The following is a 72,089-nucleotide window of genomic DNA, read 5'->3' on the forward strand; positions in this document are numbered from 1 at the left end:
AAGCATAGCAAAGCAAGAACCATAATCACGAATGTGTATAGCCCACCTAAAGAAAAAAGGGCCGATTTTGAGGCACTCATTCGGTATGTCAAGGGTCACTCCAGCAACCAGCATCGACTACTGCTTCTTGGGGACTTCAATGCCTCTCACACCAGCTTGGGTTACCGAACAGACACCCCCAAAGGTCGGGAGCTCGAGCGAGCGGTCGAAGCATATGACCTCGAACTCATCATTCTCTCCCAAAACCCGACGAGATTAGGTAACAGCGTCAGCGCAGACACCTTTCAAACAATGTCGACGAGGAATTCTTGACCAACCTAGAAGAGAGTCTAGGCAGTGACCATTTCATTCTCAGCGTGTCGGTAGACTCGCACAAAATTCGACGAGCCTGTGGGCATGTAGTAATCACGGATTGGGTAAATTATCGCAAAGTCCCCATGCCGCAGATACTACCCGAGAACGCTGAAGACTGGGCAACGCACATACGAGACGCTCATAAAGCAACATCTAAGCGGATAGCGTTCACAGCGGAAACGCCGGTAGTTGACAGCCATCTGCTGCATATGTGGGAAGGCAGAACGGGGCTAACCAAGCGATGGAAAAAACAACAACTTAATCGCAAACTGCGCCATAGAATCGCCGAAATATCCGAGCGGGCAAACGCTTACGCACAGCAGTTAAAGGCAGCGAGTTGGGCGAGTTTTTGCGACTCACTTCGCAAAACGTTACACACCTCCAAGACATGGGCAATACTTCACAGCATAATGGAACCAGGAAGGACCAAAAAGGCCACGAACTGCACCCTTCAAAAACTTGCCGGAGAATTTCCGGGAACAGAACAGGCCTTCCTCACTAAGCTCAAAGATAAGTACGTAGGAGAGGTAACCACTCCCCCATGCATCCCACCATACAAAGGGCAAGAAAACGCAGTGCTCGACGCCCGATAACTAAAGCAGAACTCTTTGCGGCTGCGCAAGCTGCGAAGAGAAATACTGCTCCACGTCCGGATCAGCTCACAAATGCTATGATCCGGAACCTGAGTGACGAACACCTAGAACAGCTTACTCGATAATTTAATGAACAGGTATGGGAGAGGGGCGTGGCTCCACAACAGTGGAAGGAGGCCAGAATCATGCTTATTCCAAAAGCAGAAAAACCTCATGATCTACAAAATCTCAGACCGATTTCACTAACCTCCAGTCTTGGCAACTTATTTGAGAAGGTGATTCACACGCGGCTCACGTCTTACGTTGAAGACCACAGCCTCTTTCCCACAAACATATTCGGCTTTCGCCAACATTTGTCAACTCGGGATGTTTTCCTGCTACTTCGGGAAGAAGTCCTTTGCAACACCATGGTTGGTACAGAACATCTCGTCCTCGCTCTTTATTTGAAAAGTGCATTCGACACTGTGTCACATGAACTCATCTTATCTGAGCTGAATGACATCGGTTGGGGAGAAAGAATCTATGACTACGTCCGCTCTTTCCTGACATCTCGCATCGCGACAATAGGCATCGGCACTACACGCTCAGACTCTTTTCCCATGCCCAGTAGAGGTACACCACAAGGGGCGATACTCTCGCCCCTTCTTTTCAACATCGACATGAGACGCTTAGCCAAAAAAAACGACGTCATACCCGGGCTCGGGTAGGCGTTATATGCGGACGATATTACACTATGGGCCACCAGCGGCTCTTTAGGACAAAGAGAACAAATCCTGCAAGAAAACAGCGACCACTCTTGAAACCTTCGCTCGCAGCAGCGGAATGAGCTGCGCTCCCGATAAATCAGAATATATCAGGATCCGAAGTCGAGGCCCTCAAACTCAAGAGCCGGTCAACCTCTTTATAGGAGACAGCCAGCTAAGAGAGGTCCAGAAAATGCGAGACCTCGGACCGTGGCTGCAAAGCAACAAACGAGTGGACCACACCATTAAAACTCTTAGAACTACGGTGAAACAGATCTCCCGCATGATTCGTAGAGTAACTTATCACCGAGAAGGTTTCAGGGAAACTGAGACGATCCGGCTCGTTCAGGCTTTTGTGCTAAGTCGTCTCACATATAGTCTCCCTTTACAGTACCCCACGAAAACTGAACTAAATGCCCTAGATGCGTTGATCAGAACGTCGTACAAAGCGGCTCTCGGCCTACCACAGAGAACCTCCACTGAACGCCTGGTGGCCCTAGGAATACATAACAACTACGAAGAGCTATGTGCAGCGGTGCTTATGTCTCAACGGGAGAGGCTTAGCTTAACCTCCACTGGCAGAGCATTACTCTGCCGCGTTGGTTACCCCGCTCGTCCACAGTATGCGGGCGAAGAACTGGAATCTCTACCTAAAGTCCTTCGTGAAAAGATCATAGTAGCCCCAATCCCCAAAAACATGAGTCCCAAATTCCACCGAGGTCGTAGAAGTGCACGAGCACGCAAGTTCATGCAGCAATTCGGTAAATCAGGATACGGTCTACACAGATGTCGCTCGATGCAGTACTTATAAGTACGCCCTCGCAGTAGTAGGAGCGGCCGCAGATCAAGGGCTTCTGACTTGTGCCACGGCTCGAGTCGCACCTGCGAATACCGCAGAAGCTTCAGCCATTGCGCTAGCTATAAAAACTAAGGACGTTGTGGGAAAACCGTCAATAATTCTTACAGATTCCCAAGTCGCATGTAGATTACTCCTCACCGGGAGGATACCACATAGCACCACTCACCTATTAGGATCCAACCTAACGCAGAACCACATGATCATCTTGTGCCCGGGTCACATAGGACTCGATGGCAATGAGAGAGCGGACGGCGCAGCTCGTGCTTTTGTCAACCGAGCGGCCGACCACTCTTCAGAAAACCCCTTCTTACCGCGAGACATCCTTGAGTACCAACGGCGCGAGCGACGAAAGTACAGTCCACCACGCCCTGATCTATCCGGGGCGGGACTCTTACGACTGGCGCCGAATACAGACGCACACATATCGAAATCTTTATTTGAAACATGCCATTCATTCCACATTCTACACCCGCAGGGACATCTGCGCAAGCAGGCGTTTGGTGAGTTGCGCCACCACGTATCTGAGCACGCGGGGGTTGGACCCTCCCACGCATAGACGTGCGTGGCTTAGCCGTGTCTGGGGAAAGGGGGATCCTGGAGGTTGAGCTAATGCCGGGTGTTTGGACCTTTAAGGCCCCCCGGCGGAGGCAACACACCTCTTTGGCCTCTGCTTCACATAGACGGCACCCCCGGATTGACCCACCCGGCGGAAATCGGCGGTCACCTTTTCCTGTCCCCCTCACCGATCTTTTAGGAGCGAAGCTCCTTATAGCGGCACCCGTTCCGTCCCCGTCGTCGTAGTAGTAGTGTGTAACCAGTCTGAGAAAAATGAGAAAAAAAATTCCGAGGTTGTGTCCGTAGCGCGGAATCGAACCAGGGACCCCTCGCTTCCGAGCGCGCGGCGTTAGCCCACTACGCCACGAAGCGCACATAGACACACGCACCACGATGGCAATAAATACCCAACATTAACGAAAGGCCGCGTTTCTAGCGCGTTTCTAACGCGTTTGTGCTAGCGCGTTACGGCCCGTGTAAGAAGCTGGTGTAAGACGCTGTGGCCGCTCCCCCTTACTAGAGAGTACTGCACGTTTCTAACGCGTTTGTGCTAGCGTCCCCTTAAGCGGGAGATCCGATGATTCCCTCCGGAGCTTCGCCCACTCATCATCATTCACCCCGTGGATATGCTGTGATCTTTTTTCTTCTGTATTTTTCTGTCCTCACTGTCCTGTCACCTCTTCTCTTACTTCTTCACTTTTCATAGGCGGCTTGGGTTAACCTTGTGTAGGTGCCCTCTCTTGGGTTTATATATAAGGTTATAGGCTCCGTACAGTGAACAGAGGGCGCTACAACCGAATACGGCAAAACGCCGTGCAGCGCCAATGGTGGTAGGAATGTGAAACATTGAGACGGCCGCTCCGAGCCCCGCGGCAGCGACTGAACGTGTTTCAACGCGCGCGTGACGTTCAAAATGTCGCGTGTGTTGTTTTGCGGCTTTAAGCCGATAAGCTGTATTGAAAATTACTTTCGTGCGCCTATACTCGACAACGGAGACAAGCTGTATGTGGCGGGCCACGTTTACGACGTGAAGGAGACCGACGGCGCCGACTTGAGGGCGCCGTCGGTCACTCTCGGCAAGGGAAACAAGTGTACGACGTTTCCTTGCAGGTAGGGAGAACAGGCATGCATTTTTGTATCAGCAAGTGGTTTTGACGCATAAGCGGAAGCGCACACGCTACCACGACTTATTGGAGGAAAATCTGCGGTGCAAGTTAAACGAAGACGACGAACACACAAACAGGACGGGAGCTTGTGACGTATTGCAACTAGCTCAAACCAAGATTATGCTACCGCGACGTTTTTTGAATGAGAACAGTCCCAAATCGACATTCGGTGATTACACGTCGTTTTTGCTACGTTGCCGGTGCGTGGTCACAGAAATGTCCAACTGCAGCTCTGCTATTTACAGTATTTCGTTCATTTCGTGGCAGAAACGCATTTTTGCAAATCTATAAATGAAGCGTTTCTAGGTGCTGATTTTTCCTTTATTGGCTACTCCGCCGTTCACGAAGTGTTTGGAGCAGATCCTGCTCGTCTGCTTCGGCATCCACGGCGAGCCGTCATTCTCGCCGAAGAAAAGAAAAGGAGCATGATTGCGAATACTACGCAGTTCATACTGACGACACAGCACCCTATGCATGCGGCCGCAAGCAAGAGCGCACATGCAGTAACCAAATGACTTCTTCACAGGACGGTAAACGAGGCAAACACGCCACAAAGCGCTGACGAGAGAGAGCAGTCTCACGGCGGGTGCCACTTGGTGAAGGCATTTGAAATTTAGATGTTACACGCATCATCACTACCCCCAAAATCAACGCAAACCGAGTTTACTTTCTTCGCTGAAAGTATCACAGAAAAACGCAATTTAACAGTTAATTACCGGACTGCAAGCATCCAAGCAAATCAACAAAGATTCGCATGTAGCCTACAAGAGCATTTGAGGCGCAAATTCGCGCGTAAGATTTCGCGCTACGCAAGCTTGCTGTGCAAAACGTGCTCCATACACTTCCAACCGCGCTAAACACACAAATACAGTTGCAGAACCTCAAGCAGCTAGACCTGGCTAGACCTTAAAGCATATAGTTACATCGACATTAGGAAAACGCTGTTTTCACAATTACTTAACTCTTCGAACAGCAACAATCCATCTTTTTCGTCGTTCTTGCTCCTACGGGCGACCAGGAAATCGGTACAATTTCACGCCAGGCTGGCCTTCGTGGCTGTGGCAGTTTTTTACGCAGCAGTACCGGCACTTGTTCCTCTTCCTTTTCCGTACGCTTTCAGTCGATGGATTTGAATTAGTCTAGCTGAAGGATGGCATTGTCTCAGCGCCAGAAAAGACCGAACAGCACCATCGACGCCGCGCCTACGAATACCCCCGCGCGCTTTGGCCGTCTCGTTATTGTTGGCGGCGCTGCGACAGATGGCGCAGCAATCGCAGCAAACTCCACTGTACGGAGCCTATAGCGGCAATGTACGGCTGGCGCCTGCAGCCTTACACGTTAAGTGCTGCAAGGTCCCCTTGTTGGACTCCGTGGTGGGTGGCTGCCATTGCTGTCGAAGTACATCAAATTGCTATGGAAACACCCGCTTTTCCCCGGCTTCTTGATCGTCTCCCCCAGAAGAGGGGACGCACCGGTGAGATTTTGAATTTGTTCACCCGACCTAAAGACATTTTTCCCCGATTCCAAATAGTACATAGTGAAAGAACAGAAAAACTAGCGAGAACCATATCCCCATTTGTAGTTGCGAAAAGCTTGACCAACACGCTAGGCCCTGGCTACAAAGTCACCAAAATGCCAGGCGGGGACCTTCTGCTTGAGCTACGTGATAAGGAGCAATACAACAGACTCGGCAAGCTTGTTACTTTTGGTGATATCCCAGTTACCGTTTCACCGCATCATAACACCGTACGGGGTGTAGTATCTGAAGCAGACCTCATCGACCTATCTGAAACCGAGTTGTTGGAATGATGTAAAGAGAAAAACGTCACGAATGTACAGCGCATCGTTATGAGACGGGACAACTAAGAAATTTCCACGAAACACTTGATACTTACCTTTGAATTAAGCGTTTTGCCACAAACCATTGCAACAGGCTACACAAAGATAGCAGTAAGACCATACATCCCAAACCCTAGGCGATGCTACCAATACCAAAGATTCGGCCATGACTCGCAGAACTCCCGTGGTCGACTCACCTGTGCTTAGTGTGGAGTACAAGGACACGCCTCAGACAATTGCGAGGCCACACCTCACTGCGTTAATTGCGATAGTGTCCATCCAGCGTACTCCCGGTCTTGTCCAAGCTGGAAAAAAGAAAAAGAAATTATAACACTGAAAGTCCGTGAAAACATATCGTTCAGGGAATCACACAAAAGGTGCTCACCATTCCACACGACCACTTAGGCTGATGCGGCGCGTCAAGGAGCAGCGTCGCAGCGGCTACTGCCACCTGCCCAGCCCGCGCGCAGCGAGCTGTCGCTTGTGCCTCCAGCCCTCAGGGTGGAAGTAGCTAAGTCTACACCCAACCAGCAAACAGGCCCGGTTACCCTAGGGTGGCCGGCACCACAACAGTCCTCGGTAGCAGCCTGCGCTACGCGTAGCGAACCCGCAGGCCCACCAGCAGCTCCCACGGTGGGTGCAGTCAAGGCTGCCTCACCCTCACCGGCCCCTGCTGGCGCTGGCAACAGCCGGCGCAGCTCAGGCCCAAAGGCAGCCCCATTGACCTCCGGGCTGGTGGGCGCAAATGTCTCGTCCTTCGCGGCGAGACTTTCTCGCGAAACTTGTCGCTCGCAAGAGCGCGTGTCCGGCGCCTCACAAGACGCAATGGACACTACACCCATCCACACGGCGCACCAAGCGCCTAAGGAGCGGCGAGGCTCCCTCGACCGCTTCAGAAAGGGCAAATCCCGAGTTACGGCGCCTGGAAAGGGCTGCGTAATCTAAAGCAATACTTACTTTTTTAGTACACACAGCACCAATTTCCTTTCATTATGGATACACAAATCATACAATGGAACGTCAGAGGCCTTCTCAGGAACCTCGACGATGTCCAATAACTTCTTTACCAACACAATCCAAAAGTGCTGTGTGTACAGGAAACGCACTTAAAATCTAAACATACAAACTTTCTCCAACAGTATGTTACGTTTCGTAAAGATCGCGATGATGCCCTCGCATCATCAGGCGGTGTTGCCATTGCAATCCACAATATCTATCGTATCGTAAGTATCGTATCTTGCGCAGCGTGCGCCTCGTGTCAAACCCGCCCCCTCAAGATATGGTTGTGCGGCGAGGGTAAGCACCCTTTCTCGTTCTGCTCGGCATATAAAGGCCGCCCAATAAAGATATGGCTTGGTTCACATCACACTCCCGTGTCATGTCTCGCTCGTTCGCCAAACCGATACATGGTGTCAGAAGTGGCTAGCCAAACCCACGACTTCACCGGAGGAAGGCGACGACAGAACAGCCATGGACTTCCTTAAGCCACCAGACCCGCTGCGTCTGTCAGGAGACACCAGCAAGAACTGGAAGCTGTTCATTCAGAGGCTTGAGCTTTTCTTGACCGCATCCGACCCCCCTGCAAAACCCCGATCGAGCAAGACGAAGGCAGCTTTACTCCTTAGTGTTGCCGGCGAAGAAGCACTCGAAGTCTTCAAGACCTTCACGTTTACAGAGGACGAGAGCAAGGAAGACTATGCCACGATTGTGAAGAAGTTCGAGGGATACTGCGCTACACAGTACAGCGAAGTACATGAGCGCTACGTCTTTCGGAACATGAGTCAAGCCCCCGGTGAGCCATTTGAACACTTCCTACGGGATTTGAAAAAGCAGGCCCGTGAGTGAAACTTTGGCGCACTAACAGATTCCATGATCCGGGATCAACTTGTTTTTGGGCTAAGCGATGATAAAACCCGCGAAAAGCTGCTCAGTGACAACAAATTAACCTTAGATAAGGCAGAGAAAGTTTGCAAGGCAGCGGAGGCAACTGCGGCTCACCGTGGAATTTGGGAAAACCAGCAAAATCAAGTAAACACTGTGCGCAAGACAAGGCAGGGCCAAGGCAACTGTACATGCCTCAAGTGCGGACGCACGCACGCTAAAAGAAATTGCCCTGCATACGGCCGGACATACCGACGGTGCCAAAGAAAAAATCATTTTGTCGTATGTTGCAGAAGCGCAGCGCAAGTTGACGAAGTAGAAGACCATGAAGACGACTTTGAAGTGCTGAATGTGTCCGTAAGAAGGTGGACTAGTCAACGTGACTGGGTGGTTCAGGTGCGAGTCGAAAACGTCGCAGTTACACTGAAGATTGACACGGGATCGCAAGCAAATTTGCTGCCTTTTGGAGTGTTCAGCAGGATGCATCCGAAGCCAGCACTGAAGCCCAGCTGCGCAGTACTTCGCTCGTATGGAGGTGGAGTAATCAAACACGCAGGGCTGACTCGTCTAGAAGTGACAGTGGACGACCACACCACTGCACTCGACTTCTTCGTGGTGCACAAAGGACAGGCCATCCTGGCTTAAACGCAAGCGAGCAACTCGGACTGATTCCTCGCATACACGCAGTGTCTCGTTCAAGCTCCGAAGAAATTGTCAACGCATTCCGTCACCTCTTCACCGGTACGGGTTGCGTCAAACGCGCCTACAAGATGGTCCTCAACAAGGGAACCGTACCAGTGGTCCAGCCAACTCGACGTGTACCCCTGACTCTCGAGAAACCACTTAAGGAAGAATTGGAGCGCATGGAACGAGCCCACATCACAAAAATCAATGAACCGACGGACAGGGTGAGTCCACTTGTAATTGCTCGTAAAAAAGACGGCAAGCTACGCATTTGCATAGACCCAAGAAAACTAAATCAATGCCATGAAACGAGAGCACTACGAGATGCCTAGGCGTGAGGACATAGAAGCTGAGCTGTCTGGTGCGAGGCTGTTCTCCCGCTTAGATGCAAACTCGGGATTCTATCAAATACCGCTCGATGAGGAGACTTCTAAAATTTGCACGTTCTCAACGCCGTTCGGCCGGTACCGCTTCTTGAGATTACCATTCAGTATAGCATCCGCATCACAGGTGTTTCAGAAAACCTTAACAGATTTTTGATGGTCTTCCGGGCGTTCGAGTCTACGTCGACGACGTTCTTATCTGGGGCCCAACTCGGCAAGAACATGACGCGCGGCTAAGATCTGCGCTACAAGCAGCCGAACAAGCGGGCTTAACTTTTAACCTGGCCAAATGCACCATCGGCGTAGAAGAGATAGAGTATCTTGGCGATGTGATCAGCAAGGACGGCATCAGACCAAGCCCCTCGCTGATAAAATGCATGCTGCAGACGCCCGCGCCGGAGGACAAATCGGCAGTCCAGAGAATGCTAGGAGTCGCCAATTATTTCGGCAAGTACCTCCCGTCACTAGCAGAACGGACAACGCTCTTGCGAAGCCTCCTGAAGCGAGACACAATGTTTGAATGGACTGTAAACCACGCGACTGAGTGGCAGCAACTATGCACCGACCTCAGCAGACAGCCCGTACTTTCCGTTTTGGACGCCACTAAGGTGACTAAAGTATCGTGCGATGCATCACAGAATGGAATCGGAGCGGCGCTGCTCCAGTGCAACAATGAGATATGGAAGCCGGTTGCCTATGCTTCACGAGTGCTAACTGAAGCCGAGCAGCGCTATTCGCAAATTGAGAAAGAAGCGTTGGCTATCGTTTATGGCTGCGAATGCTTTCACCACTTTGTGTATGGCCGAAAAGTTATCGTAGAGATTGATCATCACCCTTTGCTCGCTATCGCTCAGAAACCAATTGGTGAAATGCCGCCACGGCTGCAAAGATTCTTTTTGAGAATGATGCGCTATGACACGGAAATGCGGTTTGTTCCAGGAAAACAGCTGCTACTGGCCGACATGCTGTCACGGGCTCCCACCTCAAGTCGTGCCGTTGACGTCAGCAGCGATGACGTGGAAGTGCACGCGGTGAGTGTCGTTTCATCCCTCGTCAGCAATGAAACATGGGAACAGCTGGCCACAAAAACGAGTCGAGACGCATACCTGAAACGGGTGCTGAACAATTTAGAACACGGGCTACCCATTGAGGGTCCGCTGAGGCCGTTCTCTTCGGAGCTGACGCAGGTACGAGGTGTGCTGTTGAAAGGCTGCAAAGTAATCATTCCCAGTAGATTGAGAAGGGACACCTTAGACAAAATTCACCAAGGGCACATGGGCATCAACAAATGCAAAGAAAGGGCAAGACGGCTTGTCCTTCTGGCCTGGCATTAACGCTGACATTGCAGCATTCGTGCAGAAATGTGTTATTTGCAGGAAGTATGCATACATGCAGCCACAAGATCCTTTGCTGATGCGCCCTTGCCTAAACAGCCGTGGCATAAAGTTGGCATCGATATCTTTGAGTACGGCGGACGGTCATACCTCAGCGTATACGACGCCCTGTCAAATTTTTCAGAGGTGCAAGAGCTACGAGACACATCGACGAGCACGGTTATTCAAGTAACCAGCGCCATATTTTCTAGGTATGGCATACCATTGGAAGTCCAGAGAGATAATGGCCCTCAATTCTCATGTCATGACTTCAGGTTCTTTGCAAAGGCATACGACTTTCGACACGTCACATCTAGTCCAGGATTTCCGCGATCGAATGGTTTGGCCGAGAAAGGCGTCCAGGTTATCAAGAGAATTCTAAAAAAACGCATGAAGCAAAGCAAGACTTCTGGCTTGGTCTCCTTTCTTACAGGACAACGCCACTAGAGTGCGGACAGGCCCCAGCGGAGATATTACAAGGCAGAAGATTGCGCAACACCTCGCCGGACGTGGGGACTGGACCGGATCACGCCATCATGAAGCGCTCCCAGACCAATCGTCCCGGAGGACTGCTGCCGCCGCTCGAAGCAGGGTCCACAGTTCGTCTGCGTTCAAAAGGGGCCTGGACAAGCAAAGCTAAAGTTCTCAGACCGTCCGGACACCCCAGGTCCTACGACGTCACGACAGAGCAGAGGCGGCTCCTGCGACGGAATCGTAGACACCTGCTGCTAACCCGCGAGACCTTCAGCCCTGACCTTCCTGAAGGCAGCGAGGATGAAGCGCAGTCTAACGGCACAAGAGGGGCCAATGACCTTGCCCTTGCCGGGGTCCAGTGATTCGGCGCCAAGCACGGGCATAGACGCATCACCAATTCTAAGAAGATCACAGCGACAGCGCAAGCCGCCTAAACGCCTAGCTTATAACTAAAACTTTGCTCAAGTGCCGTGAATGAAACCTTAACACCTTTTGAATGTATGCTCTTGGATTTCCATTGTTTCATGCAACAAGGAGGATGTATCGTATCTTGCGCAGCGTGCGCCTCGTGTCAAAGCCGCCCCCTCAAGATATGGTTCTGCGGCGAGGGTAAGCACCCTTTCTCGTTCTGCTCGGCACATAAAGGCCGCCCAATAAAGATATGGGTTGGTTCACATCACACTCCCGTGTCATGTCTCGCTCGTTCGCCAAACCGATACACATAGCATGTCAACGTTTGCAGCTACAAACGCCCCTTGAAGAAGTGGCAGTTCGACTTGTTCTTCTAAACAAACTCATCACCATTTGCTCGCTTTACATACCTCCACATTACCACTTACACAAACATGAATTTCAGTCCTTTATAGACGAACTGCGAGAACCTTATCTTGTTCTTGGCGATGTCAATGAGCACAGCAGTCTGTGGGGCGACTCTCGTATCAATGTGCGAGGTCGTCTTGTTCAACAATTTCTTTTCTCCTCTGGTGCGTCTCTCCTGAATAAGAAGGAACCTACATTTTACTGTCTCGCAAACAGAACATCTTCTTCGATTGATCTTAGCATAGCTTCCCCGTCTCTATTATCTGAACTTGAATGGGAAGTTATAAAGAAACCCTTACGGGGACGACCATTTACCCATACTGCTGAGAGCAACGAGAGAATACGAATCTCCACCACACGCTCCCCGGTGGAAGGTCGATGCAGGGGACTGGGAGAAATTCCAAACACTTACCAGTACGATCTCGTGGACTGTCATGTCCTCGCTCGGAATTGATGGTGCCGTCGAGTATTTTTCTTACTTTATAATTGATGCAGCTTTTAAGTGTATTCCCCAAACAAGTGGACTTTCTAGCAAACGCCGTGTTCCGTGGTGGAATGAACAATGCCGGAACGCGCGTAGACAGCAGAACAAAGCATGGAGGCAGCTTTGCGGTTCTCCTACCGCTGAAAACCTTCTCAATTTCAAGAAAATAAAGTCCCAAGGTAGGAGAACGCGCAGAAAAGCCAGGAGAGACAGCTAGCAAAAATTCTTATCAAGCATCAATTCGTACATGGATGAGGCCAAGGTTTGGAACAGGGTCAATAGAGTAAGAGGACGACAAACACATCCGCCTCCCTGGTACACAGGCAGGGAGACAGCCTGGAGGACCAAGCGAACCATCTGGGGGCACATTTTGAACATGTGTCCAGTTCATCACACTATTCTCCAGCATTTAAAAGATACAAATCAGCAATAGAAAAACAAAAACTAGACCGAAAGAGCACCGGGAACGAGCCATATAACCTACCTTTCTCCCTAGCAAAGCTGAATGCATGAATCACGTGTTGCAACCAATCTGCCCCAGGCTCTGGCCGCATACTATACGAAATGTTGAAGAACCTGCCCTCTGAAACGAAGAAAACCCTTCTCTGTCTCTATAACTCTATCTGGACCTCCGGCGAAATCCCCTCTGCCTGGAAAGAGGCCATAGTGATCCCTATCCTGAAGCAGGGCAAGGATCCATCGTCCGTATCGAGTCACCGGCCCATAGCTCTAACAAGCTGCCCCTGCAAAGCTTTCGAGAAAATGATAAACCACCGTCTGATACATTTCCTAGAATCAAACAAGCTGCTTGACCCATACCAGTGCGGTTTTCGCGAGGGTCGATCCACCGCTGACCATTTGATACGTATTTAGGCACAGATACGTGAAACTTTCGTTCACAAACAGTTATTTCTGTCTGTATTCCTAGACATGGAAAAGGCCTACGACACCACATGGCGGTTTGGAATACTGAGAGACCTCTCCCACTTTGGTATACGTGGTAATATGTTAGATGTGATTGAAAGTTATCTGCTGAATCGCACATTCCGTGTTCGAGTTGGCAATGCTTTATCACGACCTTTTGTGCAGGAAACTGGAGTGCCACAGGGTGAGGTGCTCAGTTGCACTCTCTTCATTATAAAAATGAATTCCTTGGGTCTATGCATCCCACGCAACATATTTTATTCAACGTACGTTGATGATGTACAGATTGGAATTAAATCGTGCAACCTTGCAATCTGTGAACAGCAGGTTCAGCTTGGTCTGAACAAGGTGGCTAAATGGGCAGACGAGAATGGGTTCTGCCTAAATCCACAAAAGAGCACCTGCGTCCTTTTTTCTAGAAAGAGCGGACTGTGAGTCCAATGAGTGAATCCAATGAGTGGTCACTCCACTTGCAGAGGACCTACACAGCTTTCATGTATTTCCTTAGAGTGAACGCAAACAGTGAACATCCCTCATATTCCACCGTAAATGATTTGTCCAGCTCGCACCTCTTCCATAACCGACCTGCAGAAAGAGAGCCCTTTTCGTTGCGTGTGAGAAGTCTGGCTGAGGAAATGGATGTCCCACTCTTTGAACATCGTATAATGACACCAATTATACAGGTCTCACCGTGGCAGTGGCAGATTGTAGACTGTGATTTGTCTTTTTTTACAGGTTACAAAGCACGCCCCGGTTACACACATTCGAATGCACTTTCTTGAACTGCAACATAAATACCCCTGTCCGGAATTTTACACCGATGCATGAAAGTCGCATGCTGGCGTCTTTTATGCAGCGGTTGGCCCATCATTTTCGGATGCCGACGTCCTGCACCCCCAAACGAGCATTTTCACAGCAGAGGCTTATGCAATATTGTCGGCTCATAAACACATCAAAGAATCGAAAATACCAAAAGCAATCATCTACACAGACTCGCTGAGCGTAGTAAAAGCTCTAAAATCTCTTAAAAGGCAGAAAGATCCTATAATACTATCGCTTTATTCACTCGTATGTAATATTTATGCGTCTGGGCTGAATGTTGTGGTGTGCTGGGTGCCAGGACACCGAGACATCGAGAGAAATGTAGTGGCAGACCAGCTTGCCGCATCCATCGACGCAAAAGCGGGAAACACATCTATGCCCGTCCCTGTTCCCGATATGAAGCCATATCTACGCAAGAGACTTAGAGTCCACTGGCAACATTTGTGGGACACCCAGACTCACAACAAACTTCATTTAATTAAGCCTCGCTTAGGGAACTGGCCATCGACCACGAAATATAGAAGAAATGATGTCCTATTATGTAAGCTCAGAATAGGACACACTTACGGCACGCACAATTACCTGTTGTCTGGAGGTGAACCCCCGACCTGTACTAGATGTGGGGAGGCACTTACTGTACTTCACATCCTAGTACAGTGTCCACTTACAGAACCTGAAAGAAAAAAGCACTTTGTTCAAGCCTATAGAGAGAATATACCCCTTCATCCAGCGATGTTTTTACATAATGACTCGGTATTTCAGCACGATTCAGTTTTAGCCTTTTTAAACGACATCGACATTTTGCAAGTTCTTCGCCCGAGAGATTTGTAGCGGCATGCTCTTCCAGAGGACGCTGCTGCGACAGCATATTTGGAATGCACTCTCTTCCAGGCCCTTGCTTCTAAGGGTCTCTGTGAGGCAGTAGTGCCTTGTATCGCTTATAACTTTTTATACTATGTTATGTTACATAATTATAATCATTGCGCCCCTATCACGTCATTGTCATGATCTTATCAATTTTGTCTTTTACGCACCTTTAGTGCGCAGGATTTTAGGCCCCTTTACAGCCACCCTACACCTACCCACTATCATTCACACCATTGCTAACTCAGTACACCACGCCTTGGCGCTCTTTGGCCCTTGCGCCATAAAACAACATATATGATCATCATCATCATCATCATCATCATCATCATCATCATCATCACATTCTACAGCGCTCACTGTCCGTGGTGCGGAGGCCGGCCAACTCTAGCCCACATTACTTGGGATTGCCAGAACAGGCCACCCAAAATTAATACACCGCAAATAGCCGGCAAACTTTCCGGAAAGTAGCAGTGGGAGACTTGGCTTGCCAGCGAGGATCGGGAGATGCAACTAGCTCTCCTCGACCAGGTACGGCGGACCGCTCAAGCCAGTGGGGCCCTGGACTAGGGGCTCCACCCACCCGCTCTCTACACCTGTTACTTTTAATAAACGTTTTGATATATATTGCGAGGCTAGAAGGTGGGTAAGATTTCCGAGCTGCTCGACGAGTGTCCCATTCTGATCTCGTCGAAAACCTCCGAGCAGCCCCCAGAGGCACCGGCAGCAGTCACCAACGCCGCGCGCGTTCGGTGCGAACGCGGGCAAAACGCCGACGGCGTCGACAACAGTTCTGCGCGTTGCTGGTGCTGCTGCATGTCCAAGTTTATACAGCTGATAAAACTACTATCCTTACTCAGTATAGCTCTCTACTAATTTGCTATCGCAATTGATGCTTCGCCTTTCGGGTGAAACTTTGACAATTTTTTTTATTTTAGCGTTACATTTATGCACTGCCTTTGATGTCATATCGATCGGTGTTGCTCTGTTCATTTGAAACTAGGTTTTTAACCTCACCGTGTAGAATGCGTTACTATTTCGGTTTGTATTGTCCGGTCCTGCTCACAGCCTTTTTACGTAAAGGCTATCAGTATTGTACAAATATATATATACGAATGAATAGGTATGCGCTTCTCTACGCAGACGTACGTGCCGCTGGTGGTGAGCGCGAGCACGGGCTCCATGGCAGCCAGCCTGCCCCTCAGCGTGTCCGTGCTGGAGATGAAGTGTGGCCTGGACGCCCGCGTGGTGCGCACCGTGCTGCCCATGGGCATCGTGCTGGGCCGCTCGGGCAGCGTCGCTCAGCTCGCCGTGTCCGTGCTCTTCCTCACGCACATGCACAGGGTACGCGGCGGCGAGAACCAGCCTGTGCTGTCTGCAGTGTTCTTTCTTGTCGCGAAAGTATGTAGCCGCGGCTAGCTCGTGCGTTAAGCTAGAACCGCATGGCGCGTTTTTCACGAGCGAAAAACGCGACGCGCGGCGAACGCCCGCGTTGCCGCCGACGCGCGAGCACCCGCACGAGAAAATGGCGCGGGGCCTTCGCGCCGCGTTTTCCGAGCTGCCAGACAACCCAACGACATGAATTGTCTCTGTTACCGCATATATAATATGCCCTTAAAATTACCGTACATTACAATAAAATATTCTTCGTGTAATTTGAGAGCAACATTTTTTACAAAGTTTATTTATCAAGCTTCATTTCAAACAGCAAGCAACATTGTGTGCGAAACTGCGGCTATGTACCTTCCGCATTCTGAGCGGCCGCTGCTTGTTTACAGCTTCACTACAGTGCCTAGAATATACTAGGCACTGTAGTTTCACGTAGAAAATGGAGTGTTGGCCACTTATTACCGAGCAGAGGAGGCGTTTGCTACTATTTAGGGCCTCGTTGAAGGTTGCTTTGTCCATTTTGGGTGAAGACGATGCGCGAACGAACACGTGGACCACGTGTTTCCTTCGACGCGCGCGCCAGTTCTGCCGAGTAAAAAAAAAAAAAAAGTTCCGCCAAAGAGACTCCGCCGAGATGCGTAGGGTGCCTCGGAGGCACCCTAGAGATGCGCAGTGAGCAAGGCCATCTGGTGGAAAAACCAAAAAACCAACATGCCACGTGACTGCACTCTGAACTCTGATTGGCGGACGCGCATGCGACGCGCCGCGCGAGGCATTTTTTTTAAAAATCCGATTAGCAGCGCGCGACGGTGCGATTTCGTGATGGATCATGCTGGGCACGCGGCAGAATGACGCTCGCGTGCCACCATACGCGCGTCAATCGCGCTTGAATTCGCGCCATGCGGTTCCAGCTTTAGATTCCCATCTCACGCCGACGATGTGCGAGTGTGAGTTTGAGTGTGAGTGTGAGTCACGCCGACGATGTGCGAATTTGCTGCATAATTGAACATTGTTAAAGGACCCGACGTCGTCAAAACTGCGCCAGAGCAGAGATGTCGACGATACTCGCGGGCGCACTCTTATCTGGCTGCATGTTGAACACGTTGAGGGACCCGACTTAGAACTAGACTGTAGCACAGGTGGTCACGATGTGCGAGAAAACCTTACGGAAAGAAAAGTAACCGGTTGCAATTACAGTGACATAATTCAAAATTGCGATTCATTACAGTTACTAATTACTGACCCGTAATTGAGACGTAACAAGTAATTGAGCAATTACTTAACATTAATCGGCTACTTTTAGGTTACTTCCCTTCCTAACCTTTTAACATTGCACAAATCTAGCAAATAGAACGACCTGGCCTAGGTCTTTCAATGCATTCCGCTGCAGCCCTTCGCACGTTGTTTATCTTGGCTAAGAATTGATTTTCGAAAATCTTCGTCGGTCATCCTTTCTGGTTTCCTTGTGAAGGCAAAAGTCAGCGACACTAAAACCTCGTGTGCGCGCGGGGGAAGGACGGTGCTAGAACGTAAGAACACACTGCGCACAAGATGGTGGTGATCGAGGCGTGCATTGCTGCAGGACGCTGATTACGGGAAGGAGGTAACACAGGTGCTCGTCGTCATCCATTTGCAGGATGTGAATTCGAGACCGCGGGGAATTCCCTGTTTTCCGGCCAAATTTGAGTGCCTAAACCTGCATCGCGCGTTCAGCATTTTTCAGTTTGCTTAGACCTAATTGGTTACTGAAAAATGTAAAACAATTACAGTGATCGTTGTCGAGTAATCAAAGTAAACGTTAAATTACGAAAGTAACAAACAATCTAATATAATTAGAAATTGAAATGTTCGGCAGGTATTACACGTTTGTAACACAAGAAGGCGAAAGCCTGCTGCACATTTGATAATACATGAAGTTATGCAATCGGCGCAAGAATTCTTGCAAGAAATAACGAGCTGCAATGGGAAATACACGTGTGGAACTAAGGTGACCTCCTCAAGAAAGGCCAACTACACGCACGCATGCAGGCGCGCGAAAGCTCGCGCCCACGCGCCTTACGCATGCGCAGATAGTGCAGAACAAGGCGCAGCGGCACGCGCTTCTTGGCGTACTTGCGCGGCCATCCTCGCGAGCCGCAAGAGCGTGCACGCTCCTCCATCGCTCGCCGCCGACAAAGACCGCCGGCGCTCCGATTGTGCCGTCTATGCAGAGAGCACGCGCACCCGCTTTTCTGCGCAACAATTAACACCTGCTACGACAGCAATTACTAAACTGAACATTCGGCAGACACTTAAGACTGCTTACGTGTGGGAATGCGAAAGTATTATACCGGTTGTAGACCTCGGAACGTGATCAACGCGCTCACTTTTATACACTGATGACGTGGCGGCACCCCCTCCACACCGTCGCGTGCGCCACCCAGTGATACACGCACTAGTCAGCGAGATTTCTGCGACGTGACGTGTGCAATCCGGCACGCACTAGGGACACTTTCAGTAAGCCACAATCGCGGAGCAGGCGTTTCTTGAAGGAAGCGCGCTCGTCTCGTACCCTGGAAGCCCGCGTTCGATTCCCACACTCTACAAAAAGTTTACACCTTTTGGGTCGCATCTTGTACCCAAACAATAATCGTCATCTGCCTTGCTTGCGTTTACTTTCTTGAAAACTCAGCGTTCGCTACTTTACGGCCGAGAATGCTGTCACGATCATAGCGCGCAAGCCTTTCGTGAGTAGGAAGTACCGGGCTCGCAGCGTTAAAGAAAGGAAATGCGGAGAATTGTTTGGGGACAAGATACGACCCAAAGGGCGAAAACGTTTTTTAGAGTGCACCCAGACCGAAATGTCTGAAATTTTCTTTTCAAAGCAACTGATTTACTTTGTTTATAGGAATCTCCCTGAGAAACGTGACGTCAATCTGAGCATTTTAGAGGGAAAGCTCTACTACGTGACGTCTCGCAAGGTCATTCATCGCGTCGCAATGAGCTTGAGCCGCCGTAGCGCGAGCCACTGAAGCGCAAGTGCGGCAGGTGTGACGTCACGCTACGTGATCCGCTGCGGAGTGGCGTGACTGCAGCGCTCGCTCGGAGCCTCGCCGCTGCGGTAACACGTCACTAGGCAAGGGTTTAAAGGGACATTAAAGGCAAATATTATTTCAATGTGCACTGTTAAAATATGATACCAGAAACCTCGAAACGCTTGTTTCGTGCCAAGAAAAGACTTATTTTAAGAGAAAATTGCGTCTGAAGCGTCCGCGTACCTCTAACGCAATTCAAATCGCGCGCCCGAGCGAGTAGTGGTGACGTCATGGCCGCCGGTGAGTAAAACGGCGCCCGCAGACGGCGCTACGGTTTTTTTTTCTTTTCTTTTTTTTTTTTTTTGCGGAAAGCGCAAACGCGCGGCCAGAAACAGAGCCCACGGCAGTGCGTAAACGGAAGTATGGTGGCTAGCCACCATAAAGAAAGGTAAAGCGCGCGCCGAATTGTGAACACGGTGATCGTCAACGCTCGTCGCAATGGACCAGCTTGATGACGACCATGACAACGACACATTGGCTCGCGATGTTGCTCACGATTTTAGCGATTTAAGCTCCGATGAGCGTGACATGCTGCTGAGGGCTCGCGCTGCCGGCGTCGTTGCGTACTACGACGGCGGCCTCGACACCGGCTCTTCCGAGCGCGAAAGCAGCGAGGGCTCCAGCAATGCGACGTCGGGCGACGAAGCTGGTCACCGTCTGGACGTGCCGTCGCGACTCCCATGCTGCTAGCAAATTCAAGTGCGAGTTTAGCGAGCCAGTAACACCAGCGCAGCACTACGCGATAACGAAACTTCTGAAACTCGGAAGCGCGCGCGGCGCAGGGTCGAGCGAAAACGAAACCTTTTGACCGCCCGCGTCGTTATCAAGTGTAACGCTAAAAATGTATTTTTTCAAAGAATCTAATAGAAGTAGACAAGTAGCATTTTCTTCCGTCTTATAATCCAACGAAACAATGTTTTTAATATGAGTGGTTGAGTACTAGTAACATATTTTTTTAGGAGTGCCTTCGTCATCGGGTAAGCACCGGAATGTCCCTGGGGAGTCTCTTATCACGTCCTGCATTTACCTCAATTTCTCGATAACTAAAGCTCTGTTCGCGATTACATTGACGCTTAGACGTTCTAGAGCATTGCTCTATCCTTTAAGCTTGACTTTTTATTTGACTTTAGTGTCCCTTTAAAAACTATTTCACATGGTGCGATTTCGCAGTGCGATTTTCGCAGCTGCGATTTCCGCAGATGCGAAATTCGCAACGGCTGTTTCACATGGTGCGATGTCAACAATGCGACTAATGCGACGCCCAGGGTTGCTTGCTGGCAAATTTTGTCGCACACGCCGCATAAATACATTTAATGTAATGAAAAAGACATAAACGTTATAATATAATTGACCTGTCTTGATTAGGACCAAGTAATACGTGCGTTTTGTAATTTAAAAACGCTTCAAAGTTTAATTTGTTTTGGAGTGCGCAACAGCGGTTTGTGAAGTTCAATACGAGGAGAAATGACGGACATAAACAGCTGTTCGCAGGTGGTCGTTCAGCGCTGTGTGCTGTCTCGTGTGCGTTTTATGACTGTGTCGTTCTTCCTGCGGGTAAACAAATTACAAGAGGACCTATCAACAAGCCCCTATAGCTGTTGTCATCGCATATGCAGTATTCGGAATTCGGCTGCCGCGAAGTCGTCATGTCAACGCAGAGACCCTCGCGCTACCCGTGCTTAACGTCAGCTTCCGAAAAACGGATGTGTGTGTATTGCTCGTGATTGCGCATAAGCGGTTCCTGCTCCTAGCAATATTCTTGCACCACACTTAGCAGCAAGCACCAACCCAAAAGCTCACGTCTGCCCCTGAAGGAAGCAGCAAATGATCTGTGTGTAATTACTGAACGTGCAATGGAATTTGGGTTGTGAACGTTTATCTTAGCGCCAGCCTGGGTCGTCCGTCTCGGCGCGTGTGCTGTAATTATTCATACAAGTGCCCTCTGAATATTTCTAAAGGCGTAAAAGCCGACACCACATTTTTTTAGGAGCTGCAGTCACTTGTGTACGTAGTATCGTATCATTCTGACAGACATGGGCGTCGTCTATTTTCTCGTCCTGTTTCTTGAGCTGTTAGTCTGCTGTTAGTCTGCTGTGAATCTGTATCAAGAAGTTTAAGTTAATATGCTGCAGTACGTAGCGCAGCCGCGTAGCCCCACGGCTAGCATTAAGATGCCTTGTTAGGAGTAGGTTTGTTTGTTTAATAACATAATCGAACGCTAAAATTTTGTATTCATAGTGGCAAGTGTAAAGTACGAAGCTATGGAAACTATCCGCTAGTAGCATACATGTGCTTCTACCTGCTTGAGCACGTTATCTTAAAGGAGGCTGAAAACCCTAGATAACCAAAACTTACGCAACTGGAGCAGGCACTATGGTTGCTTTCCTGGAAATGAAAGCCAGCATCCCAGTCTGTTAAGCTTGTCATGTACTTAACCTATATTAGACCAATGTTAGAGCATGCTAACGGGAGCCATTTCAAACTAGGTTATTTGACCAAAATAACAAAGTGCAAGGAAAGGTTCAAGGTACAGTCTAATCTGGTATTCCCGAACCGATTGTATTAGCAAAACTTTATGCCTCCCTGAATTGCCTGCATTAACCCAATCTGAAAACAAGGGAATCTGATTACCTTTCTTGCTGTTGAAAAGCTGCTGGAATCTCAATAACAGACTACTTATGTTCTGAGAGAAAGTGAGGGGCACTGACAATATCTCTAATCTTTTGTATGAGCTTTCACCTTAAATGAAAATGGCATAAGAATATTTACCTTTGCAAGCCTCAGAGTCCAAACATTCTCAAAATTTTGAGGAGCCACATTAAATTTTTGAGATATAGACAATTAAAAGTGTGCCTAAGTGCAAGTGCACACTGAACACACTTGAGTGGTTGAGTGGCCAGCTGCGAATGCAAAAGCGTCCATAGCTGCTACCTCGAGGTAACTGCTAGGTTGCACATGTGTTTCTCCTATTGCCCATGTACCTGACAAGGGGAATGGTTATACGTAGTCCTGTGCTTTCTCTTTCTTTTTTCAATAGGTAGTGGCTAGCTGATTCCATCTGTTTATGTATTTATCATTTGTGTGCATCTTATGTGCATGTGTTTGTATCATGTTCTGATTGTTATACGTGCAGTGATGCAAGCATCGTTTTTTAAATATATTGCACTACAGTCATTTGTTCAACTTTGTGTTGAAATGTACAAAATGTGGCCACCCAGTAATGGCCAGGGCAGCCAGCAGGAGTGGCAAAAATATGATGCAGATCCAATGCACTTGCTTGAATCGACATGAGGCGAAGCTTTCACGCAACAGTCAGTTAAACTCTAGAAAACGAACTGCAGTGTTTACAGTTGTCTTTATTTCACCCAATGCAACACGTACTCATAGGCAATGTTTGCTTATTCACCGCACAGGTCACATAATGTAATGTATACATAGCACCGTGAACAGATTTTTGGTGAATATGACTCAGTGCAAGCTCACCTGAGTAGAATTTTGATGAATATAAGTCAAAGCAAGGTTGGCTAAGTAGATATTTGGTGAATATGAGTCGGTGCAATCTTGCCTGAGTAGAATCTTTGTGAATATTAGTCAGATCAAGCTCGGCCGAGTATAATTTTGGTGAATATGAGTCAGAGCAAGCTCGGATAAGTAGAATTTTGGTGAATATGACTGAGCAAGCTCGACTGAGTAATGATGGGATATGGTTATACGAGTTTATGCAGTAACAAATGTAAGTGCAGACTCATTAGCACCATTGCCTCCATCTTGATGGGCAATACCTACGCCTCGTGATGAGTCTGCACACTTTATGAGCTGTGGACATGCAAGACCCACCCACAATTGAAAAGATACTATCATTCACACGAAGGAATGCAACCGGCTGACTTCACTGCACAATTTTAATCTGATTTTGTTTAATGTGTTATCTACCACTTATAAAACAAGATGTTTGCCTGCTTTTCGCATTATTGCATGTGTTTTGCAGGAAGTAGAGACAGAGAAGCAAGAAAAGGCAAGGATGTTTATGGCTAAGTAGCTTTTTAGAATACTGCGATATGTTACAACCAGCATAAACAAAAGTAATTCGATGCACTGAAGTAAGCGAAATGTGCAATTACCTTTTAATGTAAGGGTTCATACAGATGCAGTAAGGATACAAAGTCTGCAACACACTGAAGGTTTATTGGTTTTTTTATTCAGGAGAAAAATGATGCATCAGAAAAATGAGAAAAAAAACTGTTGAATTATTACTTCGAAAACAAATTGGCAACACTGTTTATGCCCAGTCAAAAGTGTTAAATATGCTATTGTAGAGCATTCATTACGATATCCAATTTGCACGTTCGCTTTGCGTCTCGCCGCGGAAGTAACAGAACCTTAAAATGAGATAATTCATTGGGGAAAATGCGCATGAAAGCCCTAACCAACCGACTGCAACTAAATGGTCGCGCGTATAGCGTGACCTATTGACCATAGCATTTGTCCGTAGTTGCATATGCTTTAAATTGTTCCGTCCGTAAAAGCATACCGCGATGAAACTGTGGCGTTTTCGTATATCGCGAGTTGTCTCCAGAACCAGAAAATTGGGACGACATCCGAAGGCCATGCATGCCTTCCCGTGAGGGATACCTGTAGTATTTACCAACTCGCAGCGCGTGTGAATAACGGAAAATCACGCAAAAGTACGTACTATCAGCACCCGAAGCCAACGCAAAAAAACAGCGTCGCCAGATTAGCAACGTAGCGTGTCAACAAACGCGTAGAAATCACAGAACCGAATCTGACCTACGAGTTTTTATCTGCACTGATCGCGTGTCGGTGCTGATATTACGTACTGATTGCGCAATCTAAGGGTCCACTCAATTAGTTGCACTGTTCGAGGCTTGTTGAGCCAATATTTATAGACAAAAAAGTATCTAGAAACGTTGCGTTGAGCGACCGCCGCCATTTTCCAAAACAGACCGCGAAATACCTCTCTGCGCAATTTCGACTGAAAATCGCAGCGATTGCTGCGACGTTGCGACGCTGCGACCAACCGATCTGCAGAAAAATCGCAGAATCGGCCCTGCGACAGCAATTTCCATCGCATGCGACGGAAATCGCACTGCCGGTGCGAAAATCGCACTGCAATATTGCACCATGTGAAACGGCCTTAACGGCTGCTTCGCCGGCGCTTGGGTCGCTGAGTATCACCATGGATGGCGCGCCGGCTGAGCCGTCGCTACGTGCGCTTCAGCGCAACCTATAGGCTGAATCCAATCATCCAGTAGATATAGCTAGAGGGCACGCTGCGAAATCTCAAGCCAAGGCAAAGCTGGCTGCTGAAACACCGGAGCAAAGGGAGGCCAGATTAGCACATTATCGAGAAGCTTACCACGCGCGGAAGCATGCATTAATGAAACACTGTCTGCATATTCTTTGCAAAACCAAGGAAAACAGATCTTTCGCTCTTGATAACTAGGTTTAGAAAAGTTAAACGCCAGCCAATTTTCGAAGTGTTTTTACTCTTTGCGGTGTCGGCCATTTTTCGTCGCGGCGCAGTTTCGCCAAGGTCACCACCAAGGGCACCGCCGACACACACCTAAATCTTTCGCCTTAATAACTACATGGAATTCGTTACCTGCGAGTCCGCACTTAAATTTCGCTGCAGATTTAGTATGTTAGTAAAGGCCGCGTTACCACAACTACACTAGAGCACACCTGGTCACAATGCCCGAGTACGCGCTCAAATTTCGCTACCTGTTAAGCATGGCAAAAGACCCGATGGCGTAAAAATTGCACCAGAGCACACCCTAACCCCCTTTAAAGGATTTCATAGAATAAACCAAGTTGAAGTGTTTGCGGAAGCATCTTCTCCGAAAAGAAGCTCGCAAGCGGAACGCAGCTTAGTGCGATTAAGGAAGAATGAATGTAGCCCGTGCCACGAACTATTTTACGCAACTGGGGCGGAATTGACTAAGCTGCGCCGTTCGTGCGCAATTTCATATCCAAAATGTTCTTATGCTAACATAGTAGTAGGTAGAGGTTGAGGAAAAGAGGAAAGATGCATGTTTCTGCAGCCCTTATAGGGAGCATGGCTCAGCATCTGAGGGGCGGGGAAAGGAGGTGGCTGCCAGCACCTATAGGGGCTTTACAAGCACCACGGCCACGTTTCAATTCGTTCGTTCAATCCATACGATATACACTTAAACTGTTAAATATAGACAAATGTCATAGCTCCGTCCAAACGCACCGAATTAAGTGATCGAACTGTGCGCCATCGCGAGTGCAGGAAAGACAGCATAATTCGACCGACGCAAATTCTGATCTTGCTGATAAGACGCATTTTACTGACCGGGATCAGCGTCTTGCCCGCTTCACATTGTTCATTTCGCGATACCATGCCACTGTGGCCGGAGTTTTCACGCCGTCATGTTGAGTTGACTACTGAGCAGCAGGTGCGGAGCACATTAAGACCGTCGCCGGCTGCCAGAAAATTCTTGCGCTGAATTCACAAACGCTTTCTTATGTCAGAGGAGGAAAATATAGAAAGAATATCGCACGAAGCGACTGAAAGAGTGACGCGATTTTGCCCAGGATTGATGTTAGCCTGGGGTTTAGAATGATCATCTCCAGTCAATCATAAGATGATGTTGGCTGGCGTCTGCTGCACCTTTTATTTGTCGTCATATCTTCCCATGGCCTGTCACTGGCTTTGTGTATGCAAAAGAAAAACGTGGTGGCATCTTCATGAGCGTTATAATGCGCACTTTTTGGCAAGAACAAGGTGTTTCCAGTGATACGAGTGAGTGCTTATTTTTCTGTTTAATTATGCGGTGTGCAACATATTACGTGCCATAGCCACAATATGATTATGAGGCACGCCGTAGTGGGGGACTCCAGAATAATGTGGACCACCTAGGGTTCTTTAACGTGCACCTAAATCTATGTACACGGGTGTTGTGGCATTTCGCCCCCATAGAAATGCGGCAGCCTTGGCCGGAATTTGATCCCGCGACTTCGTGTTTAGCAGCCCAACACCATACCACTAAGCAACCACGGTGGGTGGAAGTGTTGTTATATATATAAATGTGTTCGTGTGCGTGTGTGCTTGTGTGTGTTCCTCGAGCCTCTGGTCTCAACGTAACCGAAGCCTCGCTAAAATCATAGGACTGGTTTGTACATTCTTAAATACCGCAAGTGCGCATCTTCAGTACGCAAATATTATAGGTGTATCACTAGGGGGGAGGGAGCATCCATAAGTGCCGCGATATGAGGTGGTACACTGTAGGGTATAATTATTTTTACACCGAACGCACTTTAACAATTTGGGGCAATGAAAGGGAGGCGTCCGGCAACATTCTTCTAAATGGATTGCAGGCCGCTTTCGACGACACCTTGCGCACCTATTACACGACGCTAGGTGACGGCATGGTACTTTGTAGTCTATTAGAATCGAGAGGTATAGACCAACCTGACAGGTGTTGTTCGAACAAAAATTGTTACCCAAAGACAAGAGCATTTGTACGCTTTTTGTCAACAACATTGGCTACAAGAGGCCATGTTGGTAATACAATGGTAGTACGTGATTTTATTTACCATTTCTCATTTTTTTATGTCATCGTACTGACGTGCCGCTTTATTTCATAGACAGGATTGCCGTGCGTATATATAGTACGCATACGTTCGCTTACACCGTAGGATACAGGAAGAGCAACACCGTGGGTACAGACACAACGTCGCTTCGACTTAGGGCTGAATTTAAACTAAGAGTAAGAGTATAATAGAAGGCTGAGGATAACAGCACGGAAGACGACTTCGAATTGTCCAACAATCCCTGCGCGTTATGATTGGTCCGTGCGAAGGATTCCGGGGGTATAGAAATTGAAAATAAAAACACCGCATATCCACGGGGTGAATGATAATGAGTGGGCGAAGCTCCGGAGGGAATCATCGGTAAACCGTGAATCTTCCGTGTAATTCGCCCAGTCTCGCCGCACTAAATCGAACGATTGACTTCCACCAATGACACGCGCCATATGTGACGTCATTCCTATTTTATAACAACGCCCTTCATTATAATTGCACCATCTCCCGCTTAAGGGGACGCTAGCACAAACGCGTTAGAAACGTGCAGTACTCTCTAGTAAGGGGGAGAGGCCACAGCGTCTTACGCAGCCGTTTACACATGCCGGAACGTGCACCGCGTTTGCCGACGCCATCAGCGTTTATGAATACGGAGGTAAGGCGAAGAGGCCACAGAGTCTTACACCAGCTTCCTACACGGGCCGTAACGCGCTAGCACAAACGCGTTAGAAACGCGCAGTCTTTCGTTAATGTTGAGTATTTATTGTCATCGTGGTGCGTGTATCCATGTGCGCTTCGTGGCGTAGTGGTTAGCGCCGCGCGTTCAGAAGCGAGGGGTCCCTGGTTTGATTCCGCTACGGACACAACTTTCGGAATTTTTTTTCTCATAAAAGTAGACGTGGCTACCTACTACGACGACTACTACTACGACGACGACTACTACTACTACTACATACTACAGAGGAGGGACAGACCCACACCCTAAGGAGCTTCGCCCCTAAAAAAAAAGAAGAAAATTGTCGCAGTTTCACCTTAAAGGGGAAGCATCAATTGTGATAGCAAATTTGGAGAGAGCTATACGGAGTAATGATAGTAGCTTAATCAGCTGTATAAATTTGGACATGCAGCAGCACCGGCAACACGCAGAACTGTTGTCGACGCCGTCGGCCTTTTGCCCGCGTTCGCACAAAGTGCGTGCGGCGTTGGTGACTGTTGCCGGAGCCTCTGATATAAATAGGCACTTGGTGCCGCAGCTAAACGTCGCCTCCCCCCCCCCCCCCCCCCCCCCCCGGCCTTTCGCGCGCCGGAAGAGGGCGCGTTTGTTCTACATATATGGTGATTGTAAAGGAGGAAAGAGACAGATACGCCTACTTCTGCAGCCCTAAAGGGAGCACGGCGCAGAACGCGTGTTTGTTCTCCGCCGTGCGTTCATTCCCCGTGAAAGCGCGCGTCCCTCGCGCCCTTTCACTCGCACATACAGCGTTCGGCGGCGCTTTGGAGCGTCGGCGGCGCGCGGCGACGATTTCATCTCCATTGACGTCATACGGAACCTCACGGCGACGACGACGCCGACGGCAGAAATCTGCTTTGGAGTGTCCATATAATTGCTATCGCAATAAAACCCTCTTAGAGGGCGTCGTCGTCCGTGTTCGCCGCCTCTGAATTGGATTGCGCGTCGCTCTACCTCAGTGGGCTCTGTGTAAACGTGACGCAGAGCGCTGCCAAGCCTTTGACACCGTGCAACATTCGTCGCCGTACGTGAGTGGACCCTTTCGAACAATAAAAAAAAAATACTGGATCGAGCGCCCACTTCCGGCAGCTCCAAACTCTTCACCTACCTCCTTCAAGCTGGAGTGGAGCACCTTTTGGTTCAGCATACCATCTGCAAATGAGTGCTCTGAATCAAAAGTTGTCGCAGTTTCACCTTAAAGGCGAAGCATCAATTGCGATAGCAAATTTGTAGAGAGCTATACGGAATAATGATATTAGCTTTATCAGCTGTATAAACTTGGACATGCAGCAGCACCGGCAACACGCAGAACTGTTGTCGACGCCGTCGGCGTTTTGCCCGCGTTCGCTCAAAATGCGTGCGGCGTTGGTGACTGTTGCCGGAGCCTCTGATATGAATAGGCACTTGGTGCCGCAGCTAAACGTCGCCTCCCTTCCCTCACCCTCCCCCCCCTCCCCCACGGCCTCTCGCGCGTCGGAAGAAGGCACGTTTGCTCTACATATATGGTGATTGTAAAGGAGGAAAGAGACGCCTACTTCTGCAGCCCTTAAGCGAGCACGGCGCAGAACGCGCGTTTGTTCTTCGCCGTGCGTTCCGTGAAAGCGCGCGCCCCTCGCGCCCTTTCACTCGCACATACAGCGTTCGGCGCGCGGCGACGATTTCATCTCCATTGACGTCATACGGAACCTCACGGCGACGGCGACGGTGACGCCGACGGCAGAAATCTGCTTTTGAGTGTCCATATAATTGCTATCGCAATAAAAAGTGGGCAGCTTGCACTAGTGGTGCAAGGCTGCAGTAAACAGCGGAGCTGGTGATCGACCTCGCTTCTTCCAGGTTTTACTAGGTTTGGTTAAGTTTTGCTAGGAAATGCTAAGCGCTGCTAGGCACGGTATTCCAAATCGGCTCGCCGCCGACGCGCAGATTATCGCTTGGCCACGCGGCGCTTCAAGATGAGCGGATTCTTCTTCGGGTGTCCAGATATTGTTTGGTCGTCCCATTTCCAGGCTACATGTACTCGCCCGAGAGTCAACGACCGTTGTGCCGCCGTCACGGTGGCTCCGAGCTTTATCTCCCCGGTGACGTCACGGCCAAGCTGCTCCTCCACACTTGCAGAGGCGTGGCTGGTCGAAAACTGCCGAGCTGCTGGCGACGCCGCCCGCGTTTTCCCGGCGCAAACGCGGGAAACGGGGAAACGCGGGCGGCGTCGGCAGCAGCTCTGCGCGTTGCCTCGTTGGTGCTGCTACAATTTCTTTCTCTATCTCGCTCTCATTTTCTCTTTCCCTCTCCAGAGCATTGCGCGTGCCGTGCGCATACTCTCCTTCCCTCTCCTTAACGTCCCATGTCAAGGTAACATGTGCACGGCACGAAGAGGAGGCGAGGCACACGCCGCTCCGCGAGGTGGTTGCTAGGCAACGCAGCAACGTTATAGCTCGGCGAGGTTTTGCGGCAGCAGGCGGCTCTTTGTACGGTTAGCTAGAACAGCTTCGTTGTTAAAAGACGTAGCTCGATGTAGCATTACGCCGTCACATGACATGAGAGGCTCGCATATAGTTGCTCGGGCATACCGAGGAGCGTTGTAGGAAATCACGGTCCATATGCACAAAAATTTATTGTACCATAATTGTTCGCGGGAAAAAAATTGCAGCCAATCCTAATGCAGGACATACTATTAGCGAAGGTAGGCCCATGGCGAAGAGCACTTACGAACGAAAATCTTTAAGAATTCGGCGCACAGACTTGCAGTTCTTCACCAGGCACGTTCACGAAGCGCTGATAAGTAGAGCGATCGCAGGGAACATCAGCAACGGCCGTATTGTGTAACGATATATTTCATTTTCATTTCTTCACTCTGATTGCTAGATCCTAGCAATAACGTCGGTGCAGTTTCATCTGAGCCAATGAGGAAGGCAGAAAAAGAATTTAAAAAATGGATCGTTATAAAATACGGTCATAGGACGAAGAAGACCCCTCGACTGCGCATGTGCGGCAGTATTGTCGAGGCCGCGGTAAAAGAGCGCATGTTCTATACCGAAGCACCCTTCGTCAACGTGCCGCCAGCCACGCGCTCTGCCGGTCGCGTTTCTCTGTACATTCAACCAAGGCGCACCAAAACTCTGCGCGCAAAGCGGAGGAGAGTACGGAAGTCAGCGGCGTTCGTAGAGTCCACGGTGCGCGGCGGTGGCGGCGCGATAGGGTTGAGTGCAGTCACCAACAATGCAGCGTGGTCGCTTTTGCGTGTTCCCAGTTAGCCGACAGCTAGCGGCAGCATTGAATTGCTGAATCCGCTAAATTTTGGTTTAATTGGCGCAATATAACCAGTGCATCTTTATTCCGAACCAAGAAAAGGATCGTTACACCATTTAAAGAATGATCTTTCTTACTGAAAAGGAAACTTGAAAGGTATGGGTTTTTATGGAAGCTTCAACGGCATTACGATTATTTGTTATAAGCATTAGCTCGTTTAAGCTGCTACGCTACAACGAGGATTTTACTTATGGAAGGTGTTGTGAATATCTGCCGAAGATGAAACTCGCCGACTCGAAACATTTCGCATGTGTAGCAGTATACCTGAGACAAGAAATCATTGTGTGAAGTGAGCAATGAAACAAGAGAATGACAGCGCAATGAGACTTGCTAGGGAAATGACGAGTGTGACACCGGCTGTCTGTTGCAGTGCATGGGTCGCAATAAGTGCGAGCTTTCAGTAGACAGTCTTTTACTAGTTACAAGCGGATAAACTCATAAGCGCCGTGCCGTTTCTTCTAATATGAAATGATCTTTTACTGTGTTAGTGTTTTAGAGTTTTTCGAAGATATCGGAGTCAGTTGTAGATCGTAACGAGGGACGTCCTGGCATTTCTTGCGCCAACTTATTAAATAGTTGTTTTTCACAATAACCTTGTCGGTGAATGAGAACCTACTCACTCGGCAAAAATTTATGTGCCCTCTGTAAAGTACCATTAGTACGAAGAACCAAGTATGGCGCCATTCTTCCTATTTTATGCGTACGGCACTATGGTTCATACATATTCGCATACATTCTTGGTACGATAGTCCAGTGCACTAAAGGTAAATTTGGTGCACCACCAGTAATGATCAACCAAATTTTCAATTACGACTACCCTTTCGACTACAACGTGCCCATGTCGAAACACTAGCTCCAATTCTGTACTCACTGATCAGTGATTAGTCTCCATGTGGCCGTGCCCCCCCTCCCCCCTTTTCGTATTTAGAAAGTCCTATGACAACAATAGTGGTGGTAGAAGAGAAGTGTCAGTGAGCGCAAATGTACTGTAGTAGTAGTAGCCGTGAGGTTATTTGCAGCGAGTGGTCTGGTTATGGTGGTGGGGAAGCAGTAAGCCTTGTCTCCAACAAGGAAAGTTTTTTTCTCGAAAGGTTGGCCGCAGTCTGAGACTGCTCATCTTCGCCCGCTGCTGATAAATACTCAAATGCTTTTACCATTTTTTGGTCGTGCTGCTAATAATATTTAAAATTGCAGGTGAACCTCGAGGGCTGGGAACTGGTGGGTGCCGGTGCAAACGCCATAGTGGCCAGCCTGACAGATGATGGAGCTTCACCTGCAACAGTCGGCCTGCTTCTGGGAGTTAAAGGCTACAGAGAGCCACTCGTTCTGGCTGCCGAACCATTTGTGTGCGTTTATTCACTTCATTGACTTTATTTTGGACCGGAGCTGTTGATCCGGCAGTCGGTGCTTACTGACAAAAGAATATGAGAATACGCGTAGAATGTGTGTACTGTCTATAGTCCTCCTCCGAGAGGGGGGGGGGGGGGAGGTTATGTTGGACTATTTGGACATGTGAGAATTTGAACGCCAGCGGACGCCGCGGCAAGTAAGCGGCACCAAGCGCGCATGTTACCGAGCGGTGCAAGCAGTACAGCTGTACGTAAAGGTGTTTTATCATTTCTATATCCCTAAACTTCCGCTGGAATAGGTCCTACAGTTACGCTGAACTTAATGGTTAAACGCAAGCACACTCTTTTCTGGCATGAGCAGAGTTCTGCATGTTAGGGCGACATCTAGGCATTGCTGCCGAGTGCAAGACAATACGCGGAATTTTAAAACAGACGACAGCTAGCGTATAATTCAGAGGAAGCACAGGGAAGCGATGTTCCAGCCTATAAAATGACGAGGCCGAAGTGGAGCTTGAATTTATATTGGCCGCGTACGGGCGGAAATGGGTAGTCCGTCAGAGCCACACTGTGGACACAATAGGAAGAGAAATGAAACAAAACTGCTGCATTTGCACTCCTACGGATAAGTTTATTCATGGTATCGATAATGATTTGGTGCGCAAGATACGATAACTGAGCAGCGTTAGAAGGAGTCAATCTAGTACGATGGACTTCAATTGGCTGCCCCGCATGATTCTCGGGCAGTGATAGCGAATAGTCTGCATATTGCGACTCTCTTAATGTGGCACACTGGATGCTGCGGTAGGAGCATGAGTTTTCTATTGTCACCTTCGAATTAGGCGCGCAATATATACACATACAGAAAAGAAATGGCAGCATTCAAATACATTTCCAAAAGCATGATTGAGATCATTATTCGGAAGTGAGATGTAAGCCCCGTTCCTTATTTTCAGCAATGAGCTGTAGTGGTAACACTGCTTAGTTGTATACCAGATCTTACAGTGCTAAACGTAGCAGCTAATAAGCGTTCAGACTAATGTAGCGTCGACAATTTTAGATCATGACGAGAAAATACCGGCTATAGCACGTTCACGTGTTCTTTGGAAAGAAGGTATTACTCTATATACATTTATGGGAGCATTATGCATTATTTTCATTTGAAGGGCATGAAGCATGATAATAAAAGTAGTGGGTGATTTTCTTCATAAACCGCACATAATCCAGTAGAAGGACGAGTCTTGTTAGAGCCCTCTTAGCTGCCAAATTGTGCCTATATGTTCTTACCGTAATCCTGCGTTTTTGGATGTCGCCCTTAATTGTCTTACTAACCATTTTCCTATATGTAGTCGAAGAAATAATAATGTCAACACAACTGAACAGCACTGTCATGTTTATCATAAGGTCGGACGACCGCCCCTGTTCCTTTGGTGTGATATCGAAGTGGACCAATCCCGCAAACTGGTTTTATATAAAGTTGACTGACGCTAAAACAACTAAGTGTGAATACTCGTGAAATGAAGGAGTCGTGCTGCAGGCTCTAAAGTTTCCAAAAGACATGTCAGCTATCAACTTTGCACTCTTATCGTTCAGCACTCTCGAAGTGGCGCTAATTAGAATAGTTTTATCTTGAAAGATGAGTCGCACAGTGTATAACTACGTGCGAGCTGCATGAGCGTTTTCCTCAGAAACACGTTTATGAACCGTAACATCGCACTCCGCAGTCGATCATGGTCCCCGGTTCACGCCTGCGAGAGTAGCATTCGTGAAGAAAGTCAAAGTGTAAAACACAAAGAAAGTAATTTGATGGCGATAAAAAGTTCGAAATAAACTGCTCGCCAAAAGAAAGGTAACGTATGCAATCGTAAAGCGATAACAGCACCACCCGTTCGTTGCAGAAACAAACATGGAACATTCTTGATTGAATCGAGGTTGTTGGAAAGTGGAGAATTACAAAATAGCGAATGAGAAAGAAAGTCCTGCAGCCAAAGGCTGTATTGGGCTTTAGTGACAGGAACTTGCAAAAAGAAAAATGAAATGATGGAAAAAGTATTTAAACACTGAAAAACAGGTGTCAGTTAATATCAGTACAACGCGAGAACACTAATAAGTTTGGAACATTTCTCTAAGGCAAAACATGTGTACAAAAAGCAATAACAAATATTATAAAAACATGATTATAATATTTTGCGGTTTCATGTGTCAGAACCACGATCTGATTATGAGGGACACCGTAGTTGGGAACTCCGGACTGATTTCGACCCCCTAGAGTTCTTTAACGTGCACCTAATGCACGGTAGACGGGCGTTTTTGCCTCTCGCCCCCGTCGAGATGCAGCCACCGCGGCCGGGTCTCGATCCCGGAGCCCTCGTACTTAGCAGCGCAACAACCAAGTCATTACGCTTCCATGGTTAGTTATAAAAAATATGCTGTTGCAGAATGCTTTAAGTACAAAACTAAACAGGTAATTCTTGTGTATTTATAAGGGTTGCTTTAAATATAGACAGGAGAGAAATTCTTCACAAATTAGCGAGAGTTAATTCGACGTGAGGATACATGCATTCCTGTGACGAGTAATTACTGGTGCCACGTGCAATAAATAAAATCACAATAAAAGTTCACCTGCGTTAGTGAAAGCCTTTGCTATCTGTCCGAACACGGTTCAGGCAACTGAGCTGCCTCTTCGAATCTACCACTCGTCCTTTTCGGCACCGACTTGCAAGATTTGTATCGGAGTTTCAAGGCAATTACATATCTATCAAGCGATTTTAATTATACAACAAGTCCAAGCTTCATCACATCTGAAAAATTACTAGGGGTCCATTATGGCACAACTAAGACAACTTTGAGGCGAAAGCCCGAGCCCCGCTAACTCAGTGACACGACGACCATTTTTTGCCGAGCCATCTTCACTCCAAACCCATATTTTGCAAAGTCATTTTTGCAAGTCATCCTTCATTCACCAAACTCGGACCGTGATTCAGCACTTTTTTGCTGAGTCATCATCACTCTGAAACACAAATTTACAGTCACTTTTGCAAGTCATCATGTTTTATAGCGTAAGCTGTTATGGGCTCATTCCAATAGCGTTTCGGTTCGCTATGTTGTCCGCCGCCGCCGGCGTCCGGCGATCGTAACCGCTATCGCTTGAAATGCGAAAAAAGTACCCGGTTCCCGCCGACATCGAGCCCGCGCCCGCTGCGGGGGAGTCAGATACTCTACCACTGAGCCACGCAACCGCTTGCTATCGGGCACCGGAAAAATGCGCTTTTGTAGCGTTAGCTACACTGGCCTAGCCAAGCCCGTTTCGCGCGGCACATCAAGAGCCGTGCTGCGCATGCGCAAGTATCAGTGATGTCACACGGCTTGCGCACCGGAGCCGGCACCTCTCGCGCACTCCGCCGCCGCCGCGCGCGACTCACCGCCGCCGGTCTGCGCATTCCAGAGGAGTGACGTCGTAGCCGTGGTAGCACTGGCGCCGGCGCGCGCTCGCTGTGCAGTCAACGTCTGAAACTGCGCTGGAGCCGCTGCGCTTCTGACTGGCGTTTGCCAGTGTGGTATAGCCACGGAGAAGGAGAGCGCAAATGCTGCTCAACAGCGCAGAAGAACGGAGAAGCTTGACTCATCGGATCCCGAATTAGTTGCCTGGCAATTAGCGGTTGAGGGTAGGAGACAACCAGGAAAGCTAAGAATAATCAGCTGAACCTTTGCTAACGCTACGTATATCCTGGCATAGCCGAGCTAAGCCACTGCAACTTTTTTTAAACGCACGCGCAGACGATCCGAGCGTCCGCCAGTATGGTGTTGCCATCTAGTTAAGGCACCTGAAAACGCAGCGCGCGCATGCGCAGACGACGAGATGCCATTCAGATGAGGGGCGCAATAAAAAAAACACGATCTCAAGCCTCCGCCAGTATGGTGGCGCCATCTAGTTAAGATGCCTGCAAACGTCACAGGCCTGCGCGGCCAGGCATCATCGGGCTCAGCAAACGGCTGTGCAGAGAGCATTACAAGCCGCAGCTCGCCGTCGACGCTGGGCTGGCAGTTCAGATCGTTCTCGTCAAAACGAGGCGAAGATACTTTGTCGCGAAGACCCTGGTGTGCGTGGTGCCGAAATTGGAGCTACTCTTGAGCCGCTCCACCAGCTTACGCTGTGACTGTGCTGCCTGTGCCGCGCAGGCCTTTGACTTTTTTGCAAGTCGCTCTTCCTATGATTCATCAAATTCGAACTGTGACTCAGTACTTTTTTTTGCTGAGTCACTCTCATTTGAACTCTCAAATCTCACATATATTTTTGCAAGTCACTCCCATACTTCATAAACCATTGACTCCCCCTTAATTCACACTTGATTCACTCTTGATTGACCTTGTCACTGCTTGGTTCACCTTCATTCACTCTATCATCTCGGTTTTAGTTCCATCACACTTGGTTTCCTCTATTTCTCCAAATTTCCAATTTTCTTCTCTCTTGATTCACCCTACAACAACTTAATTCACTTTCATTCACTCTTGACTGTCTTAGCTCACCCTATCTCATCATTACCTTTCGTTTGACTCCTATCACCCAACTAAGCTCCTTTAATTCATCATCATCATCATCATCATCATCATCATCATCCTATATTTAAGTCCATTGCAGGACGAAGGCCTCTCCCTGCGATCTCCAATTACCCCTGTCTCGCGCCAGTTGAGTCCAACTTGCGCCTACAAATTTCCTAATTTCATACGCCACCTAATTTTCTGACGTCCTCCACGGTGTTTCCCTTCCCTTTACACCCACTCTGTAACTCTAACGGTCCACCGGTTATCTACCCTACGTATTACATAGCCGGCCCAGCTCCATTTTTTTCTCGTAATGTTGCCTTGAATATCCCCTATACTCCATTTGCTCCCTGATCCACATCGCCCTCTTCTTATCTCTTAACGTTACGCCTAACATTTTTCGTTCCATTGCTCTTTGTGCGGTCCTTAACTTGTTCTCGAGCTTCTTTGTTAACCTCCAAGTTTCTGCCCCATATGTTAGCACCGGTAGATTCACCATCAATTCACGCTTATTTCACCATTAATTTACTCTTAATTCACCACATTCACATCTCTGTATACTCATTTTTATCACGATCATTGCCCATTGCTATAATTCTCGGTTCTTGTCCACTTTCTTGGTTTATCGACCCATTTTTTTGTGCGTTATCATGCTAATTATCATATTTAATTTAATGACTATCATGACAAATTATTGATATTTAAATTCGTCATGTAATTACCTATCGATTGATATATAATGGTATAGAGTGTGTAATGGTCTTATTGAGTTATAGATTTTTGTACATATTTTTTACTGATTTTCTGTCCGAATTTGGGCTCCACTTTTTCAAGGTCACCTCAAAACGAGACACATAAGGATTTGGCCTTAATAACAATCAAAGTGTTGGGAATGGAGAAAAGGGAGCTTAGTGAAGCAGCACAATCTTGTTCTGCCTACGTGTGTGCAGGCCTTACCGACAGCGCCTGGAAAAGCACGGGACAAAGCGGATTTTATTAAAATTATCGGGTTTTACGTGCCAAAACCACCATCTGATTATGAGGCACGCCTTAGTGGGGCACTCCGGATTAATTTCGACCACCTGGGGTTCTTTAACGTGACCTAAATCTAAGCACACGGGTGTTTTCTGCATTTCGCCCCCTTCGAAATGCGGCCGTCGTGGCCGCATTACCCGCGACCTCGTGCTCAGCAGCCGAGCACCATAGCCATCGGCGACGTTCAACGACACTCAATTGTGCAATGTGCCTTTATGCGGCATTGAAATTAATGTTTTTTTCCGCCGCAAAAGCTTGTCGCTGTTCTCCCGAATGAAAGCGCATTTCAGTTCGCTCGCAACAGTGCGTTTTATTGAGTTGCGGTGACGGATCAAGACCCAGCCGAGAAAAAGACGTTTCGGAGTGTCGTAGGCTTTTTTTTTTTCGTGACACCAAAGGAAACTGTACGGGGGCTCCGAAACGCCCAAACGTGTTATTTTAATGCGAATCATTGTTTGGCTCGTCCCAGGCACTTTAGTCTTGGTAAGTATAGGTAGGATCCTGTCTGAACTCACAACATAATTACACTTTGGTCTTAGCCCAAAAAGCCGCACTCGTAACATAAAAAGAAAATTGAGTTAGTGAAGTATCGGATGATGGTATCGGAATGACTCCGAGCACAGCAGCAGGACGCACTGACCATTCGGCCATAATCACGCGCATGCCTCTTTCGTGCAAACGCCCCTAGCTCCTTGACGAAAAGACTGGCACGGGCATCACTTCACACAGCACCAGATGGAGCACGTGTACGCGCACTGATTACCATTCGGCTACAGAGGTGCCCACTCGCTTCCCTTTTTGGTGCGTAAGCGGTGGCGTGTCAGTTTCTCTCCCATTCTCACCTCGTGGCATCTAACGCTTTCAGACACTTTGTTGAACTGTACCGCCGTCGGCATCGGCGCATTTTGTAACGGAAGAAAAGTAGTAACGTTTCTACCCGGAGTAAAAAAAAAAAAGAAAATATAATGCCGTGGCTGTCTACTAGCGTCGTCGTGTTGCTTCTGGCCTCGCGCACAGGCTCGCGTGCGACACTTTTTTCCACTTTACAGAAACGCCTTAGTGCATTTCGCAGCTCTTTAAAGATATCCAAACGGTGCGACCTCCAAAAAATGTTTCGCAGCAAGTTGATTCCCGCAGTGCGTGGGATCTGCTCAACTGCTTCTGTTTACTTCGTTATTCGTCATTTTCCTGTCCTTTGCTCCCTTTTTTGCGCATTGAAGTTATTGTTCAACGTATACCGGATATCGTGTATATATGTACACACATACACACATTAGTGCGTTGTTCTGTTCGTGTTTCTCTTAATCACGGTAGCTAATTTAAACTTCTAAACGAGTTTTCGTCGAACCCTTGACTAAATGCGTACTATTTCTGAAACGTTAAACGACATCTCAGCGTTATTATTGGTTGTTGTGATGTATTTATTAGGGTGCTCAATATGTGGGTATTCACAGCGAGTGAACTGTGTGTACATTATTTCGTTTTGTTCTTTCTTTTTTTAGGCAGTGGCTCACCACAACGGCCGACGCCTACTGCAATTGCGTGGCGGCTACCGTCTGTTTCGATATTGTGCACGAAGATCTCTCGGACGATGACGAGTGTGCCAGCGATGATGCCTGACCTGTGTCGTCCTTATAATGCGACTAATCGTTGGTCTATAACTTTTACAGTTTTTGTATAGCCTTAATCTTCTACGTGTATGTAGAAGACTAAGTTATCAAGATTATAATTATCCAGCGTGCTTTATTTCTATTTTACATTTTCTTGCCTTTGTGGTGAAAGCTCGCTGTTACAACAGTACATTTTTGTTTTTATCTATATGTATATATTACTTCGTTGTTCTGTTGCTTCTGCTATTAATCGTGCTGAATACATTAAACGTTCCTTACGCACAGCGGGTCCCAATTCAGTCTATGTTACATAAAGGAGGAGGGCCGAAAACCAAAGAGTTAAGTAAACAAATTACCGTAATTTTGACTGTCATTCTGCTGGTGCCCTACCAAGAACGTCAGCGCCAGACAGTTTTTTAATGGTTTTGGATAGTTGCTACCGCTTTCTCTTAGTGTCCTTAATGGGGAATTATAATACCACTACATGTCCACGCACGAGCCCACTACTTCCTTTACATTGAATGGTGCGCAGTACTTATTGCTGCAAAGGAAATATTTTCAAAAGCTATAATGGCGCAAGGAGTAGAATGATGTAGAAGTGTTAGTAAGGGTAAAGTGCAGTGACCATAGGTTAGTGAGGTCTAGGATTTCTCTCAATTTCAAGAGAGAAAGAATAAAATTATTCACGAAGAAAACAGGCCAACCTAGACGCAGTAAGGGTAAAAGCAGACCAAATGCTCGCAAACAAATATGCAGCTTTAGAAAAGGAAGATGAAGAGAACACAAAGGTAATGAATGAAACCATAACTAGGCTGATCTCAGAAGCAGCAATTGAAGTTGGAGGTAAGGCACCAAGGCAACCAGTAGGTAAGCTCTCCCAAGTAACAAAGGACCTAATAAAGAAACGGCAAAACATGAAACTGTCAAACTCAAGGGAGCAGATAGAATTCGCTGAACTGTCGAAACTGATCAATAAGAAGAAATTAAGGGATATCAGAAATTATAATGTGCAAAAGATTGAGAAAGCAATAAAACATGGACGCAGCATGAAACCAGTGAGAAGAAAATTTGGCATAGGACAAGGCAAAATGTATGCACTGAAAGATAAGCAGGCTAATATCATCAGGAATTTCGATGACATAGTGAAAGCAGTCGAAGAATTTTATACTGACCTGCACAGTTCCCAGAGCAGCCAAGCTACTTTCATTCGAAGTAGTGATGAACAGGATATAGAATCTCCTTCTTTAACTAGCAATGAAGTTAGAAGGGCCTTGAAAGACATGACCAGGGGAAAAGCTGCTGGAGAAGATAGAATAACAGTCCATTTAATCATAGATACAGGAAATAGCTGCTTGAAAAGATTACGGCTCTTTATACCCAATGCCGCATGACTTCAAGTGTACCAGAAAGCTGGAAGGACGGCAACATTACACTCATCCATACGAAGGGAGACATTACAGGATTGAAGAATTATAGACCCATTAGCTTGCTTTCAGTATAGTATAAAATATTCACCAAGATAATTTCCAATAGAATCAGGGCAACACTTAACTTCAGCCAATCAAGAGAACAGGCTGGCTTCAGGAAGGGATATTTTACGATGGATCAAATCCATGTGATCAATCAGGTAATAGAGACATCTGCAGAGTACAATTAACCTCTCTATTGGCTTTCATAGATTGAGAAAAAGCATTTGATTCTGTAGAGATACAAGCAGTCATAGAGGCATTGCGTAATCAAGCAGTCCAGAAGGCATACGTGAATATCTTGGCAAACATCTGCAAGGATTGCACAGCAACTTTGGTTCTCCACAAGAAAAGTAGAAAGATACCTATCAAGAAAGGGGTTAGGCAAGGATACACAATCTCTCCAATGCTATTCACTGCATGCTAAGAAGTATTATTCAAGCTCTTGGACTGGCAATGCTTAGGAGTGAGGATAAACGGCGAATATCTCAGCAACCTTCTATTTGCAGATGACATTGTCCTATTCAGCAACCATTGGGACGAATTGCAGCAAATTATTGTGGACCTTAACCGAGAAAGTGTAAGAGTGGGGTTGAAGATTAATATGCAGAAAACAAAGATAATAACAAAGATAACAAAATAATAGCCAGGCAAGGAAACAAGTATACTGGATCGCCAGTCAACCTCTAGAGTCTGTAAAGGAGTAAATTCATCTAGGTCAAATACTCACAGGGGACCCTGATCATGATAATAAAATTTACAGAAGAATAAAATTGGGTTGGAGTGCATACGGCAGGCATTGCCAAGTCCTGACTGGGAGCTTACCACTGTCGTTGAAAAGAAAAGTCTACAATCGTTGCATTCTACCGGTGCTAACATATGGGCAGAAACTTGGAGGTGAACGAAGAAGCTCGAGAACACGTTGAGGACCGCACAAAGAGCGATGGAATGAAAAGTGTAAGGCCTAATGTTAAGAGACAGGAAGAGAGCAGTGTGGATCAGACAACAAACGCGTATAGCAGATATTCTTGTTGACATTAAGAGAAAAGAATGGAGCTGGGCTGGCCATGTAATGCGTAGGATGGATAATCGGTGGACCATAAGAGTTACAGAATGGATACCAAGAGAAGGGAAGCGCAGTCGAGGACGGCAGAAAACTAGGTGGGGTGATGACGTTAGGAAATCTGCACGCGCAAGTTGGCCTCAGCTAGCGCAACAGAGCGGTAATTGGAGATCACACTGAGAGGCCTTCGTCCTGCAGTGGACATAAATATAGGCTGATCATGATGATGATATCTATATATATATTCCAGCCAGATAGAATATACCTAGCTACCCACATAGCATTGAAAATCAAAGTGTTTAATGTGAATGGCATTCTTTGCCTACTTCAGCCTATCTATCTATCTATCTATCTATCTATCTATCTATCTATCTATCTATCTATCTATCTATCTATCTATCTATCTATCTATCTATCTATCTATCTATCTATCTATCTATCTATCTATCTATCTATCTATCTATCTATCTATCTATCTATCTATCTATCTATCTATCTAGCTAGCCTTTTACCCTGACCCAGTGATCCAAGTTGTCTACCTTAATGGGCCACTATGTATATGCTCCTTGTATTGCGCCATTCCAGATTGGAATTGTCATTCCAGCTCACCATGCCGTCGTCACACCTTTTACCCTGACCCAGTGGCCCAACTTCTTTAAACCTTGGGCCATCGTCGCATCACCGTCAGCAAGCTTTGTCGTCCAACACTCATCATGCCGTCGTGGTTACACCATTGTCGCCATACTGTCGTCATACATTTGTTGTCACACCGCCCTAATGATGCATTCGTGGTCGCTCATTGACCGTCATTCCAGCTTCGTGGTATTACTCTCGTAATGCTGGTATCGTCATGCCTTCTACTTAAATCCAGTGGTCTAAGTTGTCCAATAGCTTGAGCCACTAGTTATGGGTTCGGTACGTGTGCTGTCATGGTTGTTGCATCGTCGTCACTCCAGTTCATCCGGTTCTCGTCATGTCGTAATCACGCCATTGTCCACGAACACTCGTTCTCATGCCGCCGTCGTCACGCTGTCGTTGATTTTCATCACTTCTCGTCATACCGCCTTCGTGGTACAATCAATGTCAATCTTTTTTCGTCGTATTTTAATAATACTGTCGCCATTCAATAGTTATTGTGCCTCCCTTGCCATGTCGTTATCGTCAGACAGACGCTGTCATGCCTCCACTGTGAGACAGTCGTCGTAATACCGTTGCGGCAGTGGCGCACCGACGGGGGGGTATTAGATGGTATTAGAAAACTGTCAACCCCCCCCCCCCCCCCCCCCTGGCAGAGATCCTGGGTGCGCTACTATATACATTGTTGCGGTCGTACCGCAACGCTATCGGTTGCGGTACGACCGCAACCGATAGCGTTGCGGTCGTACCAATCGTCATCACAACAGCTTCGTCATCTGACGGTCGTCATGCCGTGATCGTCACGCTATCGCCATGCAAGTTTCGTGATACAATCATCGTTACACCATTGTCATCATATACTCATCGTCTTTCCGTTGTTTTCATGCCGTGCTGATTCCGTCGTCGTCACTGCATCGTCTTCATGCATTCGTAGTCATACTGTGGTCGAGATCCCGTCGCGGTCGTTCCATCGTCATCATTTTAACTCCGAGATCCGACTCGTCATGCCATCGCCCGTCTTGCCATCTTCGTTGCGCTGTAGTTTCACCATCGTCTTCTACTTTTCCGAGGTTTTACGTGCCAAAACCACTTCTGATTATGAGGCAAGCCGTAGTGGAGGGCTCCGGTTTAATATGGCGTGCTTCATAATCAGAACTGCTTTTGGCACGTAAAATCCCCGAAAAGAAGACGATAGTGAAACAACAGCGCAACGAAAATGCCATGACGAGTCATTACTTCACTATCGTCATGCCATTGTCGTCTTGCTGGCGTCGTCATACCACTTTCGTCGATCCATCGACGTCATTCCTTGCTTATCATTCAACCGTAATAACGTTGTCATAATACCGCCGTTGTCATGGCATCGTGTTCATTGCGTCGTCATCACATATACGTTATCAGACATCATTTGCCATGCCGTCTTGTTCGTGCCATCGTTGTCATTCCCGCTTCTTCGTCTGGCTGACGTCATACCATCGTGATCGTGCCATCATCGTCACTCCGGCTTCGTCATCCTCGTGTGATGACTATCGTCGTAATACTGGTTGGTTTCGGGGCACAATCATTCTCACCTTATTGTCAGTCTACACTCGTTGTCGTCCAATTGTCCTCATGCCGTTGTCATGCCATCGTCATCACCGCATCTTCGTCGTACAGTCGTCGTCATGCGTTCGTTGTCATACCGTCGTCGGGATGCCATCGCGATCCATCGCCATCATTTTATCTTCGAGCCCGACTCTCGTCATACGATCGTCGTCACGCTGTCGTTTCACCATCGTCATCACTTCATTATCCTCATTTCATTGTCGTCATGCCGTCGTCGCCGTGCCACTTTTGCCGATGTATTGACGTCATTCGTAGTTTATTCTAGCGTAATGTAGTCGCCATTCAATTGTGATTATGCCGCCGTTGTCATGATATCGCCGTCTTTGTGTCGTCGTCGCATATACGCCATTTTACACCCTTTGTCATACTGTAGACGTCATAGTGTCTCGGTCATGCCATCATCTCATTCACGCTTCTTCATGCGGTTGTCGTCAAAGCGCCGTCATCACGCCATCGTCGTCATACACTCATCGTCATCGCATTGTCCTCATGTCGTTGCCATGTTGTCGACGTTATTCCGTCGTTATAATTTCGGAATCGAGATCTCATTATCATCATGCTATCATCGTTATACGCCTTTGTCGTTCAGTCAATAATATTCCTTCGTCATTTAATCGTGACTGCGTTGGCATCTTAAAGTCGTCGCTGATGGGCGACATTGGCAAGCGAGAGCCATAGCAAAGTGGGCCGACATCAGAGTACGTGGCATATAACCAAAGCAACGAAACTCTAATAATCACTACACGTGTTAAATAAATGTCACTTCAGGATAACGTCTGTCGCTACATTGCTCTATTGTCACAGGGCATCGGCGAGAGCCTGTAACAATAGGGCGATACTCTCGAAAGGCGATACTTTCGAGAAGCGATACTCTCGAAAGTCATCGAGAGATGAGGTCTGCCGTAATTTTTTTAACGTGTCTGAGTGCATTAATTTGATAAATGACGCGATCGCTACCTGGCGCTGACTCTTTATAGCGCCGCTTTTAGGCGGTCGTTCCTGCGCCGAGCGTCGGCGCCACACCTCGTAACCAAGCAAACGAGCACAGCGAAACATGAGAGCGAACGCCGAGTGCAGCAGAGGAGGAAAAAATGGGGTTGATCCCTCTTATATAGGAATCGGTATAGAACACGAAAGTGAAACGTGTCTTCACAGAAGTAGTGTAATGTTTATTGCACATTGATATATAATGTCTATTGGTGTTTTGTGGCTAAAGCTATAGTGCCTAGAATATACTTACTAGTGTGCCGACCGCGGGCTTTCCGGTGGCACGGAGAATGATGCCTTCCGCCGGCGGCCACCAGACGGCGATAGCCGTACGGACCGTGCTATGCCGAGCGGCGTCTCTAGCCAACGCGCGTGTGTGCTACAGACGCCAATGGGCTGTCCCAGCCCGTTTCGTTCTGCGGAGCGTTTGTGTGGGTGCAAAGCGTAATCGAAAGAATATGATTTCGTTGCACTTACAAACGATCGTAGACACATTTATCATTATAACGCTACACGATATGGGGTGCTTCTGCGAAAAATACCAATAAATAAATACGTGGTTTCCGAAGAAGTGTAGCTTTTTTCGACAGTAAACTATTATATGCGAGACATGTCCACAAATGCTAAATTCGCACCAAGTTGTATCTAATTACCATAAATTAAATTAATTAACATAAATGACGGTAATTAAACGGGGAACGTTTTCATGGGTGACACGCCGTCGACTAATTTTGAAGGAGCGCTCAATGTAGCAATTATTAAAGTGTTTCTCACAAGCGACAGCCGCCAGAGTTAGCCTTTGATCAGCCCTCTTATATTCTTCTCCCACTCGGCAAAACGTTCTGGCCAGTCAACAGGCGCGCTGAATAATTAATGAGACTTGCTCGTTGTTTGAGCGGTATCCAGTTGTACAATATGGGACAAAACAGGTGCTGTGTTTACGCCTCGTTTTCTGGGACGACATCTCGGTTCTGTCCGTGAACAGACACAAGTGCGAACCACGCGCACTGAAAGAAACCCAGCAATGACATGCGGAGGCACCACATGCTACTTGCTCGAAAGCTACAACGCGCCGCAACCGACTGCGCTTACGAACGCGCATCCGAAGCGCAAGTGACGCGTGATGCGCCGCTCGGTTAGCACGGTCCCAAACAGTGTCGCCGTCTGGTGGCCTCCGGTGGAAGGCATCACCGGCGGTGCCAGCGTCTCCCATTGGAAACGCCCGGCGGTCGGCACACTAGTAAGTATATTCTAGGCACTATACTAAAGCGCCCTTAGGCGTTGATGCACCCACGCTGACGCCTGGTGGCACGTCTCCTCCATCACGACTACCAACGTCGATGACCATGAGCAACCGTCGTGCATATGGAAGCTGCACTACGCTGCACACGCTAGCACAACGCGAAAGACGAAGCACGTAACTGACACACTAATACAACGCGCAAGACAAAGCACGTAACTGAATCGTCACCGAGTCAAATCAGCGCGTACAGCGCGTCGTAATTGCAGCCTCCGCGATCAACTTCAGAAACATTTTCAGAGCTAATTGCGGAGGCCACGCTCCGCTGTGCTGAGTACGGTGAACGCCACCTAAGTGGCGTTGGTAGTGCTTCTTGATGCCAGCGTCCCTTCGAATGCTGGCATCGAGGCGTCGTAGTGCTGAGACCACCGAAGCGTTCACTGTCGGTGCGCGTTAGTGTCATAATGCAGTACTTCTCTTTTCTGCTCGTAGGCGGCGGCACCGCCCCGAGCAAGAGCGCGGGTACACGGAGGAGTGTTAGATATATAAGGCGCGTCTGTGTAGCTCTCTGCAAATGCGTTTGTGGCGCAATGGGTTAAACGCTCGGCGATCTATCGTCGCGGACCGAGAGGTCGTGGGTTCGATTTCCAAATTTTGCATGTTTGTGGAACTTTTTCTTCTGGTTTCTTTCTTTTTATTATGTTCGTGTATGTTCGTGTGACGTATTTCCGTGACGGAAATACGTCAGTGAAGTCTTGGTGGACCCCGGCATAAAACACTTTCGTGTTAAAAAGCGGCGATAGCGAAGAGGCGCGATGAGGAAAGCGGAGAAAGTGTGGAGCGGAACCATGAGGCGGAAAGTGGAGGAGGGTATGTGGAAAGCGTCAGAAAGAAATCCTAGTGCGGCGACGATGGCTACGAGATGGCGCCAGAGTAGCGTGCATGCTCTGGGAGGTCTGTCGGCGGCGGCTGTCTTCAATCGCGCCAAGAATATGCTCTGCGGTGACTCTCGGGATCTCCAGATTAACGAGGGCTACACTTCGGTCCGTTTGTAACGTGCCGCACGAGACATTGTCCGCGCCAGCCACTACATCGTGAAATGAAAACATATATACAGCTAATTTTAATTTTCCCATTAGTTGTATCGTAATTGTCGGTATTATTGCGATAGCAATTATATGGACACTTCCAGCAGATTTCTGCCATCGGCGTCGCCGTCGCCGTGAGGTTCAGTATAAAGTCCAAGGGCGATAAAATCATCGCCGCGCGCCGTATGCGCCAGGGAAAGCGCGCGGGGGACGCGCGCTATCACGGAGAGCGAACGCACGGCGGAAAGCAAACGCGACGTCGCGCTAAAGGCCGTGGGGCTATGGGAGGGAGGGAGGCGGGGCGACGGCGTGCTGCGGCACCAAATGCGTATCTTGCAACGGGGCTCAAGGGGAACTGGCCACTCAATCGTCCACGCGAAAGGAGGAAAGCGGGAAGGCAGCGCGGGAGGGAGGGGGGCAGCTTCTACTCTGCCAACAACTGTGTTGTACTTTGCCCGGCTGCGGCGGACACCCGCACCGTCTCTTAAAAGCAATCTCCACACGGCTCTGACCTTTGTATGCGCTGTGCATTCGCCGCTCAGTTTCCGTTGAAGCGATAGATCGCACGAACCTTCGCTCCCTGCGGCGGCTGCGCTTGCTGCCAGCGTTTTGACATTGGTTGTCTGCGGTCATTGAGTGCGATCTATTCATGTTTGCTTGTGCGCGCTGACACCACGCTTGTTAATTCAGTTAGTAAGCGAACGTGTCCAAGTTTATGCAGCAGATAAAACTACTATCCCTACTCCGAATAGCTCTCTAATAATTTGCTATCGCAATTCATGCTTTGCCTTTCGGGCAAAACTGCGACATTTTTTTGCGATGATGCATGGGGTTTACTGGCTCAAGCGCCATGTTTGACTAAAGAGCACCGAACACGTGATCATGAGTGGTCAACGTAGCAATGAATAGCGAAGAGTAGATGTGATTGGCTGTACATGGATGTCCATATTTCGCTTAAAATGTACAGAAATATTTTGTGCTTGCCGGCCGCACTATTATGCGATCCCTTACCGGCTCACTATTATGGTCACATCGCCCGAAGAGGCGAGAGCATTGACGCGGTCTTTGGGAAAAATAGCATATTGTCTAAAGTTTGTATTTGTAGATTTTAGGTACGTTTCCTGAACACACAGCACCTTTGGACAAAGCTTATGAAATGTGGCCAGCTTGCACTAATTCAGCAATGCAGGAGTAAACAGCGGAGCCAGTGATCGACCTAGCTTTTTACAGGTTTTACTAAGCTTAGCTAAGTTTTGCTAGGAAATGCTAGGTGCCGCTAGGCACGGTATTCCGAATTGGCTCGCATCTGACGCCCAGATTCTCGCTTGGCCGCGCGACGCGCTTCAAGATGAACGGCGGCTTCTTCGGGTCTCCGGATCTTCTTTGGTCATCCCATGTCAAGGCTACATGTACTCGCCACAGAGTCAACAAAAGTTATGCCGCCGTCGCGGCGACTCCGAGCTTTATCTCGGCCGTGACGTCATGGCCAAGCTGCGCATCGACACTTGCCGGGGCGTGGCTGGTAGAAACCTGCCGAGCCGTCGCCAGAGGCATCGGCTGCAGTCACGGACACCGGCGCGTTTGGCGCGAACGCGGGGAAAACGCGGACGGAGTCGGCAGCAACTCTGCGCCTTGCCTTGTTGGTGCTGCTACAATTTCTTTTTATTTCTCTCTCGCTCTCATTTTATCTTTCTCTCTCCCGAGCATAGCGCGCGCCGGGCGCGTGGTCTCCTTCCAACTCTTTAACGTCGAATGTCAAGGCAACATGTACACGGCACGAAGAGGAGGTGAAGCACACGCTGCTCCGCGTGGTGGCTGCTAGGCAACGCACGGTGACGTCATCACCAGGCGCAGTTTTTATTGCGATAGCAATTATATGGACACTTCAACCGGATTTCTGCTGTCGGCGTCGCCGTCGCCGTGAGGTTCCGTATAGATTCCAAGGGCGATAAAACCGTCGCCGCGCGCCGTATGCGCGAGTGAAAGCGCTCGGCGGACGCGCGCTATCACGGTGAGCGAACGCACGGCGGAAAGCAAACGTGACCGTCGCGCCGAGGGGGGGAGGGAGGTGGGGCGGCGCTGTGCTGCTTCACCAAATGCTTATCTTGCAACCGGGTGCAAGGGGAAGTGGCCACTCAATCTCCCACGCGAAAGCAAGAAAGCGGGAAGGCAGCGTGGGAGGGAGGGGGGGGGGCAGCGTCTCCTCTGCCAGAAACTTCTCTTCTGCACAGCTCCTCTGCCATTTGCCCGGCGCTGGCGGTCGCCCGCACCGTCTCTTACGGCTCTGAACTTTGTATGCGCTGTGCATTCGCCGCTCAGTTTCTGTTGAAGCGATTGACCGCGCGAACAATTCGCCCGCTGCGGCGGCTGCACTTGCTGCCAGCGTTTTGACAATCGTAGTCTGCGGTCATTCGGTGTGATCTGTTCTTGTTTGCTTGTGCGCGCTGACACCACGCTTGTTAATTCAATTATTACAAATGTGTCCAAGTTTATGCAGCCGATAAAACTATTATCCCTACTCCGAATAGCTCTCTACTAATTTGCTATCGCAATTGATGCTTCACCTGTCGGGCGAAACTGCGACAATTTTTGTTCGCACTACGTGGCCTAACCAAGAGCTTAAACAGCGCCGCTGTTAAAAGGAGTTATTTATTGCCTCCTAATGACCTATTGCAATATTTGTTTGTCCATATTGCATAAGATGTGAGTGCTGTGTTTCGCATAAGAAGACTGACAAAACTTATTTTCTTTCTTGGAGTGGTCGAGTGATTCTCGCTGCTCCTTAGGCGCTGGCGGCGCCGTTTGGCTGGGAGTCGCGTCCATCGCCTCTTACGAGGCGCTGGACGTTTCTAAATAGAGCGCCGAAGATACATCTCTTGATGAAAACGGTGATGTCTTGAACACTGCTGGTGCCTTTGCAGAATATTTATGTTCTGCACATCGAGTAAAAGATGCTTCAAGTAGCCTTTCTATTGTCTGGCATGGTGTGTAGGCTATGAGTCAAAGAACACCTTGTTTTCAAGTCTATGAAGCGCCTGAAACCTTCCCTTGTAGTGCTGATGATATTCCTCGCGCACTGCCTAAGACGTATGGAAGCGTACTTGTCCCTGTTCTAACAAGCACCTTCAATATTTCCCTGATATATATATATATTGTACGGATGTTTATTGGACGGCACTTGAAGCAGTGCAAGGGCGACAGTCCAAAAAGCGCAGCACGGACTCTCAGCACGAGCGGCGCTCTAGAGCCGAAGAAAACGACCCACTAGTAGGTACTGGAGAAGGAGACCCACTTCAGGGTTCCAACGCTTCCCTACAATTACCCCGGGTGTAAAAAGGGAGCCGCCCGGCGACATAGCAGGTTGTCATCATGAGCGTGTCATGGTATATCTTGGGGCGCTCCAGATTGACGATGTCGCGCCTTCTACGGCGCATGTCCGAAGATGGTTCAATGGGTTCGATGAGGTAATTTACTGGGGACGTGCATTGGACGACACGGTTGGGGCCTTCGTATTTGGGCATTAGTTTCGAAGAGAGTCCAGGTGCGGTGGTAGGGACTGAGAGCCAGACGAGTGCCCCAGGGAAAAACGGGGGCGCAGGAGTGGTGGTGTCATCGCGAATGCTCTTCTGCCGCTCTTCTTCATTCGTAGTAAAGGTACGGGCAAGGTCGCGACACTCTTCAGCATGTCTGGCTGTGGCAGATATAGGCGTATACTCAGACGTGTGTGGCTTGTATGGAAGGATCGTGTCGATCGTGTGCGACGGGTGGCGGCCGTACAATAAGAAGAACGATGTTCTGCACATCGAGTAAAAGATGCTTCAAGTAGCCTTTCTTTTGTCTGGCATGGTGTGTAGGCTATGAGTCAAAGAACACCTTGTTTTCCAGTCTATGAAGCGCCTGAAACCTTCCCTTGTAGTGCTGATGATATTCCTCGCGCACTGCCTAAGACGTATGGAAGCGTACTTGTCCCTGTTCTAACAAGCACCTTCAATATTTCCCTGATATATATATATATATATATATATATATATATATATATATATATATATATATATATATATATATATATTGTAAGGATGTTTATTGGACGGCACTTGAAGCAGTGCAAGGGCGACAGTCCAAAAAGCGCAGCACGGACTCTCAGCACGAGCGGCGCTCTAGAGCCGAAGAAAACGACCCACTAGTAGGTACTGGAGAAGGAGACCCACTTCAGGGTTCCAACGCTTCCCTACAATTACCCCGGGTGTAAAAAGGGAGCCGCCCGGCGACATAACAGGTTGTCATCATGAGCGTGTCATGGTATATCTTGGGGCGCTCCAGATTGACGATGTCGCACCTTCTACGGCGCATGTCCGAAGATGGTTCAATGGGTTCGATGAGGTAATTTACTGGGGACGTGCATTGGACGACACGGTTGGGGCCTTCGTATTTGGGCATTAGTTTCGAAGAGAGTCCAGGTGCGGTGGTAGGGACTGAGAGCCAGACGAGTGCCCCAGGGAAAAACGGGGGTGCAGGAGTGGTGGTGTCATCGCGAATGCTCTTCTGCCGCTCTTCTTCATTCGTAGTAAAGGTACGGGCAAGGTCGCGACACTCTTCAGCATGTCTGGCTGTGGCAGATATAGGCGTATACTCAGACGTGTGTGGCTTGTATGGAAGGATCGTGTCGATCGTGTGCGACGGGTGGCGGCCGTACAATAAGAAGAACGGTGAGAAGCCAGTAGTACTCTGAGGGGCGGTATTGTAGGCGTAGGTGACGAAGGGCAGAATGGCATCCCAATTTGTGTGGTCGGCGGTGATGTACATTGAGAGCATGTCGCCGAGCGGGCGGTTAAATCGCTCTGTGAGACCGTTTGTCAGTGGGTGGTAAGCAGTAGTTTTGCGGTGAACGACGTGACACTCTTTGTGAATGGCTTCGACGACTTCCGACAAAAAGACATGGCCTCGATCGCTGAGTAGCTCCTGGGGTGGACCGTGACGCAGTATGAATCGGTGGAGCAGAAAGGAGGCAACATCTCGTGCTGTAGCCGCTGGAATGGCGGCAGTTTCGGCGTATCGCGTGAGATGGTCAACAGCGACGATGGCCCAGCGGTTACCAGCCGATGTCAGCGGAAGAGGTCCGTATAAATCGATGCCAACGCGCCCAAACGGCCGGTAAGGACAAGGTAAAGGTTGTAGACCTCGTGGCGAGAGGTTCGGCGAAGATTTCCGGCGTTGACAATCGAGGCAGGAGCGAACAAATTTCTGCACGTACCGACACATTCCCCGCCAAAAGTACCGTTGTCGTATTCGGGGGTATACGTTTTGTATACCCCAGAGTGTGCACACTGCGGATCAGAGTGGAACGATTCGCATATTTTAGAACGGGGAGATTGGGGGGAGACTGCGGGGTACACCAGTAACCACTGGCGGCCGTCGGCGCTGTAATTGCGTCGGTGAAGTAGCTCGTCGCGAATGGCGAAATGGTGGGCTTGACGACGCAATGCGCGAGTGGGTGGTGTTTCCGACGGATCAGTGAGCAACTCTATCAGCGAGACAATCCATTGGTCCTTGCGCTGTTCTGTAGCGATGGTGTGAAGGTCGATGGAAGAAACGGCCAGCTGAGTTCCTGAGCAGCGGGTGTTGTCGGCGGGTAAGGGGGAGCGCGAGAGGGCGTCGGCGTCGGCATGTTGGCGTCCGTTGCGGTAGAGCACGCGGATGTCGTAGTCCTGCAGACGAAGTGCCCAACGGGCGAGACGGCCTGAGGGATCCTTCAACGACGACAGCCAGCATAGTGCATGGTGGTCAGTAACGACATCGAACGGACGACCATACAAATAAGGGCGAAACTTCGTAAGGGCCCAGATGATCGCCAGACATTCTTTTTCGGAGACGGTGTAGTTGGCCTCGGCTTTGGTAAGCGTACGACTTGCATACGCCACGACATATTCAGGGAACCCTGGCTTGCGTTGCGCAAGGACAGCGCCAAGGCCAACACCGCTGGCGTCCGTGTGTACCTTTGTAGGGGCCGTAGGGTCGTAGTGGTGTAGTATGGGCGGAGACGTCAACAAACGACGGAGCTTTGCGGACGCGTCCTCGCACACTGACGACCACGAGTCGAGGGGCCCCTTACTGCCAAGCAGCTTCGTCAGTGGCGATATAATAGTGGCGAAGTTTCGGATGAAACGTCGAAAGTAGGAACACAGTCCTACGAAATTGCCGGACGTAGGTCTGGGGAACTCGGCTACGGCCCGAAGCTTGGCTGGATCTGAGAGAATTCCATCCTTGGACACGACGTAGCCCAGTATTGTCAGCTGCCGTGCTGCAAATCTGCACTTCTTTAGGTTCAACTGTAGGCCGGCGTTGCTCAAACGCGTCAAAACATGCCGGAGGCATTGAAGATGCGTGGAGAAGTCCGGAGCGAAAACGACGACGTCGTCGAGGTAGCACAAGCACGCGTGCCATTTCAGGTTGCGCAAGACGGTATCAATCATGCGCTCGAAGGTTGCGGGCGCATTACACAGTCCTAACGGCATGACGTTGAATTCGTACAAGCCATCAGGCGTGACGAAGGCTGTCTTCGGTCGAGCGTCCTCGGCGATAGGGACTTGCCAGTACCCCGAGCGCAAATCGAGTGATGAGAAGAATTCAGCTCCTTGCAGGCTGTCAATCGCGTCGTCTATTCGTGGCAGCGGATAGACGTCCTTGTGGGTTATCTTGTTGAGCCGTCGGTAGTCCACACAGAACCGTACGGAACCGTCCTTCTTCGGAACAAGAACGACCGGAGACGCCCAGGGACTGTTTGATGGTCGAATAACAGCTCGTCGAAGCATGTCGTCGACTTGCTCGTTAATTACACGACGCTCTGCAGGAGAGACGCGATATGGACGTTGCCGCACTGGCGGTTGGGAGCCAGTGTCGATGCCATGCGTGACAGTGGACGTGCGGCCTAGGGAAGTCTGCGCGACATCGAAAGATCGGCGAAATTCTTCCAACAGGCACAGAAGCTGTGAACGCTGGACCGGCGTAAGGTTTTCATCGATGGAGGAGCCAAATACATCTTCGGGCGACGAATCAGACTTCGAAACAGCACTAAGCGTAGAGGAGCTGGGCCAGTGCGTGTCATCGGGCGCGTCCAAAACTTGTGCGTCTTCGAGGGGTTCCACTCTGCTGAGACATTCCCCTCGCAGCAATGTGACAGTATATGGGGATGGATTGCTAACGAAAATAGCGCTGTCACCGTGAGTGATTTGTACTGTCGCAAAGGACACCAACAATCCTTTCTTAGTGCGAACGCGGTCAGATGGCGAAACGAGTGCAATGGTGTCGCAGAGACCGTCGTAGCACATTGACACAGCCGCTGACGCGTTCGGAGGCACTTGGGTATCGTCTGTGACGAGTACCTTGTTCGAAAGTGATGGTCTGTCTGCCGGCGTGATCTCTGAGAACGGCGAGAGTTCTATTTCGGCGGGTGTGCAATGAATGACGGCGTTGTGGCGGGAGAGAAAATCCCATCCCAGGATGATATCGTGCGAGCATGCAGGAATGATGATGAATTCGACGGCATACATGACGTCCCGAATGATGACGCGAGCTGTGCATACTGCTGTTGGGTGAATACTTTAGGCGCTAGCCGTCGTCATTTTCGTAGGATACGGCGAAGTTTGGCGTCCATAACGGATACGGCGGCTCCAGTGTCTATAAGGGCAGATGCGCGAACACCGTCTACAAACACGTTTATTATGTTCGATGGTCTCTGCTGAGGGCTTTCACAGTTCGATAGCGTCGCAGCCCTTGCCTCGTGGACTGCGACGACTAGTTTTCCAGATCTCGTGTGACCTGACGTGGCCGCATCGGCGACAATGAGCGACATCGTGGAGACGGTGAACGGCGGGTAGATGGGGCTGGGCGTAACGTCGGTGACACAGGCGGCGGTGGTTCGTAAGGAAGGCGGCTGGACTGGCTCATGACGGTGATATGACTCGTGGCTGCTGCACGCGATTGCAAAAACGTGCAACGTGGCCGGCGTAACCGCACGCAAAGCATATGGGACGGTTGTCGGAAGTGCGCCAACAGTTTGCCGGAGAGGGTCCCGCTCATGGCTCAGGACGCGATGGACGTAGTGGCTGCTGATATGCCTGCATGGGGGGCTGCAGACGAAGCCTAGTCACATCGGCGTACGTATAGGCGGCACAACCGCTTCGAACGCCTGAGGTCCAGCGACGGCTTTGGCGTAACTAAACGGGGCATCCGCAGAGATCGCTTGGGCCGGCCTGGCGACAACTTGAGCGTAGCAAGTGGCGCCGGTGCCGGTGGGCGCTGGGGATATTCGGGCATGACCTCGGCGATTTCCTGCTCAATCACACGGCGGAAGGGAGGCGGGATTGTGGTTGATGGATATTCCACATGCTGCGGGTGAGCAAAGGGCAGCAGAGAGAGCTGGCGTGCAATTTCTTCGCGCACAAATGTCTTCATTTCTGCCCGCAAGGTGGTGTGGTCAGAAACGGTTGACAAGCCAGCGAGATCTGCGTCCCATGCTGACGGCCGACGGGTCAACGACCGCTGCCGGCGTAGCTCCTCATAACTCTTGCACAGCGATATTATCTCTGCCACCGTGCGAGGATTTTTGGCAAAGAGCATGGTGAAGGCGTCGTCGTCGATGCCTCCCATGACATGTTTGATCTTATCCGACTCGGACATGGTCGCGTTGGTTTTCTTGCACAAGTCAAGAATGTCCTCTATGTAACTTGTGAAAGATTCCCCGGCCTGCTGAGCTCGTTCGCGCAAACGCTGTTCTGCTTGCAGCTTACCAACAGCAGGGCGGTCAAACACGTCGATAATGGCAGTCTTGAAAGCGGACCAGGTCGGGAAATCGGATTCGTGGTTGTTGTACCACAGACTTGCTACTCCCGCCAGGTAAAAGAGCAAGTGGCTCAATTTTCCGACCTCGTCCCATTTGTTGGGTACACTCACGCGCTCGTAGATAGCGAGCCAGTCCTCCACGTCGGTGCCATCCGCGCCAGTGAAGATAGGTGGGTCGCGTTGACGAGGGACACCGGGACATGCGGGTGGTGCGGGAGGAGGCGTTTGCTGGGAGGCTTCTTGCGGCATGGCAGATGGTAGTGCAGGGTATCGAAGCTCCGGGGGCATTGGAGGGGTTTCGGAGTGGTTTTGAGGGTACAGCACCTTCCACCAATTTATAAAGATGTTTATTGGACGGCACTTGAAGCAGCGCAAGGGCGACAGTCCAAAAAGCGCAGCACGGACTCTCAGCAGGAGCGGCGCTCTAGAGCCGAAGAAAACGACCTACTAGAAGGTACTGGAGAAGGAGACCCACTTCAAGGCGCTGGAGCGTACGACCCCCTTAAGGGTTCCAACGCTTCGCTACAATATATATATATATTGTTACAAGCACGGGAACAAGGGGTATATTAAGGCGTGCGAGAGCAGGAACAGCAGGCTACGAACAGCAGGAATGGCCGCTGCACAGTCGTCGTTTTTCTCTTCCTCCTTTTGATCTGCACGTCCCTGTTAGGCACTTGGACGCTACACACCTCAACATACAAAGCCCACTGGGCGAGTCAACTGGCTTGTTGTGGCGTGCATGATTTCAACCTGGCGACATGCGCGAATCCTAGCAGAGCGTCGACCAGTGTTCGTGAGGCGCGCGAGAGTGTAGGTAACGTCGCTGATCTTGTCGATGACAACATACGGTCCATCGTAGTTGGCCAGCAGCTTTTGGCACAAGCCGCGCTTCCTTGTGGGAGTCCAAAGCCAAACGAGATCATCAGGGTGATATGTAACAGGACGATGTCGTGCGTCGAAGCGTGCTTTGGAGGTTTCTTGCGATGCCAAAGTCCGAAGACGCGCAAGTCGCCGAGCTTCTTGAGCGAGGCATAGCGTATCCGCGACCGCAGGATTGTAGTGGTAAAAAGGGAGGACAGTGTCGAGCGTATACCGGGGCGGGCGAGCACATAGAAGGAAGAAGGGGCTGTAACCGGCTGTCTCATGTTTGGCGGTGTTGTATGCGTAAGTAATAAACGGTAGAACTTCATCCCCATTCTTATGATCGGACGCAACATACATGGAAAGCATATTCGTGATCGTTCGAAACCCAAGCAAGCTGCTTGTTGCATTTGATGAAAGACTTGGATGCTTACTTGCACAGATTTGAGACACTTGCTAAAAGCCAGAATTGGCCAGAGGATCAATGGGCCACTGCGTTGAGCACGTGTTTGAGTGGCGAAGCACTTAGTGTGTACGGTAGGCTGACGCCAACGCATGCTTCTAATTATGGAAGGGTGAAAGCCACTCTACTAAAGAGATTTAGGTTCACCGTAGAAGGCTTCCGAGATAAGTTTAGGACCGGAAAGCCTGCCGATGGCGAGACTGCCATGCAATTCGCCGCGCTCTTTCAGAACCGAACTTTCAGAGACTGCACATGAGTACGGTGCACTTCGAGAGTTTCTGATTAACGAACGATTCCTCATCAGTTGCCACTCGAGCCTGTCACTCTATCTGAAAGAAAGGAAAGCTAAATCGCTTCAAGATATGTTAGAATTGGCAGACCAATTTTTGGAAGCACAGGGAGGCACCAATCTCTCCAAGATAAAAAAAGAGGGGCCAGAGGACGCAAAGGAACCGGCAACCGACGAAATAAGAAATCCTCATGGGCCTGTCCCGAGATGTTATCTTTGCAACCGACTGGGCCACCATGCTAGCAATTGTCGGAGCAATTTTACGCGCCCCAATGATGTCAAATGTTTAAAATGTGGGCGAACTAGGTACAAAGCCGATACATGTCGCAACGGAGGGAAGGAAGCTCCCCAAGCATCCTGTGTGTATGCCTCGCCAAAACATCAAGAAGAAGACGTAAACGACGACATTGTAGAACTCCGAGACGGAATAAGAATTCGGTAGTCAACGCTGTGATTACACAACGCCCAGAGTTTCCCGTTAAGGGAATGCTTGTACTTGCCGGAAGAATGGCAGAAAAACAAATCACGGTGTTACGAGATATCGGCAGCAGCACAGTGATCGTGCGAAGGGATTTGGGCAAAGACAATGGGCTCACGGGTGAAAGCCGTTTAGTTTACCTGATCGATGGTGCGGCTAGGAAGCTTGCCGAAGCCAAGATTGAGGTCGAGACCCCCTATTACAGTGGGAATGGCACGGCGCTTTGCATGGACAGCCCACTGTATGACCTAATTATAAGAAACATCAAGGGAGTTCGCGCCCTAAACGATCCGAAACCTCTGGAAGAAGAGTTGAAGATCGAACCATTGACGATTGAAGAGCCACGCGGAAAAACATCAACTGCTGACAAGAACAACGCGGCAGCTGTCTTCCAAACTCGAGCGAAGGCTCCGGCAAGGCCTTTCCAGCCCCTTTACACGCCCAAATCCGAAAACAAACCTACCGGGACTCATGACCACGCGGAACACTACCATCGAAAAACCGAGGACAGGAAATTCAAATTTAAGAACCGTTGACGATTAGTGTGTGGTGCAAAGTGTTTTTATTGAGTGCACCGAATGTTTATTCATACATCATGAGAAAAGTGTTGATTTGTTTGAAAACTACCTTAGAATAGTTTTGTATACTTGTTGCACATGTTATATTTCATGTTTACCTTGTTACCCGAGATATGTGCTATTGTGTAGTGCAAGTGTAATTGTTACGCGAGGGATGTGTTATTGTATAGCTGTATAGCACAAGTGTACTTGTTACGCGAGAAATGTGTTATTGTGTTGTACGAGTGTACCTGTGTGAATTGTGTGTGTACTCGATTAGTCGCGAGTGACTTGGTGAATTGTGGTGGACTGATTATTGACTTACGGACTCGTGCGTAGTGAACTCTTGTGCGCGCTTCTTTTGTGCTTTCTTGAATATTATTGCATAATATTCTTAAAGTGGGGGGCAGTGTCACAAAAAAAATGCGTAATCGAAGCGCGCGCTGCGTGTCACGCAATCTAGCGAAAGAACACGCCGGCCCCGCGGCAACTTCAACAGAGGGGGAGAGCGCATACGCCTCAAACAGCAACGCGAACAACGGCGCCTTGACGTCTAGAAGAGCATCGACGAAGCGACGTTAACCGGAGAGAGAGAGAGCACACACGCTCGCCGAGACACCTTCTCTCCCGGCGAGTCGAAAGAGATAACTACAGCGTGAGCGTGCGCCAACAGCATGAGTCATCACCCGCCTCGATAACGCTCCGACGGCGGCGGTCGAAGGTACGAGAAAAGAAAAAAATGTCGCAGTTTCGCCCGAAAGGCGAAGCATCAATTGCGATAGCAAATTAGTAGAGAACTATTCGGAGTAGGGATAGTAGCTTTATGGGCTGCATAAAGTTGGAAACATTTGGACTAATTGAATTAACAAGCGTGGTGTCAGCGCGCACAAGCAAACAAGAATAGATCACACCGAATGACCGCAGACAACGACTGTCAAAACGCTGGCAGCAAGCGCAGCCGCCGCAGCGGGCGAATTGTTCGCGCGGTCAATCGATTCATCGGAAACTGAGCGGCGAATGCACAGTGTATATAAAGTTCAGAGCCGTAATAGACGGTGCGGACGACCGCCAGCGCCGGGCAAATGGCAGAGGAGTTGTGCAGAGGAGAAGTTGTTGGCAGAGAAGACGCTGCCCCCCCTCCCTCCCGCGCTGCCTTCCCGCATTCTTGCTTTCGCGTGGGAGATTGAGTGGCCAGTTCCCCTTGCGCCCGGTTGCAAGATAAACATTTGGTGAAGCAGCACAGCGCCGCCTCCCTCCCTCCCATACCCCCACGGCCTTTCGCGCGACGGTCGCGTTTGCTTTCCGCCGTGCGTTCGCTCTCCGTGATAGCGCGCGTCCGCCGCGCGCCTTCACTCACGCATACGGCGCGCGGCGTTGGTTTTATCGCGCTTGGAATCTATACGGAACCTCATGACGACGACGACGACGGCGACGGCAGAAATCCTGTTGAAGTGTCCATATAATTGCCATCGCAATAAAACAATAGAACCTTCCCAGGCTTTGGTTATGCTACCGGATCACGACTCCGATAGGAAAGTTCGAGAACACTGTGGAAGCTATATACCCGCCGTGCGACAATCATCAGTGGAGTTCAGTCCGCACCGGTGAAGTGATGTAACGTGAAGACCGAGCGTCTGCGGAAGAAGGGGATTCCCCGGCAAGCTAGTCGACGAGTTCATCGAGCGTCTGCATTTCCGGAAGAAGTTGCTTCGAGATTTGCCCCGAGCTATGCCGAGATCGTCTTACTCCAAGACCAACCAACACGGGTGCAATACGATTGGACACTTAGTGTACCTTTTCATTTTGTACTTTACGTGTTGGACTCTTAGTGCTTGTCGTTAATTATTTAGCTGTGTTTTGTGAATACCCATCTGATTTGTAGTGTGTTGTGTCTAGCCTAAGTGTGCAAGTGTGTGTGTGTGTGTGTAACTGCCTTGTGTGAAGAATATATTTTGTTGCGTTTTGACAACTCTGGGCTCTGACTCGGTCTTTGGACAGCAACCGGCGTTCACTGGCGCACCAGATTGACCATTCTTAATTGTCCTTGCTTTCGTGGGATTATTTTCGGAAGCTGATAAGTCGGCTTTGGAATTTGGTCCGGCGTCTGCGCCTCGTTCACGGGGTCTGTGACAGGAGGGTCGTGATGACGAGGCACCACGGGACACGCTGTGGGTGCGGGAGGAGGAGTTCTCTGGAAGGCGTCCTGGGGCATGTTAGATGGTAAGGTGTGGGACCGGAATTCCAGGATCATTGTCTGAAGGTACCCCGCACCTCCACCAATTTTAAAGGTGTTTATTTGGCAGATTAAGGAGCAGCGCAACGTGGACGGGCAGGACAGTCACACGTTCCAAGCACGAGAACCGTTGCTGAGCGAGAGGGCTCGACCCACTACCGTTTAGAGCCAGTAGCGCTGAATCCACTAGCGTATCTCTTCGCTACAATATATACAATCATCATGCTCTAAATATGCACAACGTGCCCTTCATGCACTTGGAATTGTATGTTGTATAATGCATGATTTCCACTCACCTGTTCTGTTTCTGAAATTGTATTCTGCTGCGTAGATTCCACTACTGCAGTATGCCTCTGTAGATTGCGGTGCAACGTATGAATCTAATTCTGACCTCATTGACCGCGTCCAGAATAAATTGATATCTATCTTCAAACACCACTTTTGCCATTGTGGCGACCATAGTCCAGCCCTCTCAAATATACCTCAACTAACACCTCATGATTGAATAAATCAAAGCTTTTGTTCCAGTATAAGTTGGTCCATGGCAATATACATTCCCCAAAACTTCTTGATCATGTGCAATTTTAGATGCGATGCAGCTAATGGTCGGGGCTATGTCCGTCCCTCCATCCATCCATCCGCCGTGCGGCGTCGAAACCCCTACTGCGCATCCTCCTCCCCCTCCTCTCCTTGTCTCATATCCTCTCCTCTCGGCATTCCTCCTCTCCTCTCCGACGCTCTTCTCCTCTGGCAACACCTGCGGCTCCGCGTGCGATAATGCGAAGCAGCTTAGGTTAGAGGCGCGACGGTAGGCGCTGCATACTCCGCTGGGGGGCGCCACTGTAGCTCGCGGTATAATGACGCGCGCGCGCGCTCCGCTCCTTTCATTCTGCTCCCGCAACGCACGGTAAATATAACGGTAGCTACGTACCTCAACCTAACGGAAACGACGAACTGAAAACTAATGGGAACTTGAGTCGACCCCATGGCTGCTTCGCATACTACTCAGGGTTCCCCTACGGGAAGATGGTGAAATTTTTTTCGTGCTGCAACAGCATACCGGGTAACATTCTTCATTCTCTACTTGGCCTTGTTGCATGAAAGACTGTCCTATACGGCTCGACGCAGAAAAAATATGTAATAAGAATTCTTCCTGTATTGACGTATTTCAGAATTCATTTCCTGTGTACTGTATATATGTAAATGATCATGTTTTATGTTTAACTGCCTTTTACGCTTCCTTGTTTTCCTTTTCCTTATTTGTTTCTTTATATCGCATTGTTTTTTCTACAACATTTGTGTTCTCTGTACATTTTGTCTGGCATGTTACTTTTTAAATGCACCAGTACGAAGGCTTTCTAGCTGTTCCTGAGCACTGTCGGAAACGATTGATTGATTATTATTGTTATTATTATTATTATTCCTTCCTGTCCTATTTTTGTTATTTCCGAAACTTGGCTCTGCAATAAAATGTCCTCTTCGAATTTTTTTCCGCCACATTATGACGTCTTTCGCAGTGACCAGGACTTCAGTGGAGTTAAACAAAAAGGTGGTTGCGTACTTATTGCCGTTGACAGCTCACTGACGTGTAAGGCGCGGCGACATAGAAAGTGTACAGGAATCGATTTGGCTTGATGTCAGCCTAGCGCGCTGTGAAAAACTGTTAATCGGAACCTTCTACGTTCCACCGAATATTTCTACTGCTTTGTTTGATGAGGCCATCTCTTGTATTGAAAATGTCTTATCCTCCCATCGCAAGCACAGAGTAATCCTCCTTGGTGATTTTAACACACCAGGAATTGATTGGAATACGCGTACATATTCTCATTATAATCATTACATAGTGAACAAATGCAGCCTGTAGACTTTCTGTCCTTCTGTTCTCCTCGGCAGCTCAACTTAATCACCAATTCCTGTGGCAACGTTTTAGACCTTTGCCTCTCGAATGCTCAAGCTATAGACGTCTCCCGTCCTGACATTTCCCTTGTCCGTCCCGATAAGTTTCACTCCTCATGAGCTTAAGATAACTGCCTCTGTGTCACCCTTAAGGCAGAGATTCTCCACTGGCATTAATGAATATTCTCGCTTTGCTTTCAAGCGGGGTGATTATGTTGGCTTGTATAATTTCTTGTCCATCAGAGATTGGTCCCTGGTCACAAATAAAACCAATGTTGATGCCCAAATAGATCAGTTTACGGAGCTTGTTTTGAGCGGTATGCGCCAATACATTCCTCAGTACAGTCCTAGGCGCTCTAAATATCCCCACTGGTTCTCATCTGAACTTACTACTGCCCTAAAGCATAAAGATCGCGCGCACCGTAAATCCAGAATTCCTGTGCCTAATGAGTGGAGAGAATTCCGCTTTTTTCGAACGCTCTGCAAACGCCTCTATAAACGGGATCATGACTCATATATTTCATTCTTGGAGAAGAGCGCCTCCAACCGGCCGGCGGAATTTTGGAAGTATATCCGCAAGCGTACTAGTAATCGCGCAAAGTGTTTTCGCCTGCTCGACTCTAGTGGAGTAGAAGTGCAAGCAGTCGCGGATTGTTTGGTTGCCCATTTCTCTTCCTTATATAAACCTTCAGGTTTCAACGCTGGTGTCACTCAGCAGCACACAACGGCTCCTACATCTAGTCCTGTGTTGTTTGATGCAAAGCTTATCAGCGAATGCCTTAAGCGCTTGAAGCCTTCCCTATCTTGCGGTCCTGATGGCATACCTTCCGCAATCTTGAAAGCGTACGGCGGTATATTTGCCCCAGTATTGACATCTATATTTAATAGCTCTCTGAATACTTCCACTTTCCCTCGCATGTGGAAAACTGCTCGTGTTTTTCGTGTATTTAAGTCTACCTGTAAAACCGATGTCTCAAATTATTGCCCGATTTCTCTTCTCTGTGCCACGTCTAAGGTTTTTGAGCTTGCTCTTCACAACGTATTGTCTTGTACTGTGAAGAACACGAATCAGCATGGATTCCTCACCGGCCGCTCCACTATCACAAATCTTGCAAGCTTCATGACGGTCATGATATGTACGGAAGCGCGCGATCCACGAAGCAGATCCAGCATATCGACGAAGTGAATGATAGGAGTGGGCGAAGCACCGGTGGGATCATTCGGGTAAACCACAGCTACGGACGAGAGATAAAGATAGCTCGCGTCGGGAACGAGAGAGAAAGATAGCGCGCGTCGGAACGAACGCCCTTGTGCAATGCAGCGCACCTAGCTACGGGACCAGAAAGAGAGCGCGCGTCGGGAACGAACGCCCTTGTACATCACAGCGCCCCTAGCTACGGACGAGATTTGGCGCTGAGCCGTGCTCCCTCAAGGGCTGCAGAAGATAGCGCCAACCCTTCCCTTTCCCACGAGCTTTGGCGCTGAGCCGTGCTCCCTCAAGGGCTGCAGAAGATAGCGCCAACCTTTCCCTTTCCCTCAAGAACCACTTACCGGACGAGAAAGAAAGAGAGCGCGCGTCGGGAACGAGAGAAAGAGAACGCGCGTCGGGAACGCCCTTGTAAAGTCCCTATTTTTTTAGGGACTTTACGCCCTTGTGCACCGCAGCGCCCCTAGCTACGGACGAGAAAGAAAGAGAGCGCGCGTCGGGAACGAAAGAGAACGCGCGTCGGGATCGAACGCCCTTGTGCACCGCAGCGCACCTAGCTACGGACGAGAGAGAAAAACGCCGGAAGCGTTCTCCGGAAGCCGGAAGCTGGCTTCCGGAACCGGAAGCGGAACCGAATGTGGAACCGGAAGCGGAACCGGAAGTGGAAACGGAAGAGGAAGTCGGCTTCCGGTTATACTATACATATACATATATATGTGTATATATGCGTATACATACATAGCGGTCTCCATGCCAACCAGAGCTACGGACTTCTAGTGAACACTTCATAAAACTGCATGCGGCGTCTCTCACGTACGGACACACAACGCCATGTATTGAGCAATTCATGAACTAGAGGTGGCTACATACTACTACTACTACAGAGGAGGGAACGACCCACACCCTAAGGAGCTTCGCCCCTAAAAAGACATTGCCGTGTTCGCCGTGCGGGGGCGATGACGAAGTGGTGTGATCGTGTGGCGCGTGGCGTGTTGTGCGTGCGAGTGTTCTGAGCTGCTCGGCGTTGAAGGCCAGCCGGTTCTCGATGGACGCTTGGTCCAGAGATCCCAGATCGCCCACTACGCCGTCCTCGGACGCAAAGGACTTGTGTTCCTGCTGGACAACCGGTCCAGGGAGCCAGGCGAACGGGGCAACTCGTTCTCGGATGCCAGTGACCTGCGTTCCTGCTGGGAAACCGGTCCAGTGAGCAAGGCGAGCGGGGCAACCGTTCGAGAGAGCCAGACGAGCGGGGCAACCGGTCCAGCGAGCCTCAAGGTCCTGTGTTCCTGCTGGACAACCGGTTCCGGGAAGCCAGGCGAGGTGGTCGCTTTCCCAGGCCACTGACACGACCAGCCTGCTGCCGGAGGCGAGAGCAGTAGCGATAGCTGTTGCATGGCTACCACGGCTGTGTCTGCTACCGTCGCTGCCTCAGCTGCAGATCCCATGATGCCGTGGGTAGGCCCATGGTGACGCCGTCCAGCCGTCAGCCGACCCTTCGGGACCGACATCGGCCTCTACGCGTCAACGGGCTCCACGCAAAGGGAACGCACGGTGAGAGACTTTATATTATATAACAGGGCAATCTAGTAGCAGCTTCGGGACTGCATCCGTGAGCCTAACTTAAGTACATGTCCATCGTGAAGTCTGTACGTCTTTATGCTGTTAATATATATTCTTTGTTTGTGCGCACTCGAGTGGTAGATTGCGTTCCTTGGTGAGTGGTCCTGGGCCCAAACCTCATTACATTTTCATCACAATCTAACATCATACGTTTTGTAGCGTTAGCTACACTGGCCTAGCCAAGGCCGTTTCGCGCGGCACATCAAGAGCCGTGCGGCGCATGCGCAAGGATCAGTGATGTCACACGGCTTGCGCACCGGAGCCACCGGAGCCGGCGCCTCTCGTGCACTCCGCCGCCGCCAAGCGCGACTCACCGCCGCCGGTCTGCGCATTCCAGAGGAGTGACGTCGTAGCCGTGGTAGACGCACTGGCGCCGGCGCGCGCTCGCTGTGCAGTCGCCGTCTGACACTGCGCTGGAGCCGCTGCGCTTCTGACTGGCGTTTGCCAGTGTGGTATAGCCATGGAGAAGGAGAGCGCAAATGCTGCTCAACAGCGCAATCTTATCTTAAGAATAATCTTAAGAATAAGCTAAGAATAATCAGCTGAACCTTTGCTAACGCTACGTATATCCTGGCATAGCCGAGCTAAGCCACTGCAACTTTTTTTTCATCACAATCTGGCGAGCTTGCCAGGATATCGCTCGTAAAATCATTGAAGGAAATTATCCTCCCTCGAGTGCACGCTCACAGAAAACTAAACGATGGATACCGAAAGATTAGCCACGATTGGATCACAGCTGGGATTGTCAGGTGTGGTATTGCGTACGTGGATTGAGAACGAACAGGTGAAACAAAGAGCGGAACGATCTGCGGAAAGAGAAGCAAGTAAGGAAGCAGACGAAAGAACTCGACAAATTCTTGAGCTCAAATTGAAGCTCCGAGAAGGAGCTCAGAGTGAATCCGCAAGAATCAACACTGATTCGATGCCTCTTCCGAGTGCCGCCTCTTCAGTTCTCAACTCGCAGAAATTGCTTCCATTGTTTGATGAGGGATGCAATGATTTGTATGCATACTTGCAAAGGTTCGAGCGCGTGGCAACAGGACAAGGTTGGCCCAAAGAGAAGTGGGCATTAGCTTTGAGCATGTGTTTGAGTGGTGAAGCGCTAACAGTAATTGGCCGAAAGACTGCCGCTGATTCATTAGACTATGAGAAAGTAATAAAAGCTTTGCTGCAGAGGTTTCGATTCACTGCGCAAGGTTAACAGGAGAAATTTCGCAAGGCAAGGGCACAGGATGGAGCAACCGGGAGACAGCTTCTAGGCTTTCAGGGTACTTCAACCACTGGATTGATATGGCTAACGTGTCCAGAACACGTTCGACAGCCTTCGAGACGACATGGTGGCCAAACAGTTTATCCGGTGTTGCCATCCAAAGCTTACTATATTCCTGAAAGAACAAGAATGCAAGTCACTCCAAGAGCTAGCTGACGCGGCTGATCAGTTCATTGAAGCTCAGAACCTGTCGAATCTCGGGAAGGTACCGGAGGACGAAAAAGACGTCACTAGGAATCCCACCGACGCTCCAAGAAAACCACCACCAAGGTGCATGCTTTGCAAGCCCCTGGGGCATCAAGCTCATGAATGTCGCAACACAGCTAAAGAAGTGACAAAGTGCAAGTTCTGTGGGAAGACTGGTCACAAGAGCGACGATTGCTGGAGTACGAAGGCGCAAAAGAGAAGAGTTCAGCCTGCGTGGTCAACGAGAACCGCTATGATTTTTCTTTGTGTCATGCAACTGGAAAACACAATAAAGGGAGAAGTGACACTTTTGATAAAACGCCGAATGAAAAAAAATCATTTTTCTGGTGGAAGGAATGCCAGTATTTGATGGGGAAGTGCTCGATCGAACAATAAGGGTTCTTCGTGATACGGGCAGCAATACTGCAATTATCCGAAGAGACTTAGTTCCCGATCAGTGTTTGACCGGAAAGAGTAGCAGAGTCCTGCTTATCGATGGCACTGCAATGGATGTGCCAGAGGCCAGACTCCACGATAATACACCGTACTTTAGAGGAGAAATCACAGCCTTATGTAAGAACAAGCCGCTTTATGATCTTGTGCTCGGAAACCTACCGGGCGTCAGAGGGCCTCACGAGCCAGACAATAACTGGAAGCACGCTTCAGTCAACCAAAGAGACACTGCGTCGCTAAACTCCCATGTGCAAGTGATACCTGTGGAGCACCCTCACTATGTGTCCGCCATGGTCAAGCCACAATAGGATAAGACGACTTCATTGTGTGTACCAAAGATAAAGTGGTGCGACGTTACGATAGAACAATTTGCAGAGGAACAGCACACAGACAAAACCTTGAAATCTCTGTTTGCTAAAGTCGACAGAAAGTTGAACTCACCAAAAGGCCACTGCTACTCGTTCCTTGAAAAAGGTGGGCTTCTCTACCGACAGTACTGTCTTGCTACCGGCAGGACATTTAACCAGCTCGTCGTGCCGAAGATGTTTAGAAGACCTATCCTTGAAGTCGCGCACGAAGGTCTTATGGCCAGACATCAAGGCATTCGGCGCTCGACAGATCGAGTCGTGGCAGATTTTTACTGGCCGGATCTGCATGGCGACGTGAAACGTTTCGTCAAGTCCTGCGATAAGTGCCAGCGAACAGCACCAAAGGGCAAAAGTGGTGTTGCGCCTCTGGGCAACATGCCTATCATACGTACACCTTTCGAGCGCGTTGCGGTTGATTTAATCGGTCCTTTCTCACCGAAATCGGACCGCGGCAACCATTATATTCTCACGCTCATAGATTTGGCCACCCGATATGCGGATGCCATTGCTCTCCCTGCAATTGATGCTGTGCATGTGGCAGAGGGAATGATTGAGATTTTCTCTCGCATTGGTCTACCGAAAGAGATCGTAAGCGATGAAGGAACAAGTTTCACAGCGGAACTGATGGAAGAGGTGGGCCGTCTACTCGCCATCAGGTTTCTTCGAACGACTCCCTATCATGCCATAGCAAATGGGCTCGTTGAGAAGTTCAACGGGACCCTGAAGACCATGCTGAAGAGGATGTGACAGGACAAACCTCGATCCTGGGCAGGTACCTTGCTCCACTGCTATTCGTCTATAGAGAGGTGCCGCAAGCAAGCCTGGGATTCTCGCCTTCTCAGTTGATTTATGGTCGACACGTACGAGGACCACTGACGGTGCTCAAGGAGCTGTGGACCAATGAAGATATCGCCGGCGAAACTCGTACAACCTACACATATCTTGTCGATCTTCAAAATCGCCTTGAGGAGACATGCAAACTCACCCATGACGAATTGGAGAAGACACGCGCAAAGCAAAAAACCTACTTTGACTGGAAGAGCCGTCCTCGCAAGTTAAACGTTGGCGATAAAGTACTTCTTGCACTGCGGACTGGTTCCAACAAATTGCTAATGCAATGGAAGAGTCCATTTGAAGTGATCGAACGGAAGGACGAGGTCGACTATGTTTTGAACATGAGTGGAAAAAGGAAAATATTTCACATCAATATGCTCAAGAAATATGAGGAACGCCAACCTTTACCAGTGCAGCAGGTCTGTGATATAACCGAGATCGACCAAGGCCCGTCGGAAGCAAATGCGGAGCCGTTAACCGAAGGTTTACACGGGATACCCTCTCCTAGTCTCTTCCGTACACAGACGGCGGCTGATGTGTAGTTATCTACGAAGCTAACTTATTTGAAGAATTTGAGATTATCTTTTATGACCTACCAGATTGAACAAGACTGAACTCGTTCAGTGCGTACTACGCTTGACCTCTGATAAGCCAATCCATGTTCCCCAGTATCCTATCCCACTAGCTTTTCGGGAAAGCGTTGAGATGGAAGTACAACAAATGCTAAAATTGGGCGTCATAGAAAAGTCTGTCACCCTATCACGCTCCCATCGTAGTTGTCAAGAAGCCAGACAATACGATTCGTTTATGTATAGACTTCATGGAGCTTAATAAGACCCGGTCTGCTGACAGTGAGCCCATACCGCGCATCGACGCAGATCTTGCCCTTGCTGGTCAGTGCAAGTTTTTCTCTAAATTTGACTAGGGCAGCTCTGCCCTAGGGCAGGGCTTCTCAGGCCTATTTAATAAGTTCTTTGTCTGTCTGTCTGTCTAAATTTGACTTACAAAGGCTATTGGCAGGTGCCCATGTCTGTACACAGTCGAGGAAAAACAGCATTTTCCCAGTACATCTGGCCTGTATCACTTTGTATACATGCCGTTTAGGATCAAGACAGCTCCGGCTGTCTTCGCACGCCTCATGCGAGCCGTTCTGGTGACCTAGAACATGTTCATTATTTTAACGATGTTGTCATAGCTACAAATTAATACTAAGAGATTGACTCCAACCAAATAAGGAAATTTACTAGCCCGACGTTTCGGAACCAATCGGCTTCAGGGGGTATTCTTCGGAGTTGGCGGTGGTGTGCCACTTTGAAAAGGTCCATCGTAAGAAAGGAGAGGAAGGGGAGAGACGTAAGGTGGGGACGACACTGACGGGGGCACCTGTTCTTGACAGACCGAAAGAGGTGGTGTGGGGGGCTTCGGCGTCGCTGGGCTGCTGGGTTGTCCGAAGCTGGGCGCCCTTTACTCGCTGGAATGTGGTTGACGAGGGGGGGGGGGAGAGGGACGAGATGTTTTGGTGTTGCTGACCTTGAGCGGGGGTTCCTTCCCTTCGTCGCGTCTGCAAGGCCATGCACATACTAAAGAAGGAAGATGCCCTTCACGCGGTGTATATTACCCGCCGGTTCTTAATGTGGCCATGACTCCAGGAGTAGCCTTTTTTCGCCAGTTTGTCTCTGTTGAAGGATTGGGTTGCTTGGAAAGAAATCTTGTGGTCGGCGTCTTCGGAATGTATCGGCGACAAGCGCTGCGTATTCGGTGGAATTTCTGACGTCATTTTCATGTTGTCTGAATCTTTCTTTTAGATTTTGGTTCCCTAATGTACGACGCGGGACATTCGGCCACAGCTGATTTTATAGACGACGCCTTGAGCTTTTTCTTTTGGTGGATGGTCTTTTGTTTAGGAATGAGGTTATTCAAAGTGTTCATCGGTTTATGCGCGACTTTGAGGCCTCTTTTTTCAATATTCGGCTGAAAGCTTCGCTGGTACCTTTGACGTATGGGAGGGACACTCGTTTCTGTGGTCGAGGGAAAGTCAACGGTTGGAGGTCTCGTAGTTTGTTTTTTTCTTTTTTGTTGTCGGGTCGTTTTCGAATGAATTCTGTTGTATAGCCGTTCTGATAGTACGCGTTTAATAGTAGATACGCTCGGCGTTTTTATGAATGCGCCGAAACAGGCAACGGCCAAACGGAGCGAGCCCGGCACCAACAACAAACGTCTTATTCTTCGTCTTCTGCTGGTGCCCGTATTTCTCTCACTACAATCACTCTCCGGCGAAAAAGGAGCCATCCTGGCGGCTATGGAACAGGTAGCACTGGTGGGTCGTAGTGCGGCTTCAGTCTATCGATATGAACAGTTTCGCGTCCGCGACACCGTTGGTCCGGGATGGGTGAATAGGCTCAATGACGTAGTTGACCGGGGATGTCTGTCGGAGAACCCGGTAAGGGCCGGCGTACTTTGAGCTGAACTTGTTGAAAGGCCGGGAGTAGGAGAGGGAACGCGGAGCCATACCACGTTCCAGGTGAATATGATGTAAAACACAAGCCTGCGTCGCGACTATGTTTCTGGCTGGCCTGATCTTGCACGTAAGTGAGCGGGCAATCTGACGACATTCTAAGGTATAAGTGGCGGCTTCGGATAGAGGAGTAGATTCTGAAGCGTCGGGGCGATACAAAATAATCGTGTCCATAAACGAGGAGGTTCGCGACCACAAAGAAGAAAGAAGGGAGAGAATCCCGTGGTAGACTGAGTGGCGCTATTGTAAGCATACGTAACAAAGGGAAGGATGCGGTGCCAGTTAGTGTGGTTAGCGGAAACGTACATGGCGAGCATGTCGCCGAGAGTACGATTAAAGCGTTAAGTCATACCATTCGTTTGCGGATGATATGCGCTTGTTGTTCTATGGACAATGTTGCATTCCGGAGGAGGGCTTCTACAGCTTCGGAGAGGAATGAACGACCACGGTCACTCAGTAGCTCGCGAGGCGCACCATGTCGAAGAACAAGGTTGCGAAGGATGAACAAGCCGACT

The 72,089-nt window shown here is 49.2% G+C and overlaps 1 protein-coding gene across 1 annotated transcript; it reads left to right on the forward strand.

The window, feature by feature from the left end:
• Positions 1 to 15,942: 15,942 nt before the first annotated feature.
• LOC119444743 (putative sodium-dependent excitatory amino acid transporter glt-3) lies at positions 15,943 to 39,428 on the forward strand. The gene is made up of 3 exons (XM_037709093.1): positions 15,943 to 16,218; positions 32,080 to 32,231; positions 39,311 to 39,428. Exons 1-3 carry the CDS (start codon positions 15,943 to 15,945, stop codon positions 39,426 to 39,428), a joined length of 546 nt encoding a protein of 181 aa, XP_037565021.1.
• Positions 39,429 to 72,089: the final 32,661 nt, after the last annotated feature.

Source organism: Dermacentor silvarum, chromosome 3 (assembly GCF_013339745.2).
Source record: "Dermacentor silvarum isolate Dsil-2018 chromosome 3, BIME_Dsil_1.4, whole genome shotgun sequence".
NCBI classification, from domain to species: domain Eukaryota; kingdom Metazoa; phylum Arthropoda; class Arachnida; order Ixodida; family Ixodidae; genus Dermacentor; species Dermacentor silvarum.

What these genes read in the sequence shown, in the direction of transcription:
- LOC119444743 (XM_037709093.1), top strand. Translation starts at nt 15,943, where the DNA reads ATGCGCTTCTCTACGCAGACGTACGTGCCGCTGGTGGTGAGCGCGAGC. An exon ending in TGTTCTTTCTTGTCGCGAAA is followed by an intron (nt 16,219 to 32,079) that starts GTATGTAGCCGC and finishes TTAAAATTGCAG; the next exon opens with GTGAACCTCGAGGGCTGGGA. An exon ending in CTGGCTGCCGAACCATTTGT is followed by an intron (nt 32,232 to 39,310) that starts GTGCGTTTATTC and finishes TTCTTTTTTTAG; the next exon opens with GCAGTGGCTCACCACAACGG.